We start from the raw sequence: 72,089 nt of genomic DNA, 5'->3' as shown, positions 1-72,089 counted from the left end.
ATTTGTACAGTTTTACTAGGAACTGAATGGGCAGTAACAGTAATTTTCCTAAATTCACTAAATAATTTATACTTCAATATTTTAATCAAAACTTATTAAGCATATTGCTCTTTACTTTTACACTAAAGTTTTTTTTTTTTTCTTTTAAAATAACAGATAATCAACTGAATTTTTGTATAACATTAATAATAATTATAATAATAATAATAATGTTTTTATAACAATAAAAAATTAACATGAAAAATAATTATAAAAGAACTGACCTGAATATCTTAGATTAATAGTAAGGAAACTTTTTAAATAATAAGTTAGACATATTAATGAAAAGTAATTGTCTGTTATCTAGTACTTGATATAAATTTATTTTTATTTTTGACTCTTCATTAATCTCAATCATTTTAATGTAAATATTACACTGTTAAAAAAATTTATACATATTTTAGATGAATGTAAGAGATTCGCAATTAGAATGATTAATATCTTTTAAGAGACAGCTTTTATTAATGAAAACAAACAAGTTTTTATCTTGACAGAAAAATGTTAGGAAAGTTTTAAATACGTTTTTCACGCGTTTTTTTCCTTCTTTTTGATGTGTAGAAGAACATTAGAGATTGAAGCTGATGATACTTACTCTGCGTTATAAAAACAGTGTGACCACAGGTCTTGTTGCTGCTTGTATAACAGATTAGTAAGATAAATGATGCTTAACGTCCTTCAAAAACTGTCATTTTACGGTTTCCCTCTAAAACGAAACATTTCTGTGGTGGTCATTTCTCAGTCTCTATTTGGTAATTAAAAAAAAAATAAAAAATTTTTCGTTTTTTTTATAATTAAAAAAATTATGAATTGAAAGAATGATGTAGAAGAATATTTTTTTAATCGATTGATATCTTATATCAGTCACTTTTGTTAATAACAGTTGTATACAAAGATTGATTTATTTTTGTCCCGGAAGTGAAAGTGAAATTGGGTAACTCTAATATTTTGCCGTGATATGGTTTCAGAAATAGTCTAGCATGTAAGGATTTGTAGAGACAACTATTTTAATTAATAACATTACGAATTTAAAATGCATTCTTAGTATAATACAGTCTTACCTAAAAAGTAGTAATGTTTGATTTTCTACGATATTTTGCGTCATAAACATCTCTCTTTAGGGTCCAACAATAGTCAGCTAGCATTCTCCGACACCACTTGCTCTGTTACTTGCTTTCCCACATCCAAAATATCCTGATGCAATCGTTTACCATTTTAATCGCTGACTGCTCCTAGATTTGGTGGGAAGAGATCCAAGTGCGAGTCCAAGAAATGAATCTTCAGTGACATGTTGCATCCCATGATTTTAAAAGATCATCTACTACTTCTTTGTAATTTAGAATTTCTGGAAATTCTGGCAAATTCTCTTAAAAGGCTTCCATGCAGCTTTCTCCACCTTGCAGTTTTACTTCACTGATCTTCGGAAACTTATTTTTTAAGTAAGCGAATCCAAACCCACTTCGATCCTTTGCTTTCACGAAGATTTTCATAATTTCCAGCTTTATTTGGAGTAGAGGTAGATAAAGGTTTTTTGAATCAACAACTGGCGCATCAACAATTTTTTCCTGAAGTTAATGCTGCTTGATTTGGCCACTTTTTCTGTATGTAATGATTTGTTTGGTCTCTGCTGTTCCACTCACAAATAAAACAACAGTATTTTGTGAAACGAAGTTGAAGACCTAACAACAGAACAATTACTTTCAAGTCACCACAAACATTCCACTGAAATTCTTCATACTTTATTTTATTAGTAGAAGTTTCTTTCAGATCCGTAGCGTAAGCTAATGGCACTGATGGAAACTTATTCTTAATGTGCAGAAACACGTCTTTCTGGCTAGCTTTAGACGAATCAATAAATAAAAGCCACTCCTCTGTTTTGTACTCATGACCAAATGATTCCATTACAGATAAAACATTATTAAAAAAACAAGTCTATCTTCAAATTCAAATAAATTCTTGAAGTTGTTATGCCTACTTCTAAAAATATATACTTTTTCGTGGTGAAGGAGATTACAACCACCTTTCAATCATTAGCCTAAAAGTTCTGCTTCCTTTTTTGATTAATTCAGAAATCGTACAAGGTTACTTAGTCAGTAAATTGTGTCGGTAAATGAGGTTCATTAGACGAACACGAAGCTTCATAATTTGGATCAACATTTACATCATCATTATCTTCTGCCAAATTTTAGTGTTGTTTATCATCGCTAAGTATGATATTTTCTGGTGATTTAGGCACAGACAGTTCTTCAATACGAGCCACATGCCTCATTGTAAACGGTAAACTAGGGTATGAAATAGTGTTCTTTGATTTTAAACTAATGACCACAATATTAGTCAGATAAAAGTAGCAATCGATGGCATGATCTTTTGGTTCCCGCAAAATCATTTGAACATTAAAGTTCATGTGCCGAGAACTCTTTGACCAGCTTGTACTGAATCTGACACAAGTAGCATAACAAATGTGTGGGACCCAGTATTTGTCTTTGTCATCAACTTTACAGCCAAAATAAAGCCCATAATTTTTTTTTTTTATGAAAGGTGTAAAACTACGTTTCTGAAATTTAAATTTTACCTCATCACAAATGTAGCAAATGGTGTCCTGACGGGGGTGTTACACAGTTTCTAGATATTTTGCAAAATCAGACAGTATACAAATACTAAAAAAATATTCATTACACTTCTTGAATTCAAAAGATGAAATGTAAATTTTGAATACATCGTAACAAAAATGTTTTCACTGAACTATATTAACACATACGCAAAAATGTACAGATGTCACAGAATGAACACTGAACACAGACTAGCTATGGCCTAAACCAGTAACTCAGACATTATAATCGAAAAAGATGTTGCTTGTGATCACTTTGACAAACAATGATGAAGTCTGTAAGAAAGCCATTTTCTGACTCACTTTAGAACTGCATCATCCAGCAGTTATGACCAATTGTATTGTTCCATGCCATTTCAGACCTTCTTTCATAGCAAACAAATAATTGTTAAATGCTTAATCAATTAGTTTTATTCATTTATGAATTATAAATGTGCAATACCATAACATAATTTCATAATTTCAGTAGCGTATATTACACAGAACAGGGTTAACTTAAAAAATATGGGTGATAGAAAAATTCTGTTAATATTTTTGAATTCAAGGGGGAAAATACACATAAAAACCAATTCTACTTACTCTGGGACAACTTTTGTATAGCAGTGTAATGCAAAAGTGACATTACAGGGTCCGAGTTTCGATTGTTATTATAAATTAAAATCTGTTTTAATCAATCCGTTATAACCCTGTTTTACAAAATAAGGATTCCCCATTCTATGTAAATTCTAAATAAAATCTGTTATTTAGATACCATCATATTATACCACTAGTATATAGAGATAAAATATTACAATAAAGTTTTTGTTTGTAAATATAACAAAATATCTTCTTTTTAATTAAATGTTTTTGTTACATAAAAAATTAAGTAAATGAAGTATTACAATTATTTATGTTTGTTATTTTTCTAGCCAGAAGTACTGAATAATTTTAATTTACTTTATCATTAAAACAAATTTTGAATGAAAAACCTTTCTTCCAACAATGCTCCAATTTGTCCTTGACTAAAAGTACATCCTAATTTTACATTTCTGTTTGTAGAAAAATAATTACACTGACCAATGTGATACTTTATATAAGTCAAAAAACTTCAGATAATCAAGCCAGATCTTCACCATACATTTATTTTCTCTGAATAAAAAAAAATACATAAATAAAATAATTATTATAATAAAATTATTTATAAATTAAATACTATTTACAATTGTACGTTAAATGATTAAATTATTATTTACGTTTGAATTTATTGGTCTTAAAATAATACATGTTTATTCATGTGAAACGAACTAAGTGTACATTTACTGCATTATAGCATTCATAAAATTCGCTTATAAGTAAGCAAATTATCAAAATATAAAAAGCACAAAATGCGTACAAATGGTGCATGATTAACAATTTAGATAACGTTTGAAAATATGACTATCGGTGGCTGATAGAACACTTTTTTATTATTATTAATACTAAAAAAGACATGACTACAATAAATGATTTTATTTACTTTTTAATTTTTTTCTTTATCAGTAAATTTGACAACGTATTATGAAAGATTACATATTATAAAATTAAGGATTGCTTTTATAATATCCTCAGTTAGTTAATTATTAGTTTTATATAATATTTGTAAAATATATTCAGTTAAATATTATTTCGAAATTTTTCCTAGATTCTACCTATTTTTCTTCTCACATTCTTTTTAAAATTAGACCATAAGTATTGAGTACGAGGGTCAGTATTTTCTGGAAAATAAAAGTAAAAATATGATTAACGGTTCTCTGGTCAAAATTGAAACTTCTCAAACAGCTGTTGCCTTTCTATCAATGAAAATCATACTCCCTTCTTTTAATATTTTAAAATAATAGGGATCATTTTAGGTCACTATTCGTAAAAAATATTTTTCACTTCTATTGCAAGAGTATTGCAAGTTTTTTTATTACTTTAGCTCTACGTAACTCATTTACTGATAAAGCTATAAAGCCATAATATTACGTTGTATTTCTTTAAAAAATTTAAATAACTGTACTTTTACATAAAATAAAAATTTACATATTAACCATGAAATGTTAATACACGGAGAATCGGGAAACGTAAATTTTTGAGTTAAGATGGTCATCCATTAGAAGTGGGATTTTTTGTTTTCTTTTCTCCTTTTATTTCTCTAAAAACCCCCTTGGTCTTTGATATTTAATTTTAATGTATTTTGGGTGACCGAAAGCGCTTACAATAATAATAAATTTTACAATTTCAAAAATTTTGTGTTTATATTAGACAATAAGCCATACGTATAACAGGTTATAAAACGTGTAGTTTTTTCGATTATGTAACTTTGTGCACAAACAAACAAAAAAAGCGATTGGTTATTGTTTAACAGGATAATAAATTTAAACAGGCTGAACAATATAACAGTAACAAGGTAAAGCTCTTCTAGAATCATTTTACTAACATAATTTTACGGTAAAATTTCTAACAAATAGTAGTGAGAGATTTTAAAATCAAGAAATCAGATATTTTTAAATACCCTTATTTAAAAATTAAATAAAATATAACCACCAACGATAGATGATTATGATAAAATAATACAGATTAACAGAAATATTTATTATCTAATTAGTCTGAATTTGTTGATGATTTCACTAAAGAACAAAAGAATTTAAGAAATTAGTGTTCACTGTTAAAATACAGTAAGAATTATGAAAAACATTAAAATGGGGTTTGGCTTTAATGAATACGATTCCTCAATGTGAATTTCCTTATTTTATTTTTTATTCCAAATTTAAATCAAAAAGAAAACTTTGTTTTAGTACAATAATTCAATAGAATTCTGAAAGTAATGATACTTTATTTTAGTAATACAACTACAAACATTAAAAATCTGATGTGGACACTACATGACTTCCTTGTACGCCTATTAAATTACATATACACATTTTTTTTAAATGAAAATTAAATAAAATATCATTTCATTAATAAGTTCTGATATTTGTTCTTTTTTATTCTTATTAATGAATCATTATTTATTGTAAGTTTTTTCAAATCAAAGGTTAATAATTATTAATAAATCAATATATATAAATAAAAAAAGAAGTTAAAAAAGGATGCAGTAATAAGCTTACTTATTACTGCATAAATGGGGTTATGCGGTAATAAGCTCATTTTGAGTAAATGGGCTAATTACTGCAGTTAGAAAAAGTCCAAAATCCTTTTCTTTAGATTTTAGGCTTTTTCGACACTTTTGGTTCAGTCGATTGCAATCAAAAGGGGAGGTGCTCAACTAAATTTTACAATAGTCCTAAATCCAAAAACGTACAGACGTCACGCCGAAACTAGTCAAATTGTATTTAGGGATGGTCAAAATGAAATGGTTTACTTCGTACAAGGAAATAAAAAACATGTCCGCTTATACAAAATTAGAAGTGTAGTCGTAAACTTATATATAAAAATGAAGCATTTTTTCCAAAAATTTTACACATAAGCTATGATAAATTTCATCCAACTTATAGGAGTTGTAACTATTCAAAAACGTAAGATAACCCTAATCAACCTGTAACAGTCTGAATTCTGATTCTAGTTGTGGCGGTTTACACTTTTTTTTTAAATTTAAACAAGATACCAATAAAATAAATCGGGTAACGAAATGGATCATATAACAAAAAACAGTCATACACTAATGAAACTAATAATAATGAAATTATATTCTTCAAAAACTAGTAAAGTGTATTGTCAACATTATTGTGGTTAAAACATGAACTGTTGTGTTGGTAGCTTGTTCTACATCTTCAGTGTATACGTATTTGCTAAGGCTTACAAAGAGTGCCATATATATCTACACAAAAAATTTAATCTCAGAAAATAATAAGGAAAAAAGGCATGATATTGATTTCATACTTATATTGTTTAATATAAGACTGAGCGTAGTTCTCTGTTACTTTTTCAATTTCAACTTTTCCAATTTAGAATCAGAATCTATAAATTTATATAAACAAAGATAAAAGTTGTTAAGAGTGTCATTTAAACATTAACTTCGCAACAAAACTGAAGAAAAATTGAAGCAAATAAGTGATAACACAAGTAAACAATTTTTTTACTTTGCGACAATAAAGCTATTTAATATTATTTAGTCTAAATCAACGATAATTTACTGAATATGAATTTTATTAATAAAACCTTTTGTAATTATTTTCACCGAAAGGAAAAAGAGGTTTTACTTTATAACTAAATCTCATAAACTAAAAAATGATATTTATATACTCGTACATTTTTTCCGTTAAAAATGAAAAATAATTAAATATAAAAACTAGGCGCCAATCAAAACATTAGTTCCTGAATTTGTATTTTTTTTTTTTTTTTTTTTAAATTATCTAACTTTCTTTTTAGTAAAGAGGCAATGATCAGTTCCAGTACGATATTCTATTACAGCAAACTCAGTTACCTTCTTTTACAAAAGGACATTTCAGTAAGATAATAAAGTGAAACGAATAAAGACATTAAAAGAAAACAGAAATTCACCATGGAGACTAGTTAAAATAGCTTGAAAATAGAGTTTAGAAGAATAAATATTAAAAACACAGTTTTCATATATTATGAAGGAAAAAAACGTGAAATAACAAAAATTAAATTAATTTACACATCCTAAAATCAGCTTACATACGTTAGAATCTTGTAATTTTCAGGGGAAAAAATCAGATTCCTATAAAGATCAGAGAGAAGGATTTAAAAAAATGTTTGAAAACGAATTTCAGTGAGTAACAAAACTAATAAAATTTATTATTAAGCAGTTTCTTCTTGCTAAATTGACACATAACTTTTGATTTATTCAATGTTTGTGCTGCACGCAACGTGTTATTAAAGTAAAAACTGCAATTGTTGGAAAAACATTTTTATTTCAGAAAATAATTTTATAAATCTGATTTGTTAATATATTTCTAACTGAGAATCATAGATGGTTTTTGAATATTTTATAACCTTACTAGATTTATGGTAATTGCAACTATTTTTCCTGAACCTTTAAAAATAACTACAAAGATTTTCCCCTGTAAAGAATGAAGTTCGATTTTTATTTTGATCTAACATCTGGAATTATCTTAGTGATATAGATTTCGAAAGATTTACATGAATTTTGTGATAACCGATTCAGCTTTATTTTGGTCTTATTTTCATGTAAGTTAGTATTCCACACACAAATAAAATAAATCTACAGAAGTTGTTCAAAAACATTGACATTCTATTCTCCTCTTCACATGCACAAATTAAGAGCGAAGTAAAATACGTTGTGAGGACGCTGAGATAGGTGGCTAAAGATTGAAAACAGTTTTGGTATATTTTTTTTTATTAAATAGATACTCTCAATTTTCACTTTTTTCTGGACGCACAACGAAGTGGAGTTATCAGCCCCGAACATAATATTACCATAGTAAACAATCAAAATTAACTTAAAGTTAAGCAACAGTAATGTAAAACGACAGCATAGAAGTAAAACGCCTATGTAGAATGCTAAAGGCTAAATAAAAGCATAATAAAATACGATATTACAAATCTAATTTAAAACAGCAAAACTACCATTTGGCATTTGCCAAATGGCATAAATAGTTAAAACAATTTTTAGTAGTAATCAAATACTTGAATACAGATGCACAGCCTTAAGAAATAGTAACACGTTCAATAACGTCGTCATATTGCCCCCAAAATATTTCGAATATTAGCCCCTACTTTAAATTACCGACGCAATGTCGCATAACAGACACAGTCCACATTTATTGTCCACAATAAATGTGGTGCACCGTTAGTTGGCAGTCGCAACGAACACAGACAGGTACTTCGGTCTGATTCATGAGGTGTCCATGAGTAGGTTTGGTGTGACCTATTTGCAAACGGCAAATAATAACCTCCTCTCGGAGGTTATACTACCTGAACGAAGTGCTCCACCGTGACACAATGTTCTTAAATGCACAAAGTTTATTGTTGATGGTAGCATTCCATTCACTCTGCTATTCATCACGAATCATGCTCTTCAGGAAACAGAAAAGATCGTACGAAACAACTTGATTTGTGAGAGGAGGTTGCAAACAAGCCTCTTTTGTCACACGATCAGCGCGCTCATTATCTGAAATTCCAATATGGCTGGGGATCCAGCAGACGCTCACACTTATGTTAGACGAAGTCATTTCAAAAATAACAGTCTGTATCACACAGACAACAGGATGTCTGTACTAAATATTATTAATCGCCGGCAGAGCACTCGTGGAATCTGAACATACAAGTACGTATCCGAATGTTGGGCTAAGTATATTCAAGTCCATACTACAGCTCAGTGACGAAAACGCTGGCAATGTTAGTAAGGCCAAACATACATGTTCTATTGCCAAGCACAAACGCACAACCAACAATATTATCGCTTTTGGAATAAATTTTCAATTTTACAATGCTATAAAATGTTTCTCGTAAGATAACCGGATTCGTGTACTTTTTCTGATGTCGACAAATATTAAAACAATAATATACGAAAGAAGGCTGACAAGAGGGGTAATAACATTGAGGAACTGGAGGTAATTGTATACTTAATGACAAGAAAAAGCGATCAGCTCTGATGCCTAGCGGGGCAGCAGATCTTGGCCGTTCCTGATATCGATTAAGATCTAGGTTGGAGAACACCGCATCAAAGGTCGGGTGATTTGGTTGTGCTTTAATAGGAGAGCTACATAAGAGCAAATCATTTGGAGCAGTTTACTTTTCAGATCAAAAAAAGATAGAATCCAAAAGATGATAATAATTCTGTCATTCAAATCTAACACTATCCTAAATTAGATAGATGGTTATAATTGCATTAAAAATTTGTGTCGCCTATGATGCTAATCATAATTGTTTTTTTTCTAAATATTTACTTTCAAGTTTCCTCCTTTTAAACAATACTAACTTTTTCATTTATAGCCATATTTTATTATATATAATAATTTTATTCTATGATTTTATGTTCATAAGATAATAATAAGAATAGTAATAATAATTGTTTATTTATTTATTTATTTGTTTTTTGTGCAATAGAACAGCTACATAAAGCCTTTGTATATTACACAGTAGTAGATAAAAACATATACAATAATTATAAAAACCTTACAACAAATATAAGTTAAGAATTTAGCTGTAAATTAAAAAACACAAAATTTAAAATATATACAATTCGTAATAAAATTTTATAATAATACATTTTCAGATTAATATTAATTACAATTCATAAAAATGAGAGCAATAATTGGTGTTTTAATTATGTTACACTATTTACTGTTATTTTATTAGTCTGTATTTATACAAAAGTACAGATAAACATATACACATAATTCAGAATACAATTTTAAATAATACATTTTAATAATAATTATAAATTCAAAAATAATAATTAGAGTTTTCATTATGGTAATTATTGAGTGATAATTTTAATGATAATTTTATTTATATCTAAGTAGTACTACATAACATTTTTACATTTGCATCTTATCTCCATTATCCAATTATATTTATATTATAATTTAAACAGAATTGCTGGTAATTAATTATACAATGCTATTAATATATAAATATATGTGCAGGTAAAAATAATCACAAAAGAAATTTATATCACTATCAAACAATATTGTTTAACTGTTTTTAATTATAAATTATTAATTTATTTATTAATAGAAAATAGCTTTAATTTACTTTACTTAAATATGAACAAGCAAAAGAGGGTCTACGTCAGTTTTGTATCAATCCAGTTTTATAGCTTTACATGTTTTTAATATCGTTTATCATACCAGACTACAACCTTCTCAGTTCAAAAACAAAATTTTTCCTTGGTTGGAAAAAGTCTATTTTATCGTATTTGTTTAAAGCATTTAAGCATCTCTCTGTGGGTGAAATAACTTGCGTAGAGTATACAAGAGGAAAAAAGTTTCTAATATTGTCTCCTGGAATTCGTAGCTGTATTTCGTTTTCCGTAGGATTACAACCATGTAATGCTTTATGGAAAAGCAGTAAATCAAAGTATTCTCTTCGACATACAAGAGATGGTAAATTATGAAGTGACTTAAGCTGTCGTTTGCCAACATGCTGTTGGCAAAGTTTAAATTTGGGAGAAAGCCAAGATAGAAAGTTGTTCTGAATGGATTCAATGTTTTTCGATGTATTGTCTCCGAAAATTCAAGGTTGAGGTGAAATATTCAAGTTGGCTTCGAACAAGTGACTTGAAGAGTAAAACGCAAGTACGAAAATCAACAAAAGGTCTCGCAATCAATTCAACAGATCAAGATTTCTCTTCGCTCTGCTCACAATCCTGTCTACTTTTTTAGAAAGGTACAGCTTAGAATGAAGAAGTATACTTAAATCGGTATACTTAAATCGGAGTTTACGGTAGTAATAAGAAGAGAATTTATTGTGTACATAAAGCAAACAATATTAGTCTTACAGGAGAACGGATTATGTTTTGTCTTTGAGAAATTTAGCGGCATATGATTTCTCATTGCCCATTGGTAAATAGAGTTAACATGTTGTAACAGTAGGTGATCATGTATGCTTTTAATCTGGAGAAACATTATAATAAAATAAAAATATGTTTAGCCTCCGGTAACTACCGTTTAGATAATTCTTCAGAGGATGAATGAGATGATATGTATGAGTGTAAATGAAGTGTAGTCTTGTACATTCTCAGTTCGACCATTTCTGAGATGTGTGGTTAATTGAAACCCAACCACCAAAGAACACCGGTATCCACGATCTAGTATTCAAATCCGTGTAAAAATAACTGGCATTACTAGGCCTTGAACGCTGTAACTCTCGACTTTGCAAATCAGCTGATTTGGGAAGACGCGTTAACCACTAGACTAACCCGATGGGATTAATAATAATGCTCTGAGGTAGATAATCCCCACGTTCGGAACAAAACATCTACATTCCACATCTACGGGCAACAGCTATACATACGTACTATACATATAGCTGGCTAACGGGGTTTGAAGTTTTTCCTCGAAAATGTGATCTTTCTTATTGACCTGCCTTCAACCTTGGATTTTCTCGGCAACCTGCAGATCATGTACATTTGAAAATTATTCGGAAATGGACATACTATCAATGGTACTAGTTTCAAATTGATTTTTTTTAAAATTATTTGTACAAATTTTGCACAATACTATATATATCTAATATATAAAAATATACAAATATGGTAACACCAACATCTAGTTGGTGTTACCATATTTTTAGTAGTAAAAAATTTACTGCCTTCATATGAACTTACTATATTAATCATGTATGCATTTTAATTCTGCATCAGAAGTTGAGGTCGTAAGAAGAATGAAAAAGAGATGCATGTAAGGATGGTCGAAAGGAAAGCCTAGGCGTTAAATAAATAAGTGTGATATGTTCAAGAATCAAGGATTATCGTCTTCGTGTTTCTGTATTTGTTAGTACTTTGTTTGGAAGATAGAATTAATAGTTCTATATTTATTAGAAGTGTGAAAGATTTAAGGCTTTCTTTCTTTCTTTTGAAGTGGATTGGCGCTAATATCCGAAGCAGACGATGTTCTAAAAACTTCAAACAAACAAAAAATTATAATAATAATGATTTATTTAAGACAAAGGTTATACAAAAATAATGAATGAAAAAGATAAATTAGTACTTATTTTCTGTGACCTTAATTACGCTAGAATTTTTTGTTTAATAAAACTAAATGCACATTATTCATAAAGTAATAAATGTTACCTATGAGACCAATAAAAAAAACAAAAAAGAAAAACAAAAGGAAGTGAAACAAAAAAGGAACAGGGATAATGTAGTCGGACAATATTAACGAAGAGATGTACGGTGCTATGAGAGTAATTAATATTTTGATAACAACCTCTGACATATTTTTACTAAAGGAATTAGTTTTTCTCTTCCAGCGTTTTTTACCTGTTTTATTTTGTTTCATTTTATATATTTATTTGCAGCATTTACCAGCTAAAGGAAATTTTATTTATGATTAGGCTAGACTAATCTTATCACTAATATGGTGATATTAATTACAGCGATTAAAAATATACTCAGAATTTCACCGTTAAATAAAATTAAAATAAATTATAATTGATAGAAAAAAAGGAAATTTTATTATTGATTTGATTCACCAATGGTATACATTAAAAGATGTTATTCTTTTATAATTTAATTGAAAATCATATAACAACCATTATGTCTTTTTATCAACGTGACTGACAGGAATTATTTAAATGGGCAAATAACACACCACATGAACTTGAAATATTTTCATATAATGCAGGATGAAAAATACCAAAATATACCGCTATACATTGATATTTAGAAATTAATTCGGTTGATAAAAAATAATACCTGATAATCTTCGTTTACAAGATCCTTAGTACAGACAATGAAATAGCAGTTTATATACTACGTGACCGGAAAAACAGAAACAATGTTCATATGACAATGAAAATATATAAAACGTTTCTTGGTGTGTGGTTAATAATTCAGATTTGTGGTCTAGTTACTCAATAGTAATTATGCAAAGATTGAATATTAAAATACAGCATGATATAATCGGTTTAAAAAAAAGGATATGTTGCAACTAAAGTAAGGAGATTAAGAAAAAAGAAAATCTGTTAAACTGATCCTAAAGTTTAATGTATTATCGTGAAAAAAATATTTATATTAAACATTTATATATGACAATATGACGCAATTTACTTAACAAAGATACTTTATATTTGCCAACTAGCAACTCGAAAAAATTTACTTACATTCTAATATCGGTTGACAATTACATATTTACAGTCAAATTCATATGAGAATTTCGTACACTGGGAAAACAAACGTCCAAAACTATTTTCAAAATGTTAGAAAGCACAATTTGGAATAAAATAATTAGTTTCTTTATTCTAGTTGTACAGTTACCTACCCATCACCAAACAAGACTATAAATCTCAATCCTGGTGATCCTGTTTTACAGATGTACGATAACTACGGATCACTCAGTCGGACTGTGTTTACTGCCAATATGCTCACTCTTCTGCTTCTGTTTCAGATTTCTCGCGATTAAGGGTTATAAGATAAATACTCCGAATTTTGTTTCATTGCGTAAAATCTGCAATATTTACGTTTTTTTAACATACCTCTTGTATATCGACCAACCTTCCTTTCATGTGAACAAAAAAATTTAACACTTGAATAAGCCGATTTATTATTTCAGCTCTTGATATAAATATGTAAAATGAACTATATATTTTTTAAATAAATTTTTATTTCGTAAAAAAATATATCCTTTCCCAAGAGTACTAAATATCACGATTTTGAATTGAAAAGAACATGAAAATTAAACTGATTTTACGTCTATTTATAAACTTTCAACAATTTTTTGTTTTCATCTGTCAAAAAGTGTAAAATCTAAAGTAATACAAGGATTTATCTAATTAATTATATCATACAATATATGTATAGTACACATGCAAAATATTAAAACATTTTTTGATTTAGACTGATTAAAAATATTTATGTTATGTTTATCGGATAAAGTAATGGTGATGATATTTCTCTCTCATTGGTTTGATCACAATTAATTTTATTCTGGATGGTTGTCTGTCTTTCTGTCTGATGAAATTTATAGTTTAAGGATTGTATATGATATCGTTAACACCTTTCAGGGGCGGTCCGTATTTTAACAGGCAAAATTTGTTGTATCCTAAATGATAAGTTTTATTCACATCTTATTATTGGTTAAAAAAAGGATTTATAAATTGGTTGGAATTTATTGCCAATTCATGGTCAGTTCCTTTTACGCCTGTGATTGGATCATTTTAGTATATTTTTGACTGTAAATCATTTTCTTGCTAGTGATTGGTTAGGAAAATGCGGTACGTTGAATGGTTAGTTACTGAAGTAATCTAATCTTCAAGGGCTGTGAAACGTAAGTGTTATCTGAGATACGCAAGGATGAATGTTAATTGTCATTGGTTTATTTTTTATCAGCTTGGAATTGCGAGGAATAGAATTCATATTTTGGCCGTATTTCATTCTTTTTACCAATTTTACATGACTGTTATTAAGGGGCAAAGGTTAAATAAATTTTACGAAATGGGAGCATTTTTTTAAACTCGCGAATGCTGGTACCGTAAACTATTACGAACTCTTACATTAGTATCTGTCATAATATAGTTTCATACAAAATTTAATAAATTTGTATGAATATATTTTTTACGAATACCCGTTAAATTATAATTACGCTTCTAAAGTAAAATGTTATAACATACGCGAAACTTTATCTCGTAGTAAATGTTGAAAGCCGTTAGAATTTACAATTGATTTAATTAATTTATAAAAATTACGTAACATTATTTCACAAATTTATCGGATTATGATTTTTAAAATATACCATTGGTTTTTTTTCAAGATGATTTTGAATATAACAAATAATAGCATTTCAAAGTGATCTTTTTGTTTTTAAATAGAAATTTTTGAGGTTGTGTTTCAGTGTGCATAGAGTTAAACATAATTATTAATTATAAAATAATTTTATTAGGCCTTTTAAATATATAAATAAATCAAACCTTTGTTCGTTATTCTTTAAGCGAATATAGAGTTTTTGGCGTGAATACTCTCGCGATGTGACTAATTCCTTCCTGAAAATCACCACTAATAACAATACCTGAGGCTTTTCCCTATTAAGAATTAAAAGGAATCTACGAAAGGAAAAGAACTAAAGGAATTAAAATTTTTTTTTGACTATTTCTTAGGGAATTCGTTGATAAATGAATATGATGTATTCGCTTTTATAATTTTGTATATATTCTTCACTCCTTCCAATTTATTAAAATTGGTACTAATTATCAAACTACATATACTTCCAACCATTCATTTGTATTTAATAAATAAAAATAAAAAATAAGTCCAAAAAAATCATTTTAAAGTTTAGTTTAGACTAAAGATACAAGTTGTAAGTCGATGTTGTTAATATATAATTTTTTTCTGAAATGTAACCTCTGCAAGTAGATCGAATTTTTTTTCTGTGAACAAAGAGTTCCGTTCAAAATTTAAAAATAAAAGTTTCAAATTAAACCCTAATCGGTTAAAATTAATAAAGGTTTTATAGAATTTTTATAAGTTGTAATTTATGTACATTTTTTTTTTGTTAAGTACATCCCTAGTGAAAAAAATCTAAAAAAAAAAGAAATTCTTCAACAGGAAGAAGAACCTCCTAGGAAGATATTGTAGAATTTAGATTTATAATAAATATTAAAACCGGTATTATTATAATTTTATCCTGAAATATTTATTAAAATCGCTTTATCAATTCGTGCAAGATTCACAAACGATCATAAACAGACAGTTACTCGGCATCCGCGCAAGGAGTTATCCAAAAGAAACGGAACTGACTAATGATTCAAATCGACGACTGATTAATTACTTACTATGACGCGGTTCCGCACACGCAGCTAATTAATAGCGACGGAAACTGCCTCAGTCTAATGCGTGACGTGCAAGACTGTGCTTTCGTCGTTGTGCAGTATTATGTCAAATATTAATTCCAGTAAAGAAGATGTGGTGTTATTTTACCATTTAATCAGAAAGAAACAAGTAAAGATGTTTTTGGGTTAATCCGTATTTCGAAAAAAATGCCAAGATTAATAGTAGTTACAATAGACCTTTATTTTTAAACATCTCTTTCTCTGTAAATTCTTGTAGATTTGTGTACTTCAGGTTTCTGTCCTATTTCTTGGAAATCAACCTTTACAGTTGTCTTACAGAGAAAGGTAAATGAATTTCAACCAATTTTCAGGAAGCCAGAAGTTTTAAGCATTTAAAAAATAATGTGTTTATGCAATCCGAATTCTTAGTTAATGTTAAACATATTTTATTTGCTTCTTCTACATTAAAAAGTTCTAGTTTTTTATACATTTTCAGCCAGATAATATGAAATACTTGGGTTTGTTGGTTTTATTTAATACTAAAATTCATGTAAAAATACAATTTTTTACCTTTTTTATATTGTTTAAATGATATCAGATCTCGATCAGAAGAATCACAGAAAGTCACAGAATCCTTTTTTAAAATACCCCCAAAAATTTGTTAAATCACATAAGTATTATCATATAAAATTCTTAGGTATCCAGCACCTATAATTTTTTCTTTGTTTTATCCTCTTTACAAAATTCTGAAGAAAACTTACCTCTTCCCGATTCATATTATTACCTCTTCGTTAAAAAAGAATAAACGCTTATCTAATTTTATTTGTATGGCTAATTTTGAATGATAGGTATGAAACTGTCATACCTACCTGCTTCACTGATATCATTTGAACTTTTCTTTCCAATTTACACTAAGCTTTCTCAATGATATTCTTCAGTGAGTACCCTGGAAGCCTGTAATTAAGCAGCATTGAATGTGTCCCAGCTTTTCCCACAAATCTAATTTTTAATATTTGTTAACACATTTGAGATAGATAATCTGTGCCGGATGGACGTTAGGAGGAAACTAAACCTAAGTTACTGGGAGCCTAATCGTTTGGTCCTGGTGTATGATGGGATATTAATGCCTGATATGCGGCATTTCATTGAATTCCATAGGAAGTGTGATTCAAAACTAAATGATCTCTAATGCAAGTTTTATATTACTAATCTTCCTTATGTGATCAAGCGATAAATAGAATAAAATTATAAGTAAGAACTTTTAAGATGAAATATCTCAAATTAAAAAATAAACAAATAAATATGGCTTTTATATTTTATAAAACTGGACTATTTATTTTTTTCATGAAAAGGTATCGTGAAAATTTTAACTACCTTGCTCGATATAAAAAAATATATGAAACGTTAGTGAAATAGAATAGCCGAGATAATGCTTATAAATTGTTAAAAAATTTTAAATGTAAAACTGGATGCTTAATTCGACTGTTGTACAAATATTTAAAAAAATGATGATTGTTAAACAATTGAAATACCATTTAGTTATAAATTTATTGTTTTGGTCTGTTTTCTTGTATTTTTCCCTATTATTTTTTTTCGAAAACTTAAATATTTTCAGGATATTATTTTGTGTTCGTAAAGTCCTAGTGAATAAGTTTCTTCCAGAAATTCTTGCCTTCAGAATCCATATAGTTTTCTATTTATTATTTTATAATATATACTCTTTACTCTTCTCAAGAAATTATTGATATAAATAAATGTGACATTAGACATATTATGTAGAATATCAATTAACGGAAAAATGTTAACCAAATCTCAAAACGTTTGGTTGTTTTTCGATTGTTAGGGAGACTAAATTGTTGTTGTTTTTAGGTTTTTGCTTTAATATAATGTTTATGTAAGAAAACAACTTTTTCTGATCAAAAAGGGGCGGCGCCGCCCTCCCAGGCATATATTTCAAATACCGAAGTTTGAATCGGTGCCAAAATTAAACCAATTTACGAGTTTTATTATTAATTAATAAGGGGTTTAGAAGTAAAGCATAGCAAAGAAAAAATTCATTTATATTATGTTCGAAAAGAATAGTTCATTTTTATTTTTCCTTTTTCATATATTTTTATGTAATCGTATTTAGGAAATTAGTTTAATGGTTTTCATGTATTATGTACTTTATGTTTTATACATCGAAGTAATTAAGGTAACATGGGTAGGATTGTGCTTCAACGTCACTTATGAATATTACAATACCTTCTTTAAAGCTTGAATATTATACTGCACAGCTTGTTCCATCGTCATTATATAATTTGAGAGAAAATTTTACTTTGTGCATCACTCTCAACAGTTTAACACTCAGTAAAGTTAATTAAGCTTACCCTATAAGATATTAAATAATTATTATAGGAGAAGTAAGATTTAAATTTTTGTTTTTATTTATATTAATCAACAGAAAATTAAAGGATTTAGTATTTTCATTAATTCACAAATATTGTTTAATTTTTTCGTAATATTTTTAACATATTTAAGTATTTTACATTTTTTAATTTTCCCCACAACCATTACGAATGTTAAAAATTCTTTGACCTTCTGGTATATGGGCTGATTTAAACATATAACGTTCTCCATAAAAAAAAGAACTTAAAATAATAATATTAAGAGTTTAAATTAGTAATAATTTGCCTAAACTGAGAATTAAACACAGCTAAAATGGTTTACAATTTACATAGAGCATACGTATTAGAATAAAATGGTGCTTAGTCTGCTTAACATCCCATTTAACTTACTACAGTTGATTTGTTGACAAACTGGGTCTGACAACAAAACAAATAAAACGTAATAAACTATTTTGATATAGTTACATTCAAAAAATCAATAAAAATAGAAAATGAAAAGAATAAAAATTTTAAAATACCAATATCCAAAATTAAATAATTTTTTTACAGTTATTTTTAACTCAAGTGTCTTCTTAAAAATAAATATTGATAGGATTACCTTTATTTTAAGATAATAGACTCAAAACCGGTCGTATGCTTAATTACAATTTGGCAGTTGATTACGACCAAGCTGAAAATGTCTGAGATACTACTATTAATAAATCCTACGAGCAAGAAAGTTAGTAATCGTAGTAGTATACAAATCTTATATAGTGTATTAATTATACTTATATACGTCCAAAAACTAAACTATACTGTTAAATGAATCTGTAATGATAAAATAACGTTTATAAGAAAAATATTTGTAACACAATTTCTTTCATTTAAATTTGAATTTTATAAATAAAGCAAATATGAGAGTGTTTGCCTTTAATTTTTTACACTTAAAAGTCATTAAAATTAAATTTGGCTTTTAAAAATTATAATTTTTATAAATAACAGACAAGCGAAGTTACTAATATATTTTGTGTATACTATATCATATTGCTATGCATAGGAAAAAAAGTATCTACATGTTTGTTGTTAATTGCTTTTTTTTTTAATTTAATCTATATATTTGCTAAAGATATAATAAATAAACATTGTAGTACAACGAATGCAAAATGAATGAATTTAAAATGACAAAAAAAAAGATTAAAAAAAAGATCAAAAATGTCTGCTGTATTGTTCAGTCTACAAGACTGCAAGATATAGGCTAAGTAGTACAAGCTCGTAAATTATTTTTTATTTAACAATTCTGTTTAAATGACTGGTATGATATTCGTCTTTTTTATACAAAATTTAGACAAAAAAACCAAGAATTTATAGAAAGAATACTGCTGAATATCTGACTGAACAATCAAAATATAGGGTATTTTGTTTTAAAGTATACAAATTTTTAGGTTTTTGTTTTTTAGTCTTCATGTTTAGGATGTTTTTATAGCAATATAATAAATGGAGCTGCAGAGTTAAATATTACCCATTTTATTCTTTCAAAAATTGTTTCTCTACTTGTTTTACGATTAACCTCAGAAAATATAAGTGACCGGATGTGAAGAAACTCAGACATGGAAAATACTTAGCAATAAATAAATATTTTATCTATATATTACTTTTTAATATTTATTTCAAGCAAAATAAAGGAAATGAAAAATTAAATCTTTTCTGTAATCTTCTTTACTGAGGTAATTATAATATCGGACATAAGCATTCTATTGGTACCTATACACAAGAAAAATGCTGATTCATTCATTATTTTAATTACTGTAATTGATCTGCATAAAATAATTGTAATTGATCTGTACTACAGTAAAATCATCAATCAGCTGGCCATTGTCTCCTGTACAAAACAATGCAAAAAATAAATTTTCCCTGATTGCTATTTGAACATTACACTGTTTACATCATATATTAATTAATACATTAGTTGTTGAGATTTTCTTAACTAAGTTATCACGTATTTTGTGCTGCAATGTTTATGTCATATAACTGCATTAGTAAATTATAGACTAGATATAGATTATTAAACTACATTATAGATATATATAGATTACATTATATTAGATTATAATATTTTTGTATTTTTTTTTTAAATCGAAAACCAACTTGAACAACCCAATTACAGAAATACAAAGTAAAGGAAATGACACACCTCATTTTTCTTTTCTTTATTTCAATAGCACTTTCGCGAGATCCCGCATCATCAGTTGCATATAAGTTATGTAGAATTACATATCAAAATATAATTTTTTTTAGAATTTTTAATTTTTTTCTAAAATAAAAAATTTGTTATGTTTTGATATGTAATTCTACGTAATGTATATGCAACTGATGATGCGGGATCCCACAAGTGCTGTCGGAATAAAGGAAAGAAGAAAAAGATAAGTGTAATTTCATTTACTATGTAATTCTGTACTTGGGTTGTTCAAGTTGGTTTTTGATTTTAAAAAATTCAATATATTGGTACAGAGGTATATGGTCTTATAAGTATTGACTTTAGAAAAATCATCCCTACAGTATTTTTGTATAATATAATAATATTTAATATTATTCTTATTTAATATTATATAATATTTTTTATATTACATTAAATTACATTATATTTACATATAGATTAGTAAACTACATTATTAAACTATTAGTAAACTATACATTAGTTTGTGGAGATTTTCTTGATTAAGTTATCAACCATTTTGTGCTACAACTATGTACACAGGGTACGTATCGAGTGGTGTCGATCTGAAAAAAATAAACAATATGTAGACTAACGATTTTTCAAAATCTTTAAAAAAAAATTTTTCACATTTATTCAGTAAATAATTAACAAAATTAAAATTATACCTACGATCAAAATTACTACTATATAAATTATAGTAGTAGTATTGAAACTGTTTTTCAATAATCAAAATATAAATAGAAGTTTGTTTTAACGAGTTATTTTTTTTACGTACCGACATATGTTTAAAACGTTTTTTTTTTTCATTAAATCTTTGTAGTGAATTTGACATTTAATTTTTTATTCATTTTATGTAATTTGTACAGTGGTATTTATTTATTTAAATACTTAGGTGCCATCTTATTGGATTTTATAAGCGCACGTACTTAGTGGCATTATACAAAGTACCCCAGAATCATAAACACACAATCTCTAACAAAAACAGCTGGAAAGCATTATTAAAAAAATAACAGCAACACACTTTAGACGATTCACAACTGCACGAGTCGTGAAGTTATCGAAGAGAAAGATGTTTTCTGTACAACAGATTATTAGATTATTTTGCCATTCGGTCGGAAAGTAAAATAATGATATTTTCCATTTTGAACGAACATATATCACATATCAAATGAATGTATATTGAGTTAGTATTTAATTTGTTTATACGACATTTTAGCTATCATTGTATGATTGGAAGTGGTTCCTAAATATTCTTGAAACTACTATTTATTTGTTATTATTTATTGTTTTTTTTTTTTTTTTTAATAAAACTGAAAATAATTATAAATTTTTACTTTTTTTAATTGTAAATTATTTTGTATTTTTCCAAACAAAACTAACATATTGCTACAGTTATATTTTTTTTAAATATGTCTATCTTCTTAGTTACTATTTAGTTATTAGTTAGTTACTATTTAGTTATATTACTTTAGTTACTATTTTTAGTAAAATTAGTTACTATTTTTTCATAAAATATCGTTACAGTACCACGAGTATATTTTCAATCTAATCAATTTTATTTTATTTTAATTTTAATCCTAATAAATATATATTAATTCTAAAGCATAGATCACAAATTAGTTTTATATTGAAAATAGTAAGAGCATCACGGTATATCATATAGTTTTTTTATTAAACGTATTTACAAAAAAATTTGATAAAAACAAGCTTTTCACGAAAAAATGTTATAGTTAATTGTTTTCTTTTACCACCAATATGCAAAATGCCCCAATATTTTTTGTATTGGCTTATTTTTGTATATTAAAACATGAAAATTAATTTAGTAATGTACCGTTTTAAAACAATAAAGTAAAAAAAGGCTGAAAAATCAGATATGAATTCCTATTTTTAATTTTGTGTTGTGAAAATAACTTGCATTTGAACATCTTGAAGTCCGCGTATTGGCGTAGTTTATAAACTCACCAATTAAAAGAAAAAAATAATCTTTCAAAACTTTGAAACTTTTTTACTACCACATGTAAGTTGCTTTCAAAAATAAGTAACAAAATACCCCAAATAAATGTGATTACCCGTTCTGCAACTTAATATAAATTAGTTACTATTTTTTATATTTTTTGAATGAAATATTATTTAATTTTGCCTTTGTGAATAATGCATTCTTATCATGATCATTCAGAAAAATATTACTTAAAACTAAAATAAAAAATGATTACCAAAGAAATAAGATTTTTTTATTTACATGATGTTCATTTCCTGTATCTTAAATTTTGTGATTTAGAATTGTTTCTTGTATCACTATTGAGAATGTTGTATCTCTCAGAAGTTTCAGAATGCTTTTTAAAATTAAATGAAAGATCTGACAACAAAGTTGTAGTACTTTCCTGGCATCGGTTATTTATTCTTACAGAGTAGAAAAATAAATATACGTAAAACAAGTTACCTAAGCTTTCTTTTTTGAGATGAAGGTAATTTATGATTAATTTCTATTATAAAAATATCATTACTTGTTTAAATAAACCAAAAAGAGTTTTAAAAATTCAAAGAATCGCTCTTTTTCATTTTCTCTGCTCCCCCACCAACAAAATCACCCCCCAAGAATTTTTTTTCCTACATTTGTTAAACGAAGAAACTAAAAAAAAATCCATTAAGAAAGTTCAACATAAAAAAATTTAGCTAAGATTTATTTATTTTTATTTTTTTTAAATTTAATATTTTAATAAAATTTAAAACTTTTTAAAAAACTTAATATTTTAAAATATAAAAATAATAATATTATCGGGTGGGTGAATTTTATCGTAATATTATTACTAAAAGTTTAATATGTAAACTTTTAACATTGTTAAAAGTAGGAAGACTTGTTAAAAAGTATGCAATTAATAAAAAGATAGCTATTCTTCGATATTTGGAAAAGGGTGAATTTTAGACCAATTTTTTTTTAAATAGTAAGATAAGCATGCACGCATGCACTGAGCTTATTATAAAATGGGGTTATATTTGCAAAATTCTAAGAAAATTGCTTCCCAAAAAAGCCCCTCCCCACATTGACCCCAAAATTTTACTAACAAATTGCCTCATATACACAAGTCTGTGTAGAAAATTTCATAAAAATCGGTTTATTCAGTCAAAAGTTAAGTTTCAAACTCGCCAACAGACATACGTACGTACGAACATTAACCCTCACTTTTTTTGGCGTTCCTGGGTCATGAATCGTTGATAAATGCAAAAAATCCCGTACACCAGTTTTTGAAGTCATGAAAGATAAAATTATTCTACGAGAAAGTAAATCTCATTTAAGTTGATATTCTGTATAAAAAAATATTTTTGTTGTTATTGGACGTCGCAATTTGGTACACGTTTAGTTCAATCCTTATAAGAAATCATTCTTCCTCCTCAATGAAATACGTGGAGTATTTCACGAGGAAACATGAACTTTAGATGGGCATCATTGAGAAACAGCTGATAAAATTGCTCTATATTCAAGAAATTTAAGGTCATAACGTTGGAAAAAGGATAAATAAAATCAAAATCTAGTTATTTTTAGATTCTAGATTATAATCGTTGTTTAACTTTAGCACATAAAAGGAAGGGAAGCTCTACTGGACGCCTAACAGAGAAACAGTCATCTACGGTCATTTAGTAGATTCATACCCAGTTTATTTAATTTATGTAGACAGTAGTCTTTCATATTGGCCAAACTGCAAGTTTGAGTTGGTAGCCTGTAAAGATATTACAACATGAATATTTGAAGGAAGTGGTAACATATTTGTAAAAATCAGAGATTTCTCTGACATTATTTTTAAATTTAAGCTACCGGATGTTTTTAAGCGTTAAATATTTGTGCAAGATATTAAATGCCTGCTTCTCGGAACTGGAAAAATGCTATAAATTGAAAAAATAGATAAATAACCATGTGAGTCAGCAAAACATGTCTCATATTAATAAGTATCCGGCGATCTCCGTGGCGGATTGGTAGCGTCTCTGCCTTTCATCCGGAGTTCCCGGGTTCGAATTCCGGTCAGGCATGGGATTTTTACACACGCTACAAATCATTCATCTCATCCTCTGAGCAGTACCTAATGGGGTCCCGGAGGTTAAACAAACAAAAAAATTAAAAAAATTCGTTCTTCATATGTCCAATTTATATTTATTTATCAAATGCGTTTCATTATATATATATATATATTTTTTTTTTTTTAAGAATTTGTTGACAAATACTATTTAGTAAGACACAATATCATATTGTAATTATGCTACATATAATATGTAATTTATTATAATGACAGCATGATAATTCATGTTGCCAAATGTACAGCATAGCTTCCTTGTCTATGAATGTTTTTTTTTTGTTCGTGAAAGTATTATCCTATTTGAAACTTACTGTAGATGTTTTTCTGTTTTCGGCTAAATAAGTAATCTTTATTTCCATTCACTTATTTTTTATGTTACTGGACATTATATTGGTGGACAATGCAGAACGTAGATACGTAGATAACTTCCTAACTTTGACTATCGATTAGCTAGAAATCACCAATATAATTTTCTAATATTACCTTATTGAAAATTTTAAAATTAATTATGTAAATTATTATTTTTTTTTAATTTCATGTGGAAATAGATCATTAATTTTAATTTAGTCTTAGAATATCCAAGTTTGATTTTTTATTTCTTGAATGTAGAAAGATTCATAATTTTAATCATAAATTCACGAGAATTCAAAATTTTTATTGGGAATTATATAATTTAATTAAATTATCATTTTCGTATTGAAAATTTTTCATAATCTTTAAGTACAATTTTCATGGTGCTGTGGTTAGCAGATCTAGTGCATCGAAGGTTCACTTTTATATGTTGTTATAACTTCTAAAAATAATTTTTTATGAGTAAGTCATATAATGCGGTGGTTTCATTTTTATTCACATCAGCGTATTAAAATAGATTTTCTTGAACTGTGAGAATATTTCAGACTTTTACTGGAAAACTGTGCACTAAATCGAGTAATGATTGGGTTAAGGTTATTTTGCTAATTAAAATACCGTACATCTTTAATAATTCTGATGTAATGTAGGGTAAATGAATGAGATATTTAGGTTAAAGTAATTATTAGTTTCCTATTTATAATTACTTTATAAAGTTTGATTACTCCCTATACAACTGACAATTGCTTCATATAAAATCAAAAATGTAATTTATATAAATTGTTCGTTCGTTCACCAGTAATGAATTATTGTTACTTTTTATTTGTATTATTACAATTTTGTACTTCAAATAATACATATTTTTTGCTGTTAGTTGCTTTTTATATCTTATTTTTTAATTTAATTATATATTTATAAAATGATTCCTTCCTATTATAAATGAAATCAACAATATTTGTTATCAAGTAGGTTTTATTTACCCTCGTTAGATACGAGTAAAGGAAATTTATTCAATAAATCTAAATTACATGAACATAATTATTATATATTCACAGTTACTATTTTTTTTTTTTTAATTTTTAACTTTTTTTATAAACAACTAATTAATAAATTAAGTTAAACTTCATTAAATGCAGTTTGAAAAATATGGAAAACACAGATATTAACCTAAAAAGTTAACCTGTAAAACTTCCAAAAATATTTTTTTAATTTAATTTAAAAGAAATGTATATATTAATTTTATTTTTATCATTTTGTAAAACTGGTTGCAGGTATTACAAATGTACAGTCTCAGGTCGACTATTCCTGAAATGTGTTGTTAATTGAAACTCAACCACCAAAGAACATGACATGATCTGTCCACGATCTGCTAATACTAGACTTCAATACTAGACTACGCGTCGTTACATTCATCCACTGAAGTAATACCTTACGGTGGTTCTGGATGCTAAACAAAAAAATAAAAAATAAGGTAACATAATGTGTGTGTTTGTGTTTGTGTGTGTGTGTGTGCGTGTGTGTGTGACAATTAAGTGTTCTGCGTAGTAGTAAAGTCATTCAATTTTATCAAAATCATGCGAATGGTTTATTTTTAGAAAAACATAGATTTCCCAAGAAGGAGGGTCATTTTGTATCCAAAATCTTTCAAATGGACTACATTTTTCTGCAGATTCCTTTTGTAACTCAAAAAATATTATATTGTTTTAAAACCTGAATTTTCAATATTTTTTTTATCGTTCCCCTTTGTTTATCCCCCCGCCCATAAGTGCCGGATCCGCAACTAAGCTTGTACACAGCTCTACGGGGTGCCATCGCCTCAAACTACCTCGGCAGGAACTAAGGTTTTCCCCCAGGTAGCCGGGACTCGGTCTTTAATCATTCACCTTGCCTTTAATGAGACCCCAAGGGGGTCTCCCCATCAGGACTACAATCTTACTTTACCCCCAAAGGGGGTAAAGTAAGTTCACGTATTTCTTACGTGAAATTCCAAATGAGGTTTCCCGTCCAATCATCGAAAGTTAGACACCTGAGGATCCCACCCCTTCTGAACGAGGCTGTCTCAACCCTAGGTCGTCCCCAAAAGCAAAGCGTTCTCATTTCTTGCTGCTGGTTCTACAGCCACGGTCCCTAAGTGAACACCTCGAACCTTACATAAGGAGCATTTAGCCTCAGTTTGACAGTCTTTTTGAAGATGCTTCTCAGCTCCACAATTAAAGTAATGCCCCCCTTTGTAGGAACCGCTGCAGAAACCAGCCCTGTGCCCTACCCCCCCCCCCCCCAGCACCGATAACATTGCTCTTCGGCAGACCTCTTCGACACCCAACCGATGTGAATTCGCCCAACCTTCAGCAATTGATCAGCCAGCAGAGGCGGAACCGCCTCCGTTGCCACCTTCATCTCTCCATATGACGACGTCAAGGAGAGGACATCGATCGTTACCTAGTCCTCAGCGATCTTTCGCATGTCATTCACCAATTCCTCCTCCTTGGTAAGGGCGTCGTCCTTTATCAACAAATGGACTCGCCGCACGCCCCTATCTGCCGTCATTATCGTACCTTCAACTTTATCCATTATCTACTGCCGAAGCTTAGCAGCAACGTCACCCGTATCGTGGACTCTTATATGAAGGTTCTCTCCCTGATCTCTGCGTGCGGAAAGGATGTCCACCGTCCACCTAACCCGGTGACATATTATTATTATTATTATTATTACTATTATTGTTGTTGTTGTTATTGTTATTATTATCCCACACTTTCCCTGCTTTTACCGGTGACATTCCTTAAACTCGAAGTAATTTATACCAACGAGATTAGGCTTGCTGTTGACTAAGTGCCTTCCGGGAAACATGGCAGGTGTTAATTATCACGCTCCTTTGCATTAGCGCGTGGGTCTTCCACTGGATCTTCAGTTTTTCAAAACTGTTGTGCAAAGTAGATGGTATTATTCCCTCGGCAAATATAATTATTGGGATTATATAGACTTCTTTTTGATTCCACATTTCTTTAATTTCAAAAGAAAAATCTGTATATTTCTGCACTTTCTCATTGTGTAGAGTATTGATGTTGTTACTTGATGGGATGGCTTCGTCTATTAGGTAAGTTACTTTTTCCATTTTATCAACTACTACTATATCTGGCTTATTACAGTTGATGGGTTTTGCTGTTACAATTCCCTGGTTCCAGAAAGTTTTTGCGTTGTTGTTCTCCAAAAAGGAGGCTGGCTCATAAGTATAGTAAGGCCCTTTTTGAAACTATATCTTGTATCTATTGCAGAGTTTTATGTGTATAATTTTTGCCACGTTGTTGTGTCTCCTGGTGCACTCCGTCGGAGCTAGAATCGGACAGCCAGTGATTATATGATCTATTGTTTCATTGTGTTGCATACACAGCCTACATTTGTTGTTGATATTTTATTTAAGAATAACTCTCTTATAATTTCTTGTCGCTACTACTTGAACCTGTATGCTACATATAAACCCTTCCGTCTCGGAATGTAACTTTCCTTGCACAAGCCAATTATTTGAAGCTGCTTTGTCGACTTCTTTCTTCTCCAGACAGTGCCGATATCTCCCATGAGCTCTTTTCTTCCCCAATCTAGAAGTTTATCTGCATTGCTCTCTTTCATGTGTTCTACGTTGCTAGTCCTGCTGGCTAGGTTTAATGGCGTATAGTTTTGGTCTGCCGCTACGATGGCTTGATAGAAGGAGTGTTGCTTGCCATGGAAGTAATCCCTTAAGTTTTCGTTCTGGCCGCAGCACAGATTTTTAATATCGAGTACTCCTCTTCCACCTTCCTTTCTCGAGAGCGTGAATCTTTCTTTTGACGAGTGGATGTGGTGGGACGTTTCTTGGTAGAATATTTTTCTAGTGAGTCTGTTCAACTCGTCTAACTCTGCTTCACTGTATTTTATTATACCTAACGCATACGTGAGTACTGGTACTGCATGTATTCTCACTGACTTCACTTTATTTCTCCCATTAGGCTCCGATTTTAAAATTAATTTTAATCTCTTTTCATAATTTTTCTTAAGTTTTTCCTTAAGAAATTATTATTATTATTGTTGTTGTTATAATTGTTGTGATTATTATTATTACTATTATTATTATTACGTTGGCTAACAAAATTTATTAGTATAAAGTCTTTCAAATCTATTATATAAAAAAAAACAAAATAGGTACTGCATTACACTGTTACCAAAAGTTTATAAAATAGTAGTAATCAGTAACAAACAATTTTTCTCACAAATATTTTAGAACGAACTTTAAAAAAAATAACTGAAGGAACTCTAATCTAATATCGTTTGGAAGTTGGTTAAACAAATTCACAATAATCAAACTGAACAAATTTCATTAACAATCTTTCCTGAATTTGTCTATGATAAACCCAGTATTAAATGAAATGTCTGTAACAACATCACAACAGTTGTTAAAGAATCTGTTTAAAGTGAACTGAAAAGTATAATCACATGAATTGAATATAAATATTTTAGTATCCGATTAATTTCTATTCATATAAGCAGTTACATTTTATTTAACTTAAATTATATTCATAAAAAAAAAACAATAAATTTCACTAAATGTACAGTAATGTATTAATTTCGGAGATTTTATTGGAATGCAAAATTCCTCTCTTTTGGCAATTCATAGTACGAGTATATTGAAAATCCTTGTTAGAGCTAGAGTTGAAATTTCTCAAAGCAGAAATTGTTTCATGTTTTTCATCATGAAAAGGTATACTATCTTGATTGATTGAACTAACTTTATTGATTTAACTTATTTATTTTTGTGTTCAAAGAAAATGCAATATAAAAAGTATATATAAAATACTTTATGGATTACTTTATGGAATACTTTAGACTTATGGATTATAAGTCTTGCATTTTAGTTTTGCATTTTTTTACCCACTTTTCGAAGGGAAATAGCATTAAAAAACAATAATTAAATTCAGCAGCCGGAAATAAATCTTATAAAAAAAACGATAATAAAATTATATTTGTTTTAAGTAGAATATTTTTTTTCCTATAATTGATGTTTTTGAGCGTAATTCTTTATGTAGATGATTGTTGTTTGACATTTTTTTCCTTTTCTAGTTCTCACTTCTGCATATGTTTTTTTTTGTTTTTTTTCAGTAATTTTCATGTTAAAGGAATAAAAAATAATAAAATCTTTATAAATTATAAAAGATGAATATTTAGCAGACTTGAGTTTCAAATTTATTCATACTCAGTACCGTTAGGTCAACATCAAAGATAGGTAGGAAAAGAGGTGCCATCGCTTCAACTTTGGTAATAAAGGTATCATCGATCAAGTAGGCTTAATTGCTATAAAGGGCGTAGAGCTAAGTATCCTTTCATCTTGTACCATCACATTTACTTTCTTCTCTTTCTTGTTTCTCACTGCTTTCTTGTCATCTTATTATTCGCGTTGTAGGTTGCGAATTCAGTTATTTTTAATTAAAAGCTTATGTAATTTTACATAGCGTATTAAATAAGATTTGATAATATCCGATGTAATTTTTAAAATTCTAAAACTATTATTTGTCTTTTGTGCTTCATGTAAAGGAAGTACAATAAGATATTTTACAATAGCTAGTGTAACAAATAAAAAACAATTTAAAAGAAAAAACCGCTATTTCTTAACTTTATTTACTACAACGTAATTTGAATGATAAATTCCAATTTTATAAATACATTAAACAGTAACTGTGGCAGTGGCTGTATCGGTTGATCCACGTACCTTTGCAACCGTTAAAAAAAATCTGAATTAAGAAACCAAAAATGGTTTTAAAATATTTATCTGAAGAGTATTTGTCAGGCCAAATTTAATGAATATCTCGTTTACTATAGTCGTGAATGGGAAAATTTACAATCATTGTTCAAAACTTGTTTATCTTTCTTCATTCCCTTTCAAGGTCTTATTTAAAAAATCTAGAAATTGGTTTTTTGACATGAAGATTACGCTCACCAAAAATCAGGTTGATTTCTTCATTTGTTACCGAGAAATTTAAAAAAAAATCATTCAAAAAAAATAAATTAAAAATTCATTTTAACCCCTGAAACCCGGAATTTCAAAAAATCTAGAAATTGCTTTTTAGATATTACAGCGGCAGACACTCACAATTCACAATTCATTTATTCAATTCATTAAAGTTTGTGCAACCGACAAATCTCCACTATTACATATATATATATATATATATATATATATATATATATATATATCTTCATCTTTCTTCATTCCCTTTCTAGATAATATAATATAGATTTTCTAGATAATATTCCCTTTTAAGATAATATATATATATATATACTTTTTCGAGATGAAATATATCTAAATGCCTTCCCAGTTATGCCAAGTAACATGGGATTAAAGTTCGGCTGCGATTGATTGGGTAATTTTTTTTGATTACCCCAAACAAACAAAAACGTCTTCCTCTTTATATAATAGTATAGATTAGACACAGTTATTATATTGAGATTATGTATATTAATTAATATGTATTAAGATATTAGGTTCAATGTACTCGTGTTGTTTTTGTATTTTGTAATTGATTTACTCATGTAGGTTGCAATAATTAAATGTCATCAATGCAAGATTTGTTTAGACAGGTCCTGTTAGTACATAAAATTCGTACTTTTGTAAAACTTCATGTTTAAAAAACTAACACTGTAATTCAATAGTAAATAAATAATTTTTATCTATTTTACATCGTATTTTTCCTATCACACACAAATATAATTTAACTATTATTATGAACTCATATTTGATGATAACTCAACGTACGTGGTTACAACCCGTTTTTCTACTCACTTCTCTGACCATATATATGAAACGATCTTAATTTCACCAAAACAAATTAAATCGATACTACATTTTTTTGTAACTCATTACCAATTAACATTTTTATCATTTTTTAAATTAATTCCGCCACATCGGAGTTTTTTAGGAACAGTTATTAAAACTATTTAAATTATACATTGTATACATTTGACAATGTGTAACATACATAACTTTTTAATGGCATAATATTTCATCATTATTTCTGAACTTCAAAGATCATAATCATTTTATAATTACCACACCATAATGGCCTAAAGTATGTCATCGGGATATTTTACATACAGTTAAAATTTATATTTTTAATATTGTAACATAATGGATTTTATAGCTATTTCTTATCTACTGATTACAATCTCTTACATTTCTTTCCGGGATATAATAATAGCTTTATAATTACAGAAACAGTTCATGGTTTCATTATCATACGGTTAATTTCGTTAAACAATTTAATAAGTAGATTCTTTTTCAGCTTTCTTTACTAGTTTTAAAATTTAAATTCCTTAACAAATAAATCATTCGTACTATTACTAATACAAGTTTCTTCTTTTAATTAACTTTTCACACCAATTTGATTATGAATAATTTATTAAAAATAGCTTCAAAAATAATTTTTGATCTTTAAATTCTATTTTAATGAATTGCATACGCTTGATTAATTTTATTTTTTAAACTATTTTTCCTCTTTCACCTAATGGTAGTCGCATTTTTGCCTTCCGTAAGATATAATCACTACTTACATGTAATTATTTACCTAAACTGGCTTCTGATCTTTTTCTAAACTGCCACCTATGAATTTTTAGAATGTCATAATCAAGTTACTTGCGAAGAATTGGCTTTAGAATTCGGTAGATACAAGACAAATATTTTTAATATTCTTTTTTATATTTTGGAAAAGGTTCTGTTGTAATATCCAAGTTACTTTTATAGTGAACCCAAACAAATTCAAATCTAAATTTATAGACAGGATGTTTAATTCTTTGTTTGATAATACATCAGAATTTAGTAATAAAGATGATACCCACTTTGGACTCCACGTCGTGCAAAGCCACGTCGTTTTGGATCACTAATCAAATACTGACGTCAAAAATAATGTTACTACGTTAAGAAAATAACATCATGAGAGAAAACTGGATTTATTAAAAGGAATTAGGTGATGCCGTTGTTGGTGCTGATGAATGTTGTAAACAATTGTCGATATCAGTATGTGACAATGTGTAATCAAAATATATTTTCCCAGATTATTCCATCATTTTTTTTTAAGAACCGTTCCGTTGACACCGCTAGGTGTCAGCAATTTTTTTCTTGGATCACGTGATCATCACGTTCTTATCAAGCGATATCGGATCACGAGATTTTTAAGACGTTAGCATTTAATCACGTGGAAAGAGTACAAAGTCCAAGTTCTTCCTTTTATTTATTTATTTTTTTTTTTAACTACCGAACCCACCGTTAGGCACTGATTCCGAGAATGAGATGAATGACAAGTAGCGTGTGAAAATTCCATACCTGACCGGAATTCGAACCCGGGACCTCCGGATGAAAGGCGAGACACTACCACTCGCGTCACGGAGTCCGGTCCAAGGTCTTCCTTGAATCACTCTATCTACTCACTGATGATAATGTCTCCTCAATTGTAATCTACGAATTATTTATAATTTTTTTTTGTTTCATATTACGACGCATATTTTACGAATAAAATAAAAATATATTTACAGTTAATAATATTGAATAAAACTATCAGTCTTAACTGATTTTTTACTAAATTAATTTCTTTTTTTTAAGTAAATAGATAAAGTACATTGATTTACTCTCAAAGCGTAATAGATAATGATACTTAGTCATACTTAGCATTATGACCAAAACTCTGCGTACAAAATGAGGAATTTGAAGAAATTTATAAACATTGTTACGAATTAGATAATATTTGTATTCTATCAATATTCGTAGTTAAAATCAGGACAGTTAGTTAAACCAACCTAATAGCTGTATTCAGTCTGTGCTTTAAAATAAAGTCTATTTGCTTGCTTACATGGTTACACGCTCGCGGGTTTGTGCGTGTGAACGAGAGAGAAAGAGAGCATTTGCATAGGGATCATATTACTCTATCTACTACCAGAACTTGTAATGTAAGGCACGAACATCGTAGCGTTTGCTCAATGATCCGCAAGAGGTAGTCAGTGTTGTTGCTGCATGTCAATACATGTTGGTTGTCGGTTATACAGGTTTGCTTTCCTATATGTATGCATAACGCCAAAAAATGGATTATTATTCAACATTATATTAGAAAGTCAAATTCAGTGCCACGTTTTACATCCAGTCGTCTCTTTCACTACAGTTTTCCCTATTTTCTCTCTTTATTCCCTTTTATTTTGTTCTCTACTTTGCCTCATGCCGATCGATTAAATTTTATCGAAAAATGTTTAGTTATGAACTGTCCAAATATTTAAAATATTTATTTTAAACAGATTTTCTGTGAAATAAAGTTTCGTATATCTTTTGAAAATTATCTAACTACTTTTTCGAGTGTCAAATGTAGGAGATTTTTACCCTGATAAAACATCTTAAAGAGTAGGTTTTGTCATACTAATGCCTGGGCTCCTAAGATTAATATTTTTAATTTATAAATAGATTGTTTTAAACAAAGATTACACTTTGAATTCAAAAAATTGAATTTTTCTTTAGTTTAAATTTTTAATTTGAAATTTTCTGGAAACTTACAGTAGCCTGAGCAGTAATGGGTCACATTCCTAACTGATAGACCTTCAAACCTGTTTATTATTGCTCTTTGTTATATCTGTATTTAAGGAGTATCATATTTTCTCATATTAAATAAAGCAATGAAGTTACTTTTGACAAAGTTCATGTAAAATCGTGATCTCAGATTTTCCTATTAATAATTTTGATATAAAACGTGCATGTTTACAACAGAATGTTGTAAACAAATATATTTCGTAATATTTCAAATAATTTTGTAGATAGGTTACGAAACTTTACAACTAACAGTTGTGTAAATTTAATCTAATTGATCAAGATGTCAGTTAATCGTTTGATTAACTTACTCTAGATCCATTTATGGAATATTTCTGAGAAAATTATAACTGTTCTTCAGAAACTATTATAAACACGAAATGAAAAAAATTAAACATTAACTTTCAAACTTTATCAATCCCAATGAAAAAAAATTGCAAATTATTTACAATATAGAAAATTTTATTTTGGGGAGATTTATAAAATCATCTAAAGTACTATAGAAAATCATTCAGTCGGGATGTAAAATTTCAATAGAAATGCTGCAAGGTATTAGGTAGGAATCTTCTAAATAGTCCATCCTATCAATAAATTCCTAAAGATTAAACTTATAGGATGAATATTGAGAACCCTAGAAAGTTTCGCCACCAGACACTCGCTAATGAATCGTTCCTGAATCTATGTTTATATGAACTTTCTTTTTTATTCACCAGTAGAACATTTTCTAAAAGGTTTGTTACATTTTTCGTAAATGAAATGTAGAATTTCCTATTTAACATTTTAATTTTAATTGTTTTCCTATGATAACAGTATTCAGTAAAGAGGAATAACACCAAATGGCCACCGTTTTTTACTGCATCGGATGCTATTTTGATGTATCTTAATTAAGGTTGATTACAGCATAAATTTTTATTTAATGTTATCTTTTTTTTCTATAACGCTTAAGTCAACGTTGAATTTAATAGATTAACAGTTAGTTTTTAAACTGAGCAAGTTAAAAAAAAAAAAACGTGTTTTTGACTTGCATAAACAAGGAGACATAGGAATATCAAGGAGAGATATTAAAATTGTTATAATATGAATAAAAAAAAAAAAAATTTTAAATAATTAACAAAATATACTTTTCACAAAAACAACCTAACAATATCATATCGCCGTGAGCGAAAACGTTTTTTATTTATATCTGTAAAAATAGGAACAGTTGAAAATGTCTAAAATAAATTGGTATGGAACATATTAGAATAATGAAACAAAAATAAAGATAAAAGTCTCTTCTTTAAATGCGGTGCTAGTAAATGAGTAATCTCTCATGTTTATATCTTAAGGGTTATGTTGTAAGTATCTAGCGGATACGCAAAAATTTATCATCATAAGATTTTATGTTTTCTTTTAATTTAAGACTAAGTAGACGAGTGCGTTGCGCTCTTTGTTACTTTTTTCTCTCTTTGGTAAATGTTCTGTGCCGTCCTTGGTGTTCCTAATCTTTTTTCGTCATTTATATAAGTAGCCTATTAAAAGCATAAAATGATATTATTTAGGTATACTATTACGTAAAATTATTCGTACATTTTTTTCTTTTATATTATACGATATATTTAGTCATTGTATATATTTTTTAAACATAAATATGGATATTCAATTCTATATTTATACAAATTAAATCCCCAATTATAAAAAGTTGTAATTTCGTCGTAAATATATCAACATACTTGATATAATTGAGGCTATTATTTTTTTTCGGAATATTATCGAGAGTATATTTTCGTAATTATTCTTTTATTTTCTATTATATCTTTCCGTTCGTGTTTTTCTAAATGTACGTAGCTGCAGATATGTTTAATATTACGCTAAATTTTCATTTACAAATTATTTTTTTATTTATGTTATTAGCACCAAAATTTAAATTTACAGCATAAAAGCCAAAAAATGTAAGATTTTGAGATAAGTAAACCTTGGACGCAACAAAATGTTCATTTATAATTCTGATGCATACCTGCAATTTTTCTTAACTTTATAATTATGATTTTATTCATAAGATTTTATTTTGTTTTCAGCTGCGATTTTTTTAAATGAGTATACCGAGTTTCTTACATGTGTAATACGTCTTCATTTTCTTTTGATAGATACGACGTATATAATGATCAAACAGTTCTTTAATTCTCCTTTTTAACGGATGAAGATGAAATATTTTAATTTTCTCAGTATTTACTAGAACTTTATAACTATTATTATACCTAAGATCCAACCTTTCCGTTTTCAGGACTTGCAGGGAAAGAGGGCTAACAATTTTTTAAAGTTAAGGTAGGGCTTGAGCATTTTTGTTTCATACCCATTTAAAGAAAATATAAATGATGCCAACCGAACTCAATAAATTTATCTATTCAAAATAGCAGCCCGTTCAGCGTTTGAAGTAATACTATTTACCAAGTTTTAAAAAATAAAAACGAGTAAGTTATTGATAAACTATCTTAGACTTCCAGCGTTGTTTGGGACGACAATAAACTTTTAGTAAAAAATAAAAAAATTTATGTTTGGACCAGATGACTTCCTTGTACGCCTGTTAAATTGCATATACACATTTTTAGAATTACATAAAATTTTATTTCATTAATAACTTCTGTTAGTTTTTCATATTTTTTTAAAAATTATAATTGAATTATTATTTATCGTAAATTTTTTTTTTACAATCAGAGGTTAATAATTATTAATAAATCAATACATTTACGTAAAAACAAAAAGTTAAAAAAAAGGAGATGAAGTCTGATTCGAACCAGTGTGCCTTGTAAGATCTAAATATTTCATTAATTAAAATTTTATTTGGCTATAACTCTGGAACCAATAAAAATAAGTGCCACTTATGATATATCGTTGAAAAGCTCTCATATTACTGCAGTTAAGAAAGAGTCCAAAATCAAAAAAAAAATTTAATTTTGGGCTTTTTTGGATACTTTTGGTTCAGTCGATTGCAATCAAGAGGGAGGTGCACAACTAGATGTTACAATAGTGCTAAATCCAAAATTTCAACATCCTTCGGCTAATCATTTTTTATTCATTTGAGATACATACGTCACGCCAAAACTAGTCAAAATGGATATTTCCGTTGAAATCAGAAAACCGAAATTTTTCGCGATTACAATACTTTCTTTACTTCGTACAAGGAAATAAAATTTAATTAAATATAAAAACTAATACTTCTTTAAATCAATAATTTTTTTTACAAATGTAATCAATATTATTGAACGAATGCTGCTCCTCTGTCCTCTACCCAAATTTGAAATTTGGTTAAAGCGTTGTCAGATTTGACTTTAAATGATGCATAAAAAGTGAAAACAAAATATTTCGATAACTTTCTATGAATAATCCTAAAATACGAATAGCTTTTACAAAATTCTAAATATTTTAAAATTGCGCTTATTTCAGGTATTAGAAGAAAATATATGTCTACTCTTTAAACAAAATAACGACCCATATTAAATGAAAATAATTTATCGAAATCTTAAAAATGTTAGGGATTTTCAAAATAAAAATTAAGGTCAAGTTAAAAAAATAAGCTGATTTCTTCCTTTCTAGATTTTATCTCTTAATCAGATATTCCTTTGAATTATTTATGTTTTCACTCACTGAAATACTAATAATGGTTTGCTTTTTTTTACGTCAGTTTTTTATTTTTAAGAACTTTTAAATAACCACAGTTCTTATTAGAATGAAATTTATTTCAAAAGTCATTTAAAGCAATCATGTACTATACCAAAAATTTCAAAGAAATATGAAACACACAAAACTATATTTAATTCTTCTTTTTTACGTATCTTGAGAGCGTATACTTTACGCTTTTTTACGATATCTGTTTTTTTTTTTATTGTTTCAAAGCTTATTTGCAATCGGTTACATTTGTGTAAATTTTTGAAATTTAGATCACATCACATATTACATGATAAGGAGTCCTCAGCAAAACTTCTCAAAAATTACACACTACTATAATAAAAACTTTTATTCCAAGCACATACAATTAACAATTATGAACGACACTAAACACCACTAGAACAATAGAAAGAAAAATAAGATATCATAATAAATAAAAAATGATGTACCAGTGTAAAAAAAAATTAAGAGTCGAATAGATAATATACAATACTCACATCTGAGAGCGCTATAGACACAGTGAGACATTTAGGTCAAGAATGTGGAGTCGCTTCAACCTTGTCATGTCATCCCCATTATCTACTAGGTTTACTGCAAAGTAATTTATGTGGTAATTGAACTGAAGTTTGCAATTTGAATTGAAACGATTTATTTCCTCCCGCATGGACCTTTAAATAATCCTGAATCATATTGTTCTTTGTAAACCAAGTTGTTTCTGTTAAACACCTCGCTAGCCTATTCTGAAACCGCTGTAGAATGTCGAAATTGCTTCTACTCGCGGACCCCCTTCAATCCTATAGGTCCAAATAGGTTTCATAAGTTGAGTAAATCAGCAGCTTATTACATTAGGACTAACGAGAACGCCAGCCCAAAAACCAGAACATCTCCTTAGAACTTTATCTCAAATTGTCTTCTGTTCTCTCTTATATGAACTTTCCACGTTAGTCGACGATCGAGGAGTAAACCTCACACTCACAGTTTACGGAATTACAACGCCATCAAGGCGGATCCGTGAGCATTCAGCTCTCCTCATAATGAGTTTCACAGGTTAGATTTTGCTTGATTAACGTATAATCTCCATGTTTTCAATCTTACGATATAAAATTCCAACAAAAAAAAAAAATCAACTCTAACGTTAAAAAAATTTTTTTTTTCTTTTTGAAAATGTTTTGTAAGCACAAAATTAATAATAAAGTAACTGTTTGATGATTTTGCATTGGCTTAAAAGATTTCAGTATGATTCATAACTTTTTTCCTTTTTTATTTATACAGTAAAAAAGGAAAAAATATATGAGGGTGGAATTAAGTGAAAATTTCCTTTTTTGTCTGTTACCCATTAAAAATAGACCCTACTTTTTATCGTTTATTTTTAATTATCTCCAGCATTTTTTTAACGAGGAATACCTTTATGTTGTTTTAAAATATTTATTTAGAAAAAATTATTCTTATTGATACTTGAGGTCATGTAAGTTCAATAATTCGTTTTTTAACGATCATTTATCGATAAATAAAAGAATTTATAATATACGGGAACTCAATTAATGTAATATGTATTACAAATTATATGTATATCTAAATTAATTATTTTATAATAGGATTATTTTAAGGGCTTTTTTTGTTTTGTTTTTTTCACATATTTTTGTTGCAATTTATTTTTATCTCACACAAAATAAAAGAGAAATAGAAGTTTTAAAGATGTAATAAGAAGATATATAAGACCCAGTATTATGAATAATTTGACAGTGACGAATTATCATATTTTGTTAGAATGAAGTTGTCTTCCCACATGACCGAGTGGAAATAAACAACTTTTACCACCTGGTACGTAATAGTAGCTCAAATTTTTTAATATATTCTTTTACATTAACTAGTTTATAAAACACTCTTGTCACTCTGTTATAAAAACATAAAATTTAGTCCTAGCAGTGATTATAATTATCAGTATTATTAAAGTTTTTATGAGTATTAGGGATTTTAGACGTCAGTAATTTTCCCACAAGATTTTTAAAAGAAGTTATATTGGCACTTGATCTTATATATTTTACAAAAATTTGAAGGAAATGAATAATAAATCTATAATTTTCCTTTTTTATAAATATTTTTACAAAAAATTTTGTAAAACATTTTTCTTATATTTATCGGCCGGCAATTTTAACACGGTGAAACGGTATTGGCATACCATACATATCCATTCTTTAGGCATTGTCTAAATTGAATTCTAGTGCCCAATATACTGCAGTAATATGGGCATTCAGTACCGGTTAAAAAATTAATATTGCAGTTTAATTGAGTCTCGTATTCGAATATTAACAAAGCAAATTTCTTCTACCCAGACCCATATAGACAGATATATATTTATATATAACATACAGATATGTATTTACATATATATAAAAATGTTTTTATAGCTTTTTTCATAAAGATTATAATTTTTATAATTATTTACGATGCATGATTAATTCAAGAACTCCCTGAAGGGACAATCTTTTAAATTCATTCTGCTATGACTAAATAATGGAAGCAATCAATTCCTTCGGCACTTCTTGATTTTCCGATTTTTTTTTAAGAATGCGTCCTCCATGTTTTATCTCGACTATTTTTTATTTTCTGTTTTTCCTGTAATAAATTACCGTATCAGATCAGATTAGATTACAGAATGCGTAGTATTTCAAATAACTGATGTTATACAATTTTTTAGGAGATTTATATTTTTTCTGTAATATTCTTCTTTAAAAGTTTTAGACAGTAAAAGGAAAAAATCATCACAATAAAAGTAAAATATTACATCTTACTCTAAAAATATTTCATTTCTTATTGGAAAAATTTAATTATTTATTTTACATTAAATTAAAATATTCTATTTGAAATAATAACTCCCGTAAAACCTGCTATAAAGGCTAACTTTGTTCCTGTTTAACTGCTCTAAAGCCTAGAAAATTCAAATAAGACATTAAAATGGGAAAAAAATCTCAACAACGGAACGTTTCATGTAAACTTTACTGAATCATTTCAGTATATCTAAGAGTAAGTAAAATATTTATTTTTAAATAATTTATTTTATTAATAAATAAAGAAAAAAATTTTTGTGATTCTTTATGAGGATTCTCCTGAACGGAAATTTCTAATTTTAATTTATCAATTTAATCAATGTTACTAGTACATCCGGACAATCCCGAATCTCGTTTCCATGCAAGAAACTAAATTTAGAGAGCACAAAACTACCGGTTGTTAATCCGAGTTCATAACCGAACAGAATCTCAGTTACTTCGGACGGCTAATAATCCCTGATGTGAAATTTACATCAGAACGTTCACCATGTCAAACCTCAATATACTGTGTAGTGTAGAGGTCCATATTGTTCAGGGCAACCAGGAATAGTACTTGTACATTTCTTTTTAGGGAGGATTCTTTTGCTGCTCGGGTCGTTTTGTCTTTGTCTTTCAACCTGACTTTATGGCCAGTGGCCCCTGCTCTACCTCTGTACGAAAAACCTGGGTTCCTACGTTGTGTAACAAGTGATTTCAGACTGAGTCAAGTTCCTATTTTTGATTGCTATCGGTGGAGTGGTTCTTCCTCTCTAAGTCACTAAATGCTATTACCGAAGTAGGGATAGGCGTGCCCAAGATCTTTGATGAGTAAGGACGACTTGTAGGAATACTTTTGTATATGACTGTTCAAATGGCATTATGTTAATTTAGTACTAAAATAATTGTAATATTTTACATGATAATATTTTTATTATCAGAAACGTGTGTTTCATAGATATAACAAATATTTAATCAGTTACATAAAACTTCATTGTAGACTATAATAGCAAAATAAATAAATAAATAATAGTTCGTTAACGTTACTTTGTTTTGTTTTATATAAGATCGCATTGCAACACTGTAATCAATATACAAAATTTATAAAAGTTATCAATTTCGTATATTTATGTTATAAATTTGACAAATTCGTGCATCTCCTAGAATAAATTTACTCTTCCTGAGTAACCACTAAATACTATGATATTACTCGAACGTAGACGGATAAATTCATATTTTATTTTAGAAATGTTAATGTAAATAATAGGATATACAATAAATTGGATGGAAATATTGAAAAGGAACAGTATGGGTTTAGAAGAGGTGTTGAAACAAGGGACGCTGTAGGGCTGCTAAGAATAATAGGCGAGAGATACATGGAAAGGAGGCAGAGAGTGTCTGTTGCATTTGTCGACTTAGAAAAGGCGCTTGACAGAGTTAGATGGGATAAATTACTGCTAAGTTTGTAAAAGAATGGAGTTGATGAAAAGAGAGACGCCTAATAAAAGAGCTGTACTATAACCAGAGAATAAGTGAGGGTAAAAGACGAAATGACAAGAAGAATAGGGATTGGAACCAGAGTGAGACAGGGATGTTTCATGTCACCAACACTGTTAAGTATATATCTGGAAGAAATAATAAATTCTGTCTGAATGAGAAAAGAGGAGAGGAGTTCTATAAAATAATAAAGATTGGGGTAAAAAGAATAGAATGTATACGTTTTGCTGATGACATGGTGGTACTGGTGAAAATTCCAAGTAAATTAAATGAAATGCTTGATGACCTAAATAAATCTTACGAAAGTCAAGGTATGAGGACAAACAAAAAACAACAAAATGAATGGTATTAGGTGGAAGAGAGGAAAGGATTGATATTAAGATGAGAAATGAAGTTTTAGGTGTAAAATTCAGTACTTAGAGAGCTTTATAACTGATGATCTGAATTTCAAAGTAGAAATTAAAACAAGAATATGAAGAAGTAAGCAGGCATTTAATAAGAAGGGAAGACTGCTGTGTAGAAAGTTAAACTTAACGTTAAGAAGAGAATAATTATATGTTTTATTTGGAGTGTGATTCTCTATGAAGCTGAAAAATGGATGACGAGAAAAGTAGACAGAAAACGAATTGAGGCTTCTGAGATGTAGATATGGCGCAGAATGATAAATGCCAGATGGCAAGATCATATAACAAATGAAGAAGTATTACGGAGAATTGGAGAGAACAGGAAAATGTTAAACGTGATTGAATATAGGAAAAGGAACTGGCTAGGACATTGTATGAGTATGAGAAGATGTTTATTAGTGGATGCGATAAGGCTTGGTGAATTGAAGGAAAGGAAGAGGAAGGAAGAGATTTCAAATAATGGATGGGATTTTGAAAAAGAGGAAAATATGCAGAGACAAAGAGGTTATAAATGTATAGAACAAGTTGGAGAGCAGCAGCCGTGACAAAACCTGCCCTATTGGCAGAACATTTAATGAATGTTATTAAAACATTTTAAATATAACAATAGTTTTTATGCTTTTCTTAATTTCTTTATTAATCACAAATAATTTATCTTTTTTAAAACTATTATTGTAAATAATCACTTGAACCCTTATTTCTTGATAGATTATAGAAAAATGTTATACCTCACGCACGCACGCACACGCACTCCCCCCCCCCCCACACACACACACACACACACACTTAAAAATAGTTGCCTACAAATATTTGAGATAGACATAAATATTTAAGATAGATACAATCAATATTAAGGGATTGCATTATTATTACATTAAACATTAAGAAATTACATTATTAAAAGATTTAAGATACACATAAATATTTTTATATACATTATTGTTCTGATTAAGTCAAATCAATTTTATAAGCAAACTTGAGAGCGGATTTTATTAGAAACTTACAAATCCTTCTATATTTAGAAATGCAATGATTATGTTAAGGAAATTAATGGATTAATGTTTTTTTTTTTTTTTTTACTTATAAGTTATTAAAATTGTATATTAAGAAAATTTTTCATATCAAAATCACTATTTTTTTGAATAACTGAATTCATTATCATTAAAAAAATTCGTTATCATCCATTGGTAACTTTAAGTGAGCGGAAATCTGTTGTTACAGTATAAATAAATAATAATTTCATACAGATTCGTATAGCGAATTTATAAAACACGAATATTGACATTATATTAAAAAAAAAAACGCTTGCGCAGTTCGACCTTTTGTTCGACGCTCTCACTATTTCGCAGTCAGAAGGGCACTGATTTCAAAGTACAACGCATTACATACATTCAATTAATTTGATTAACGAGTTGATCTTTCACATGTAAGTTTAAAAACACTCACCACTATGACTCACTACATAAGCACGTATGAAAAATATAACAATCCACAGTCAACAAAACCTCAATTTTTTTCGACCTTAAATTAATCATACGACTCGATCAATCTTCATCAAATTTTCACATACACAATTTCACTTACACCACTATAGAATATCTAAATTTCAATGAAATTGTTCAACTAGATTTGGAGCGTTTCGAGCCACAAAATTTTATATTTTGGTATAAATGCATATAATAATGGTAAAAACCTAATAAATATAATTTAAAGATCTCAAGAAGGAATTGAATTATATGAAATGTAATAAAATTATTGAATTTTAAGGAAAATTGTGTACTTTTTGGAAAAATTGGCTCTTTTCGGAGACAAAAAGAGCTATTTAAAGCCTGTAAAATAATCATGTAATTTTGGTAACACTAGAAGATTAGACAAATTAAAGAAAGAAAAAAAATTTGGTCACATCAGTTGTTTTTAATAATTTTATAAATGAAGCAATGAAAGAATTTTTTTCAATTCTTAAATGTGGAATGAAGATCTGAAGAAGAAAAATTGGCATGTCAGTTTTGTATTTTCTCAATCTGTTGACGTTTTATTACAGAAGCCAAAATGACTTAAGAGATGATTTTAACGATAAATATTTAAAAATAGAAAATAAATTTAGTTTAAAAGTAAATAAAAGAAGAAAAAAGGTAATTAAGAGTGGAGGTTAATGAGAATTAAGAACCTAAATTTATGATAGAACGTAAATACACTATAAATATCAGAATTCTTTTTCATTAATCGTATGACAAAAAGACGACTTAAAGACATATCAAAAGCCGACTTGTGAAAGCAAAGTGACCTTCTTGCAGAGAAGAGGTCTGGTAGTACGAGTATCTCAATTAGATCTGGAAGTTAGAAAGAAATTCTTAAATATAGTTGACTGGAGTGAAGAAGGTAGCCAAAGAAAAAAAAAATAGAATACCAGAAATAAAGGAAATGAATAAAGTCTTTTGAAGTATGGCTTTAGAAGAGAATGTTGAAAATTAGACTGGTTAATAAAATACAAAGAGAAAAGTTTATAGCGGAATCTTGTAAAATGAAAAATTAGGTCGGTGAACCGTAAATGAAGACATTAAGTTAATTTCTTAACAGAAAATTTTGTAAAGGGTAAAAACAATGAACTAAGACAAAGGTCTTATAGATTAGAATAAAAAAATAATTACATATATAGAATTTTGTAAATATATTTTGAAATGTTTAGCGTTGAACAAAAAATATAATAAAACTATTTATATTGAGTGTAACCGATTTAAAATAAAAATAAAACATCTTTTACCATTGATCGAAATTTAGAATTAGCGAAAAAAAAAGTAAAATACTTAATATTTGAATATTTCTACTTTGTTTCATATATTATTTGTAGTTTCTTGTATTATTTTAAATAACTTTCTTGATTAGATTTTTATTGATCTCACTAATTATCAAAAATTTACATGGAAATTCAATCCTTACTAAAGTTAAAAGTACATCCGTTCATTTATTTACAGTTGAACGTTTGATATAATTTTTAACAAAAGGCAGTTTCTGAAAATAAATTTACAGTATGTAAATTTTTTAATTTTTTCAATACTAATCGAGCAACTTCTTTTATCAACTTTTAAAAAATTATAAATTAAACAAGATAAAAAATTACTCAGTTCGTTTATCAGATCGGAGTGAGGTCAGTGTTTTCTGCTCGTATTTGATATTTCTACTAGGCTCGTTGGCAAGTCAAACCGTTTTGTTTCATTATCTCACAACTAAATCTGAGCTAAGTAAGTGAAATTTTTTTAGAACAACCTTACGCAAAGACAAAAATCGTATGCATAATGCATAAGTGATTTTGATACCGATCTTTTCCAATTCCATTACATTCACCACTTCTCTAGCAGAATATTGTGTAATTTTTTAATAAGTTTTTATAACGGCTTATTTAAAACGAGCGGTTCTAGAAAAATACATTTAAAAAATAATAATAGAACAAAAGACCTAGAAATCAAATACCTAGATTACTAATTTATTATTTCATAGATATAATTTTTCTTTATAACCAAAAAATTAGATTTGAAAATACAGTTTTTACAAGAGTAAAATTTGTATAATTTTGTAGCTGAATATTTTTTTCATTAAATATAATATTAAGTGAGAAATATATAATAGCAACTTTCTAATGTTACACTGTAATAGACAAAGGAGACATTTTAGAAAAGTATTTTAGTTTAGAAAAGATACAATAATTTTGATACAATTAGTATTTCAAAGATGGTAAAAAGATGGATATGTTTTGGCTAAACCGATCAAGTCATGATTACCAAAATAAAACTTAAGCATCAAGATTCACTGATTTTGTATATATTTTTTTTAAGTTAGTATACAAAAAACCGCTTACCAACAATGGAATTCGAAACGTTCAAGAGCTTTCGGAATTACATTCTATCTTCAGGAACTCTCATATTCGTCCTATTTGTAATAGTAATGAAAACTTCACATGTAAATTATAAAAATCCGTGGTATTTAATCCGTGGTATCCGTGGTATTCCGTGGTATGTGTATAACATAAAAGTGGTCGTCATATGTTATAAAATTATGTCAACGTAAACGTCCTGTCAATTTGGTGACTGTTCTTTTTTTTATTTTATGTGCTTCCTTATCTCTGACGAAAATTTTGGAAAAATTTATTTATGAAAAAGTGATCCCTAACAAAAAAAAATTAATTTAAAAAAGAATTATTTAAACATATTGAAACAGTAAAGTATAACTTTTATGAATATAATGAAAAAAATTACTTCTCATTCTGGGTCTGGAATAAAATAAATCTAGGGGCTAAAGCTACTTTAATTGTAATAGTCCTTTAAGTGATGAAGAAAAATACAAAAGATATTTTAATTGTTAGGCCAAAAAACAATCAATTTTAAGAAACGTTTTCCTTAAAATATTCATATATAGGTTAATTTAACAAATCTGCTTAAGTAAAGTTTTATCGAAATTTAACAACCCCTTTAATAAAAGTTAAAATAAGAAAAATAAAATTTTTCAAAAACCTTTTCTGTATTTTAGGTCCGAGATCTACAATTTTTTTTAAAAATTAAAAGTTTCTCTGTATATGAGTATAATATAAACCTTTAAAAGTTTTTTGAAAAATATTTAAACCTAAGGGACATAGAGCAAAAGAAAAAAAAACTATTTATTTCGATTTTAAAATATGTGGTTAATTTTTTTTTTTAAATCTTTTCGGATTATTTATGAAATCATTGCATGTAACAATTTGCGTTAATAACGTTTTCTCTAAAATGTCTGAAAAAAATCAAAATTGGTTTTAATTGCTATATCCTCCTCGCCCTTAACGAATTTTGACAAAAATAATATGATCCCATATATAGAAATATCTCAGTCAAATTTGAAAAAAATCGGTACGATCAATCCTGGGATAAAGGCCAAACGCAGTGCGAGATACAATACATACGCACACGCAGTACACACATACGCGTATGCTTTTTTAATCTAAATGAACTCGTTGGACCCTAAAAGTTAAATATCTCCAAAAATCCAATTCGTAATTTTTGACATGATCACCATTCTTTCCCCTTAAATACAGTTATTCTAGCTTTATCCGTCGGGAAATTAAAAGTGAATAATTTTTTACGTCATTCCAGGCGGATTCTCCAATTTTCACATTTTTTTCAATATTTTTTTTTCTTCATTTCAGAGTCCAATTTCTGTTTGATAACACAAATTAAGAAGTCTGTCATCCAAGGACTGTATTGAGGAGGTAGTCGCAGGACTTGCCGAGACTAAAGGAGGTTTAAGACTAAGTAACCATTATAATCAAACAGGTAGATCAATGAATTGTGGAATTATAAAACTAATTGTTATCATAGTTTCCATAGTCGTTAAAAACCCATGTTTAGTTTGAAGTTACGTCTCAGTTACTTTTACTTGACTTCCCTACTAAATAGATATCGATTATTTCATAAATGAAATAGGTACGAGTATATTAATTTGCTTTTTTACACTGACTTTCCCAAACTTTCTAATAGCAATATCACATGTAACGCACTTCACTATAAATCTTGTTTCCGTGTTGAAATTTTATAATGTTAACTACTTAATGCAAAATATCTCCTGAATTTCAGTGGGTTTAATATGTTACTATGTAGCGGTATTCTTGAGAATAAAAAGCATTACAAAAAGAAAATAGTGTTGTTTAAGATCTCAAATAACCATTTAGTTAGGGATGAAAGAAGTTTATAAAAACTTATTGGAACAAAGTTAAAATAATAATTTCGTGTTTTTTTAGTTAAAGATTTTTTGGAAACTTTTACCATAGGCTTCAACTTTCTGCGCTATAATTTACTCAGTGAGGATTGTATTATAAGTTTTTCTACGACGAAAATTATAATAAAATTTAAATTATAGAAAAGTAATCCTTAAATAACTTTTGAAGAAAACATTTTTTTTTTTTTATATTTTAAATGGAAGTTTTATTAGTACTGCTTAAAACAACTTTTTTTTCCCCAGCGTAAGTCTTTACTACGGAATAAAGCAAAACAAAATAAAATTTAAATAACTTTTCTAACAATTTATATTTTTATCATTTCTTATAGGAATTCTTCCATCCCTCTTTTGGCACAACTGTATTTAATTGTGTTTATTCTATTCTCAGTAATGGATAACTCAATAGATATACGGATTTTAATGGACAGATCAAGCTGAATTCTTCATTCCTCTCGGACAGAGACTTTTTTCGATTTTATCCCTTTTGACCCATTTTAGTAAAAAAATTTCAATAAGGCAAATAAAAATAGATCTTTTTTTTAAATTTTGACTTCGATTTCTCATAAATAAAAATCGTAACTTAATGAACCATAGGATTTACTGAACTTTATATTTATTGAATATATTTTTAACATAAATAACATGAGAAACAGAAGGAATTTCATCTACGATATCGTTGCTAAGAGCGGAAAAAAAGTTGATGTAGTAAGACAAATGATTGCAAAACTTCTATTTGTAATCTGAATTCTAACTTAATAAATTTTAATGTATAAAAACTGACATAAAATTTAATATTTAAATTTCGATAAATTTTCCCTAAAAGCGATTTTAAAATAAACATCTTGAAAAAAATAAAATAAACTACTTCTCATTTTGATTTAATAAGATGAAGCTAGGAAGATTTCTAAACTTTTTTTTAATCAATTTAATCAAAGAAATATGATATTACACATCTCGTACAAAATCATGAAATACTGATTAGTTTTCAATATACAAAACATTTTTTGTTGTTTTTATCGAAGAATTTTTTTATTAGCTTCAATCTGTATTTAAAATTGTTGTATGATACGAATGAGATCTGATATATTACTAGATTTGAAAGCTTCTCTACTGGTAGATCTTACTGCCACAGTGAAACTTAAAAGCGATAAGACATGACATCACAGATTCGTTTGTAATAACTACTCAACATTGAGACTTATCGTTAGAAAAACCCGCACTTACCATCAAATTACAAAACTTAATAGCTTTCGTAAATTTTATCTAATTTCTTCGATTTTCAGAGTATGTAATTGCTTACATACAATTCTCCTTTAATGACAGTTGTTCATTGATAGAGTGTGAAACTTTTCATTGCCTTCTCGGAAAATAAATTATTTTGAGACAAATTGATTTCATCCCTTAGAACATCAATTCATTTTGTTTTGTTTTGAAGTTTGTAAATGAACTCTATATCATCATTACCGTACATTTATTGTAGCTACTTATATTTCAGTTGGAAATATAAGTAGGAGTCTTACGATTCCTTCAAACAAAGAACAATCTTTCACGATTTAAAAACGTGCTCATTGTTACATTTTTGTTAGCTGTAAATACTTTTCTATTTACTATTAAAAAAAAAGGCTATCCATTTACCATTGCGTTTTTATGATGAAGATGAGAAAATTTTGTGAAATATGAAAAGAGTTTTAGCGTGACCTAGTTTCGAGCCTTCTGAATAATCTAATATCTACCTTATCACTCGAAGGTTAGCGGTAAATATGAATCGTGTGAATTTTTATAACCGTTTAAACTATAAAATTCGAACTATTCCCTGCGTCTATGTTTAAACGTGTGGTATACTTTGCTAAAAGAAAAAACATTTCATAAAAAATAGCAATATCCATTTCAACATAGAATTATTTTCGCTTAACGTAACTCAAAACTTTTGCGTACGAGAAAGGTCCATAATTCATTTCCGTTACTGTTTTAATAAATTACGAACGCATTTATAATATCTGGCTATAAATTTATTTTAAATTAAAATAAGAATTTTTTTTTAGATAACAATAATTAATTACAGAGGTTAAAAAAGCATAAGAATTTCTGTTTTCTCGTTTTTATATACTATTTTACTATCTTCACAAGTTTTTTTTATCATTACATATTTCATTCAAAGCATATTTTGTCATTTTTTTATCTTTATTTATTTTTTCTCCTCTCCTTTTTTTCCCTGCCCCCCAGAGCCGGACTCGCACTTAAGCATTAACACATTTCCGGGAGGTGGCATTGCCTCAAACCGCCTGGGCAGTAATCCTAGGTCCGGCTATGCCGTTTCCAAGGCCCCACCCAGGCAACCGGGTCTCGGTCTTTATTTTGCCTTGCCTGAAATAAGGAGACCCCAAGGGGATCTCCTCACCGGGACTCCGGTCTTCACGGTACCACGCCTCAAATGGGGAACCCCCGAAGGGATCCCCCACCGGATCATAATTTTCCCCCCAGCCAGCGGCTCCGGAAGTAGTTCCTGCCCGATCATTGAGAGTGAGACGCCGGAGCATCCTACCCCTCCCGGACAGAGCTGTCCCTCCAGAACCACCTAACAGCCAGGTGTAGCAGCAGCCAAATCTTACGCCACACAGCTCAAATTCGTTTTGCAGATGAACGACCCTCATGGTTTCGGCAAGGTCCTGCAGCCACGACCCCCGAGCGAATGTCCCCACTCTTTGCAAGAGAGATACCTAGCCTCTTTCTTGCAATCCTTACGCTGGTGGCCAGCTTTCCCACAATTAAAACATTGTTTCCTCCTGTAGGACCCGCTGCAGGACCCCGAACGGTGTTAGTTTGAGGGAACTATGTTAGGTTGGATGTAAAGATGTCCGTTTGAGGCCTGCGTGAAGGCAAAATTTGATTTTTATTTTACTGATGTAAATGTCTGCCCAGGCATTTACATCGGTAGCATCCCGACCGAGACCTGGCTGATGACTGTGAGATGTCAGTTAGATAGTCTAAAGACGACCTTCAGTAAAGCCCCTCAGGGCTAGGAACGGAGGGGATGGTGTGGCGACCGGTAACGTCACAAGATGGGTGTCTTCCCCTACGTGGTTGGGATGACCTGCTCGTCGGGGAACGACCTCCCGTAACTCCCTCTACCAACGGCTTCTCGAGATCAATAAGGAGCTTACTTCCAGATCTCCACCCTTCTTTCTCTACCAGACGACATATGATCTACCCCACCTGTTAGGCAGGTCCACAATAGCAAACCGAAAAATCTTTTTCCACTATCCGTGGAATGGCCGCAGCAAAGCTGGAGACATCAATCTCACCTCCAGATGTATCAACAACGATAACATACCCCACACAACCAGCATTCAAGTCCCCACCAGTAAGATCAACAGTACTAGTCTTCCCAACGAGTATTTGACCCTTCTGCAGCTTACCAGAACGAACAGGTGCCCCATCTAAGACACCTGCTCTAGGAAGTAATTCCGCTGTTGATGGCCCATTCCTGCCGCCATGCCAAAGAGCCAGACTGCCCCCTGTAGACCATTTACATCCTCCAACAACTTTGACAACTCGAAAACGTCTTTCGGCCACCCCCGGAGGACAAGCTGCGGAGGACCCCCGGAGGGCAACTCATCGGCATCACGCCGCTCTCAAGCTCTCGTTGATGAAAACTTCCAGGCAACCTCCGTATCCCTGGGCCAAAGCCACAATCCATCGTCTATGGTCTGAAGAACCACACCTTCCGTCGTCCACATCTGTGGGCCGAAGAACCACAGATATGGTTTAGCAACATCCACTTACGGTTTCCCTTTTCGTTCCAGGAAAACGTCAAATACAGTAGTTCATTTTTTAAACATAGAATACCCTTACATTCATGATGTGACATATACGGTGTTATGTTCTGACCTGAGTAAAATATTTATTTATTAAACAAAAATAAAATAAACAAAATAATAAAGCAGTAAATAAATAAATAGTTATTTTTGTAAATAATTTTTTTTTTTCAATTTTGTTATCTGATTAACTTTTTATACAAAGGACACAACTTTTTTATTTTTAATACTAGCAGTTTAATAAAGAAGATTTACTTACAGCAAAAGATTTAATGCTTATCTTTTCTTGTTTCTTTGTATTGCAGTGATTACTAGATATCATTATATCAAGTTATATTCATATTGGAACGTTATCATTAAATACTAAAAAGAGGCATTTCTAAAAGTCCAGCTTTTTCCTGTTTACATTATTTTTAATTTTTCTACATGCACTAGATTTACTTATTCACTTATTTATTTTTGTCTTTATTTACTGTGATATTAAAGTTGAAATGAAATTTTAATAAGCTAGAAAACGGATTTACATAATTAGTTTCAATAGACTTTAAATATAATTTACAGATTTTAATGATTTTTTTATTGGGAACGCTTTTCTGCTGGTCCTGTGAAATGTTCCTTTCAAATAATTTAGGTAGAAAATTTTTTTTAAATTGTTTGAAACGAATGATTTCATGCCTACTTATATGATTTAAATAAATTTTTCAGTTGGATTTGCATAGCTTAAGCTTAATACTGGCTGGTTAGTATAATGATACACGGCCGGAGTCATTTTCATAATCAAAGTACTTTCACATGAAATTTTAAAAAACTATTTAGGAAAATTACAGAGATGCATCCTAAATATAAATAATAAGTTTAAAAATTCTCATTTTTGAGCTGGAGATTCCTTCATAGTAATGCCCGAGAACCAGGTTCTTCACCTTTCGTGTTTCTCAAGTACAAAAGCCGTACCATTTGTTAAACTTATTTTTGACCAACCAATTAATAAATAAAAGTAAGATTAGAGGAAATTTAAATGAAATAAAGTAAAAAAAAAAAAAATAATAAAATTACGATCGGTTTCTAAGACCAGTTATGAAATAGAAAAAATTGCATTCTGAATTCAGTTAAAGGTTTTCAGTTAAGGTTTTGTTTTTCGTAGTTTAAATATGACTATAACTTACAAATTTCGAAATTTAATAAAGATTTGAAAACATATCCTCACTCACTTTTGTCTTTTTTTAAATTGATTCTCCTTTTTTAATTTTTATTTTATTTTAAAATTAATTTTTTTATAATCGATAGAGCAAAAAAATGCTCCAAGCGTGTACATTTTAAGTTGATTTTACATCATTTTTCAGCTCCCCCCAAAAAATTTATTGCTAAATTATTTGTGTTACAAAAATAATTTTTCTTTAAAATCACGGAGTTCGTTAGAACTTCGTCGGTAAGAAGCGACGAAGTCAACAACTACTTTATAGTTCTAAACATGATCTAACCTAACAGTGAAATGAAAATGAGGAAAAAATAAGCGTGAAAACATTATATTTCAGTTCAATTATTAGTAATAAAGAATACTTTTCAAAAATTACTAGAATTTTGTTAGACAACGTTTATTCCGTTTGAACTGAATATGTCATTTTATTCATTTTTTTAATGTATCTTTAAAATCGCGCCGCTAGATAGCAGTATTTGACAGTACTAGGTAGCGTACAAAAACTTGATAATGTACTTGAAATAATAAAATTTAAAAGAAAATATACAAGAGCTTGTTTAAATAGTAAGTGTTGTTATGTAAATAAAAGTACTGAAGATGTAACAATTTTTTTAAGTCCCATCATTTCTTTAAAAAAAAAATAATAAAAGTATTAGTTCACAAGAGATTATACTAGTTTTATTAAAAAAAGAAATAAATAAAACAGAAATAAATTCGCTTGGTAAAATCGAATTTAACGATAAAAATCGAGGATTACAATTACAAAGTAATAAGTGCAATATTACATCACGGATTTTCGATTCGTAAAGGTCGTTATACTATTTTTATTAAAAAAGGAAAAATATGGTATGAAGCGTTTTATATGACTACCAACAAAAATATTGGCCGTGAAATTCAATTTGTTTGTTCTAAGGCGATAAATGTTAATAATAAACTCATAAGATAACAATCACTAATTCATAAAAATACAAAATAATAATCTAATAAAACGTAGTGATATCCAAAAAAGTTACAATGAAATTGTAAACCGTAAGGTAAGAATCTCGCAAATATCATTTCTTCCGCTCAAAAAACAAGAACTTTTGTAATATAAATAAAACTGTTTTTAACAAACGATATTGTTATCAAAAAAAGTAAGACACTACATTTCTATTATGAAAATCTGTTATTAATTTAGAATTTTCTTTAAATAAAAATACATTTTAAATATATGTAATGAACAATAGATATACAATAATTGATAATAAATAATGTTTAAGCGTTCCATACAATAAGTAAACAAAAAGAAAAAATTGTTACAAAACTCTTACCGGCCCGATTTCATTTATATGTAATACATATCACATTTACAGAAATAATACAATTATTTTGATTATTCGTTGTTTAATAAATGAACTCGGGTCGGGAAGTTTTGTAACAAATCTTTATTTTTTTATTTTTGCTTATATTTAACCATTTGTTTTACATTATTTTTTTGAAAAAAGTTAGCGTACAATATTTCAGTTTAAATTGTTTCCTGAGTGTACCTACTAACACACTTTCGTTAAATTCTGTGGTCTCATAATTAATATTTGTAGGAAACTGGAATTTCCATAGAATACGAAGCGTAAGCATATTTCCAACAATAAAAATTCTTGTAGTAGACATAGACCAGGTTTCCTTTTGCTTGGTCCATTCTATCTCATGAAAATCTTAGATCCATGTCTGTTTCGTAATAGATATTTATTTTTTTTATTTTACTAATCTTAATGAAAAAAAAACTGTTGACCATAGACAGTACGTCCCGGGAAACGTTTGCCTAACTTAAGACATCAAAATAAACAAAAAATAGTTCACGTGGACCCTACCCTATTTTGCTTTAGTTTCTCTTTGTTCGCCAATTTATATATATTTTTTTTTTTTCAATAAAACGTTATAACCTAAGAATGGATTGAAACATTTAAATTAACTTTGATGTACATGTATCCAACAAAATCTTCTACAAAATAAATTAGTTTGAAAATGTTACCTTCAAAAGCTTCAAAATGGTCATTTAAATGTTTTACTCGTTAGGAGTTGAGTTAGTGATGTGATTGAGGACTGATGCATTTGAGTCGCTCACCTACTTTCTATGTTTTACAGTAGGAAGTATTACTTTCGTATACTTGTTTTTTATATTAGAGTGTAGAAAGTTATATTGGTATTGTACAGCTTTGGAAAGAAAAGAAATGTATTAAAAAATTTCTTAAAATCGGTAAAAAACGGAAAATTGTTTTTGAAGTTAAGGATTTGTAACGGGTTAAGAATTTCATTTACCTGTAACGTGTTATGTCTGCAACTGACTTATAGTGTCAGTTAAAAATTTTCAAGAGATAACGTTATCTTTTGGATTACTTACTTGGAATATTAAAAAAAAAATCCATTTCATGAACTATGTGGTAAGTTTAACATTGCCCAAGTAAGCACTCTGGTAAACTTGTTTGTTGTTTTAAATTTATATTTTGTTTATAGATCTATACTAATTTTCAAATTATTTGAATAGTTCTTATGAAAATATAATAATATGATAATATAATACTGTTATTAATACTATAATAGTATTATAATGGTGAATTGGCAATAATAATAGTCGTTAGTCCTCTGAAAATGTTAGTTTAGTGGAATATTTTTTAGGTAAAATGTAGCCTTTAATTGAACGAAATGACACCTTATTTCTTCAAATCGGTAGCTGAAATTGTTAAAGTTGAATCAGAAATATTATGCGGACGACAATTTTCTGCCTGTTTTCGCTTTATAAGAATAATTGTTTTTTCGATTAAATTTTGAAATAAATTTTATTAAAATATCTCAAACCGTTGATAAAATATAAATTAATATTTAAAAAGTACAAAATGGTAAACAGAGTGAAAATAATGCGTGATAGAGCATTTGTCGATATGATTTTTTTCTATTTTGATTCCTAAATTAGTCACTTAAAGTTTGGCCAACGTCTTACTAGATACTCTGTATAACAAATATTTATGAAAATAAAATGTACAGCCCTTATCTACGTATTACTCATAAATACCATTTAATTCATTGACAGTTGAAACAATAAGAACAAACCGATCTGTGATTTGTAATATTTACATGATGTTGGATGAAATTAGAAAATGATTAATATTACGTTATAAAAATTGTCAATGCTGCAAAAATTTTCATTCATCTCATCCTCTAAAGCATTACCTAACGGTGGCCCGGAGGTAAAATAAAAGGGTATATAAATCATTAAATAAGATCAACAGGTTTTCGAATAAATAAGCGAGAGGATATCCTAAAATGTAGATGTTGGATCAAAAAATGCCTATCGTTATTAGTTAATTTATTTTAAATATTTTAACGGATCATTCGAATATCTATGAAAAGATTATCAATAGATTTTACGTAAATATTTCAGTCATCAATACCGTAAATATTTCAGTAGTAAACTACCGTATAAAATAAAATCTGTAAATAAGAATAAACGTTTAAGTAAATCTTGGTGTAATTTATGATGTTTAATTTAATAGAATTTGTTTAAAATAAAATAGCTATTTATTTGAATTTAATTAATTTAAAAGCAGGAATTCAGAACTTTTCTTTGAGTATATTTTATTTAAAGGATGTAGCTTTAAAATATGTAATTTCGGTTTGAGTGGTCGCTTTAATTTGTAATTAATTGCTATCTCAGAAGGTTATTACCCTTCCTTTCAACTATTAAACGCAAGAGCGCTTCACTTCTCGTTCCGTTCCACAGTTTCATAAACGGGAAAGAAAGAAAAGCTTATTCATGAATGGATGGTTGAATTCCTATTTACATATTTCTTAATATTCATTCATCAGACTTGCCAAACCTAACAACCCCTTGTTCTTAATTCATATTATTTGGTTTTTCTATTTTGTTTTTTTTTTTGTGATATAATGAAAGAAAATGATTCTCTCCCAAAAAAATTTATTCACTTTGAATAATTGCCTTCATTTATAAATGCAGCTAATAAAACCGAAATACAATACAATAAAAAGATCGTGCTGGTTGGTTATCACAGATTATCGAACGGGATGAGTTTAGTTTATTTTCTGCATTTCTATAATTAGATAATTTTAAGAATTAACTTATTAGTTTTTTTTCCTTGAATTTTTACGGGCATCGACTACTAAGGTCATTAGCCCTCGTCACGTTCTTAGAAAGAAGTTAGTATCACCATCAGGATCGTCAGGGTGTAAAGGGCCCTTACATTTTATTTAAAAGCACGAACTACACAAAAACATTAAGACACAAACAACAAAGACAAATACAACACTTACGTTTAATTAGTTACAACAATAAGTCCAACACTTATTAGTTATTAACTATTATTACTGAAAAGTTAATAAACATCCTCAGTGCATAAAATAAAATCTTCCATGACTGGCTTCTTTTTTTAATATCAGACAATTTTTCATAAAAAGGTAAATCACTATGTATTTTCTCTTGGTACATTGTAAAAACAGCGAAAACTCTTCATGAGTGGTTGAGTCATCTTTTATTTTTTTTCAATCTGCTTAGACCTGAAATTTGGTTTAGTTTCACCATACAATGGTATTGAACCTAATTCAAAAGTTATTGCTTTTATGTAATAGGCACGGGTCCACTGTTTAAAAAATTTTTCAGGTTGAATCTCCTAAAAAAATTTGTTCTCATTTTAGAAAAAATAAAATAAATCATTGATTCTAAAACAGAATACTAAATGTTAAATGTATCTTTAGTACCACAAGTAATTACTCAAAATTATACGGAAAAATGTTTCATTATTATACTTTACCAGTTGGTAGGAAAATCTTTATACTGCATCAGATGGTGTAATTAAATTTTAACAGATTTTTCGGAACTGAATTTTTCAAAAGCGGTAAAAGTATTTGACTCAAGTATTTTCCATATTATCATTATATTGGTTAACCGGCATAGAAGCAATTTCTAAGGTATTAATTTCAAGATTCTGAAGCTTTTTATACAACTGCAAATAAAATAAGGTTTCATGATATATGACATGATATTCAGACTCATGTTTCATTCCCTCCTTATTATTTGTAAAGATAAATAAATATATTATAAATAATTAAAATATAAAACACACAAACGATTTTTTAATGCGTCCTAGTGCTTTCGGAAACGTCCATCTTCAGGAACTTAACATTTTTTTATTAACTAAAACTTTGTCATCATGAGTAGAATTGTTATGTAAAGTGTGTAAAATGTATAAAGGTGGTCGTCATGCGTTAAAATTGCGTCGACTTAACGTCCTGTCATAATGAATGTCTCCACCATAAAATAGGAGTTTATTTGTAGGAGGAGAAATATTTGTTTATGTAATATATCATTTTCAAATCTTGTTTGCTCATTTATTAATTTATAGTTTTTAGATATATACGGTATTTTTTTTACGTTATTGGTGATGAGTATATTATTTTAAAAATCAAGAATGTCTATAAAACTATCTAGGTTATTATTGTGGTTGTTATTTATAATATAATTTACTAAGCTAATTAAAATTAATTTAAATTAACATCTTTTTAGAAAATCCCTGAAGATGGAATAACAGCTCCGAAAGTGCTAGGATTTACACTTTTTTGTTGGTAAGTTATGAATTGTTGGTAAGTGGAAATTTAATTTATACAATTATTTGCAAAATTAGATTTTTCTATTTGACCTTTTTTTTATACCATTGATATTTTCTCGTATTCTAATTGAGAATGACCGATTGGTCTTGCTAATGTATTTTAATTCACAGTCTGCGCGGTTTAAGCTATACACGTCTTGTCCATCTAAATTATTACTATTTTTTATTGTTTTAGATGGATCTGTATTGTTTATATGTTTTATTATTTTATTATTAGTTATATATGTAGTTTTTAAACCATATAATTAAAATATTCTATTGAAATTTCTATAATTTATGTTATACTCGATTTTATAAACGTATTAACGTTATTGTTTTGAATATTTTGTATTTTATTCTATTATATAATTTATTAATTTTTTATTATATCAGTTCGTTACGGCGATGTGCTTAATATTATTAATTTCAGTTTTTAATTTTATATCATCATATTTTAAATATTTTAAGTCTGTATAAATCAAGATATTAAATGTGGCCATTTTTTAGTTCCAAGCATTCTTGGAACTAAAAAATGGCCACATTACGAATCCTTTCATTAAAGGATTCGTAATGTATTATTGTATTTTGCTTAGTGGGTTTCCTAAAAATATCAACATTTAGTTTTTTTTATATAATCTTTGTTAATTTCCATGTCTAAAAAATCTATACTGTTATTATTTTCTGGAGTTTAAGGTAAACTTATTATTATTATTTAAAGAAATCATTTCATTTTATATTTTACTTTCATCATCGTTGGTTATATATAATTAAAATGTCGTCAACTTATCTTTTATACAGTAAAATTTGATATTTATTAATACTGCTATGTAAATTATTATTTTCTAGGTCATTTATAAATATATTGGCCAATATTGAAGAAAGTAGAGAACCCATGGTGTGTTCGTATTCTTGTATAAAATAATTATTAAATTCAAAATAGTTTCATTTGATGCATAAATTCAATACGTTTACCGCTTCATGTATTATATTATTATCTATTTTTAAATATGTTAATGTATTTTTAATTATATATATATATATATATATATATATATATATATATATATATATATGGTTCTCCCAGTATTGATGTTGGTATACATATCCTTTATGTCCAAAGTTATTAATTTTTTGTACTTTTTGTATTTATTAATGCGTACCCATTCTTTAAAATATATTTATTATCGAATTTAATATGTTCTTTAAGACTTTTGGATAAAATTTTAAGTAGTAAATAAGTGGTGGAATTAATACAATTTATTAAAGGCCTGAAATTGTTTGATATAATCATCCTTGAAAATGTGTTTGCTATTTTTAATGTAGTGAATAATATCGTTTTTAAATTTACATGTAGGATCTGATTTCTTTGAATTTATTGTCTATTATAAATTTATTGATTTTTTTAATGTATATATCGTTATCAATAACAACCGGGGTGTCCGTTTTATCGGATTTGACTATAAAAGCATTATTTTCTTTTAATTTATTTATTTTATTGTATATGTGATAATTTTTATTTAAATGTTTATATTGGTAATTTGTTTTATTATTATTATCAATAACGTTTAAAAACTGATATCTTAACTTGTTCTGATTGTTTATGTTAACTGTTTTAAATATATTGCTCTCTACATTTATAATAGTATCTTTTATAAGTTTATTTTTATTTTTTTTAATATCGGTAAATTATATTTTTAAGCATGTTTGATGTTTTAATTTCATCATCATCAAATGCAATGTTAGTGGTATTGATCATGCTCGCTCCGAAATTGTGTTCCTGAATTACATTATTGTAAATTATATCATTACTATAAGCTGAGTTAGCACATATTATTAGATTATTAACTTTTCTATTCATAGCGATATATTTATTATTGTATTAATTCTATGATCGAATAAATTGTATAATTCGTTAAGATTCGTGTGACCCAATTCAAATATTAAATCCGAGTCAATAATATATAACTGTATATTCAGATTGTCTAATAATAAAATATATAAACAATACAGATCCATCTAAAACAATCAAAAAATAGGATATAATTTACTTGGACAATGCGTATATAGCTTAAAATGCGCAAATTGTGAATTAAAATATATTTGCAAGACCAATCGATCATTCTCAATTAGAATACGAGAACATATCAATGGTATAAAAAAATTGTCAAATAAAAAAAATCTAATGTTTCTAACGTATTATAAATAACAACCACAATTATAACCCAGATAGTTTTATTGACATTCTTGATTTTACAAATAATATACACATCACCAATAACGTAGAAAAGTACCGTATATATCTTAATAATGATAAATTAATAAATGAACAAACAAGATTTGAAAATGATATATTATATAAACAAATACTAAACAATAACTATAGAGTGAGTTGACCATACCGTTCCCCCCCCCCCTATTTTATGGTGGAGACATTCATTATGACAGGACGTTAAGTCGACGCAATTTTAACGCATGACGACCACCTTTATACATTCTACACACTTTACATAACAATTCTACTCATGATGACAAAGTTTTAGTTAATAAAAAAATGTTAAGTTCCTGAAGATGGAATTCGTTTCCGAAAACGCTAGGACGCATTAAAAGATGTTGGTAAGTGGAATTTATAATTCAATTATTTATTGTATTATCATACCAACGGGCCGTTTGATAAAATTATTATAAATAAATATATAATCTTTATAGTTCTTCTTACTCACTGTAAATGAAGTTGTCAATTATCAGCTAGCCTTGTTAACAGCTGTGATTTTATATTACTAATATAACAATGTAACTATTTTTTTTTTGTTCTTCTAATAATTCAATACTCATAGAGTCAATATGTGCAATCTCATTAAATCAAATATTCAGTAGCAATGTAATAAATTTCATGAACGTTAAAGATTATATATACATATACATTAATTTTCAATTATTATTCGAACCAGCGAATTAACAACAGAATAATGCAACCAGGACGGTTACTTATTCGACGATAAACGTTTTTTTTTGATCCTCCAACCGCGGATACGATTCTGAAATTTGACTCTTGAAATTTAACTGTTGAAGAATGTATATTTGTGAAGGAATTTTATTTAGAGACGAAATCTCGTGTGTCAGAGAAAGTTCAGGGAAAAATTTGAAAAGGAAGCACCAGTGAAAGTGTTATTCAGAAGTTAGTTAACAAAATTTTGTGAAACAAGTTCGATGTTAGAATAAAAACGTATCCAACACGGGTCAGTTTTAACGTCGCAGGTCGTAAAGAACATTAAAGCGGCAGTTACAAGACATCCTCATGAATTTTTGCGGATACTACGCCGGGAAAACAAAATTGAACTAGGTTTAGCTCACACTGCAGTGAGGAAAATGCTGAATTGTTTTCCGTATCGAATGCAGGTTTCCCCTGAACTAACTAATGCTAATTATGGTAAAAGGGTTCACTGTCAATGGTTCAAGAACTTCATTAGAGGCAATATTCGCGTTTTATATCAAGTGTTTTTCACAGATGAAACGTGGTTTCACTTAGGTGGGTATGTTAATAGTCAGTACTACCAGACCTAGGGTACTGAAAACCCGCACATTTTCTTTGAATCTCCCCTACACCCACAAAAAATAGGCGTATAGTTTGCGGTTTCTAGGCGACGAATAATAAACCACCGGGTTGGTCTAGTGGTTAACGCGTCTTCCCAAATCAGATGATTTGGAAGTCGAGAGTTCCAGCGTTCAAGTCTCAGTTATTTTTACACGGATTTGAATACTAGATCGTGGATACCGGTGTTCTTTGGTAGTTGGGTTTCAATTAACCACACATATCAGGAATGGTCGAACTGAGAATGTACAAGACTACACTTCATTTACACTCATACATATCATCCTCAATCATCCTCTGAAGAATTATCTAAACGGTAGTTACCGGAGGCTAAACAGGAAAAAGAAAGAAGAAAGAAAAGGCGATGAATAATAGAACCCTTGTTTTTTTTTTAAAACTGGATGCTGTTTATCAAGAAATTATCCAACAGTTTACATTATCACTGCAAAAGGATAAGCGTGACTCTGTTTGCAACAGGGCAGCACCACCTGCCATGCAGCTCGCTTTATTATGGAGATCATGTAGAGTGTTTTCGGTGGAATCTTTTTCTAAAAGATTGTGGCCACCAAGATCGCTTGATCTGAATAGTTCAAACTTCTTTCTGTGGGGTTACTTAAGATAAATTGCTTATAGGAACAATCCACACACATCCTGCAGTAATTAAAGATAGACATTACCAACGCCATCCAGGAAATTAACAGAGCACAGATAACAAGAGTGGCCAGGGACAAAGTCAAACGTGACAAGTGCGTAGAAGTATAAATTGACATTATTTTTAACGCCTTCTGTAAATTATTATGTAAGTGTTATTATGTAAATGTAAACGATTAATTATAGACTAAACCAAATGATTGGGCCTCTTTGAAGTTGAACACTGTATTATACATAATGATCATTCATAAAAAACCATGAAGTTAGTATTTTGGGTAACGTAATACCTCAAGATTAATCACCTTCTTTATCTTTTAAAGTTTTTTAATCGATAAAAAGCCAGAATTTGACAAGATATTTCTAACTAAACACTTAGAGAAGTAAAAACAAAAACATAGAGGATGAACCAACAAAGTCCCACAGTTTAACTGGAAGGTCGATCAAAGTGATAAATTTCTTTTGATGTTAGAAAATTTTAACTTATAATATTCTACAATACAATCACAAAAGTGTAAATTAACTGTCATAGATAAGCAAACGTGACCTAGATTGAAGAAAATAATAAACTACACGTTAAATAGCGGTGGGAAACCGTGCCTAGTTTTTCTTAATTCTTCCCCCTCAAAGCACTGCTTGATTGTCTTTATGCCTGTGTAGTTCCTTGCACCCCTTTCTCGGCCAATTCTTTCATTACTGCATCAACTTTTCTTTGAATTCATAAAAGACTTGCATAAAACAAAGTAACTTCTGGTATTATGGAATAGTAGGGAAAAGACAAAGAGAAAATGAGGAATGGATAACGCTACGTTATAACGTTAACAAAATTTTCTTCACCTAGAGAGGATAAAAGAATAAACAGACCGAGCTGGTATAATGTGTTCGGTGTTGAATCTTTAATATCTCACACTTTAGGACAGATCTGAGGGTGTCTGTGATATAGATTAAACATTATCCATCTCTCTTTTTTCCATTACTATGGTCCCTTTCAGGAAAGTTGATTTGTTCAATGCCCTTCCTGTCATCAATCAACCTTTGATTAGACCTTTTCTTTCTCCCCTCACAGCTCCATTTGCATCCTTCCTCTAATATATAATCCTTTTTCTTCCACGTTACATTTCCAAAACTACGTAATCTTCCTTTCCTTATCAACATTTTGTTATCTCTTTCATTCACAGCGTTCGTTCCATGAATCCATTCCTAATTTTCTCTTTTTTCACCATTTCACTTGAAAATTTGAACATCTTCATTTATGTAGCGACCACTTTTCAGTTTTTTAGTTTAATCTAACTTTTCTAATCCATATTCTAGTAGTGATATCCCTACAACTGTGTAGTATATTTCTAGGTTTAATTCGTGTTATATCCTTGTACATCAGTTGGTGGTACAGAATGTTCTTTTAATAATATAATGCCTGTAAAATTTAGATTTATACATATCATCTCTAAACTTAATTTTTTTTGAAGATATTACTAGAAGTAATTTTTTTATCTTCTATATATTTTAAGGCACTGTAAATAGTACCGTAGTAATAAATATGCATCAAAATTTATTAGTTACTGTACTAATTCGTTATTTTAATTACAGATAAAATTAAATAGAATATTTAGACATGAGGAAGAGTTTAAACTATTTTATAATGTCGATTTTGAACTATATAACAGAATTTTACGGACTACTTCACTCGTTTAAGAAAAGTAACCACTTTTTTATATTCTTTTCTGTATGTTTTTTTTTTTCATTATACAACATTGTTACTGTGTGGGGGCAGGAGTAGGAGAAAGTGCAGGAATGAAAGAAGATTGGTTGGTCTTGATGGTATACGGTGAGGGAGGGGAATTATAGGTCTCGTGACGGGAGTAAATAATGATGAACAAAGACTGTAGAGTCGACTAGCAGTAAGCTATACTTCTCTTTTTGCCCTTCTACCAATACATATATATTTTAGGCTAGCGTAGAACTAACGGAGAAGGAAGAGCGAGGAGGAAGTATGGACCAAACCCCCTACACTTTACATCTCTTCCTTTCACTCTTTCCTTCCTCATCCGTATCACACTTGCTTTAACAAACCTAATTTACTTCCTTTTTATCTAAACTGCAGAAAACTGTAGTTCTATTCTATGCGTTATATAGCTTATGTACAATATGACCGCAATGACTTATAAGATATACTGCTTTGCATTTAACATACGCCTTTAAATTTATTTGGATATTTAAATACGAAAAATATTATAACAATAATGTTACTTTTAGAAGTACTTGGTTCATCAAGATTTTTCGAGGAATTTTAATAAATTATAACAACAAAAACATAAATTTTTTAATTAATCACGCAGTAGATATCTACCTCTTTGTTATATTTTCAATATTAGATACTTAAGCATCAACTGGGAGCTGCTTGGTTTTGTTAACAAACCTATCACCTATTTATTTTATAATAATAAATAGGGACTAGATAAGTACTTACATATTTATTCTATTTCCAAAGACAGTTTGCTTTGTTATAGATAACCAAAAGGTAACATCAATTATTTGCTGCCAGCTAAATAATAAAATATAATACCATTAACCATTGCATGTGTCATATGTAACAAAGTTGCGGCAAAGCCCCCTCTTAATATTGCGACGATTTCGTTGTAGAAATCGAGAAAAGCGTATTATGAAACAAAAAAATAATGAGGGGGTCACGGGTTTCCAGTAGTAGATATTTGAAGGAATATACACACCAAACAGTCTTTCGGCAAATTATTCCTAACAGATTCTTCGGTATAACAACTTACTGCGACAAAAAATAAATATTAAGAAGGAATCAATTATTTATTCAGCATCATCTATTATAAATTTCACTGAACCTCACATTTAAAACAGCAAAATTTTAAGTTATATTTTTAATTTAGACCTCAACACATCGAAAGGATGTGAGAAAATAGAAAATTTAATGAGTATCATGAAGTTATAGTTTAACACTACTATTTAGACGCGTCAAATAGTTGACAAATTTAGATAGTATATTTGAATAAATCTATATAGTTGACTAAATCATAAAACCTGTCACGAAATGACTTTTTCTTAATTGTTTTTTGTGCTATTAAAAACTTCTAAACACCATAAATCAACCGTAGCGTAAGTAAATATCAGAAAAATAATACCAGAAAAATTATTCAATATACATGGACTTTTATTATTACGTAACTATCTGCTATTAATTACTGTACGTATGTGTACTTTTCAACGATATTTAAATAAAATCGGTGTTCACATTTCCATTATAAGAGACTAAAGAAGCTAACAAGTATTGATACCAGTAGGTTAATGTCGAGTCGACTACCTAAAAATTTTATTTCAGTTGAATTATTAATTTCAAAAGGAAAAATACGCTTTTCTTTTATCTATACAAGATAAACATTTGGATTCATTAAAGATTTTAGAAAAATTTTTTTAGACTGCTGCAATCGTTTAGAAGAACAATATCATACGGAATTAATTTCCAACATGGCAATTTAAACTATGCAATTACAACACGCAGAATTTCTTTATTAATGTGCGTTATTCATTTCTATATGTGGTACATTTTTCGCGCATTTTGAATTTCTTACTTTAAAAATTTCCTTTAGCGATATAGATTAAAAATTATTTAAAAACCGGCAATGTACTGAAAAACTTTCACGGCTACGCCGGTCAAGTTTTATTCAGGTAAATCTTTTTAAGCTCTATATGAATTCTTATGATTAAATAATTCCTGTTATTGAAAAACAATAATCAAAATTATGAACTCTTTTTTTGTTAATTAACGAAAAAATATTTTATAAATATCCAGTAAGCTCAAAATTATAAACACCAATAGGTGGAAGAAAGAAAAAATTCAATCTTCGAATTTATTACAAAATATTAACCAAAAATTTTTAATTTTTCAGTTACTTCATCCTCCACGATCAACATATTAAAAAAAAATCGTAATAAATTTTTAATTAATTCATTTTTAAACAATTTTTTTTTTAAATATAAAATTACTTGTTTGAAATCTTATAATTTTAAGTTTTGAAGCTAAGATGCTCAACAAAATAAAGCAATAAACAAAATTTTTACTATTATTATATTTCCATCACAATTTCGAAAAATATGTTTTCGAAATTATGTATTGTTTAAAATTTGGGAGCTCATTCTACAGAAGGCTCTTTTAATTATAAAAATATTTACTAAAATCGATTTTAAATAAATAAAATCGAAATTTACAAAAAACTTCTTTCAATCTTTTTTTTTAATTTTGGGACTACAACATCCGAGGAAGTTGTTAAGTGATTTAATTATTTAACAAAATACATTTTGAACATTAAAATTTTTTTTCTTTTTGGAGGTTCCATACTAAAGAGGAAACATTGGGGAAAATTAATTTTTAAGAAAAGAATTAAAATTAAAAAATAACTTTTTAAAAAATACAAAGGTACAGCCATAACTCTAAATAAACAATGTTGTAATTTTCTAGGAAGGGGGACGTATTTGGCTAATATTTTTTTTTTTTCAAGAAAAACTTATCAAAAGTAAGGGTTAACAAAAAATTAAGATTTTTACATTTTAAATGCAGTAAGTAATTTGTGGTAAAATAATGTTTTTTAGATGTTTTTAAAAATAAAACACTTTTTTGTTACCACAGACCATTGACATGGGATGGGCAAAAACATTTTGTAATGCTTTGAAGATCTTTTGATGTAGAAAATACAGATGCAAAAAACTCCCATTAATTTCTTTTCTGAAGCAAGATATAACTACAAAAGAAAAACTAATATTTTCGCGAGTGGATGAATATTAAATAAAAATCTTTGTTAATTTGTAATGTTAAAAAATTTCAACTTTAGCAAGAAAGATTTTTTTGTGAAAGTGTCCCAGTAAAATTTGAATTTTATTTCGACCAAAACAAACCCATGTTTTTCCAATTTTTCAAAATTTTGTATTCTTTCTTTCCCCCTGAAGGTAGTAAACTGTCCACCGAGTTTGGTTAACGGGTCAAGATTTCTAAGACTAAATACAGGCTAACATACAAACGTACATATATCCGTCTGACAAAAGTAGATTTTTTGAACTTCGGAGCATGGAATAAAACATTTTTATTTCCGGTTATTTACAATTTATTTAAATCTTTTTTTATGTTTTTTATATCATTCTATAAGGCACGTTATAGATACACAGCTTTATTAATAGGATTTATAGGATTGATAGTAGCATGTACTACTATAGCCGGGAAAGTAAAAAAACTAAATTTGATAGATTTATCTTTTATTAAAGTAGTCTAAATATGGCAAATTTTTTCTTCCAATATTTAAATTTATTCTTTTAAAATGGTTTAAATTAAGAAATTCTTTTCCTATTATTCTTGTTTTCCTGCATTTTCATTTATTGTCACTATTTATAGGACAAATATCTTTTAGTAAGTTGCTATTGTTGATAAACTTAGTATAGACTTTACATTTATAATATAATCATATCTATAAATGTGAATGTGGAGAAGCACACACTCCCAAAATTGAGTACATAATAAGATTAGTTGTTTGTTATATTGTTAAATGTTACAATTGCTCTTATAATAACAATAGTGGCTACAGAGAAACAGTGGGCTTACAAGAGGAGTGAAACTGCTATTAAGCTAACTGTTTTATCTGCTCTGAAACAAAGGACTATACTAAAACTTGCTACTGCTTAGCTCTTTGCTCTTCGTGCTCTACACTCCCCTGGGGAGTGTTTTTCTCTAGATTGGGAAGGATTATTACTGGCACGAACTAGTGTAAATGTCGCGATTCAGCTATTTTACAATCACTGTATCTTGTCCATTCACCTTTTGAAAATGTGTGTAGAAAAATGTTTATATGTATATCTTTAGATAAAAACTACATAAACGAAATGTTATTATAAATGATTATTCTACATTATTTTTTCTGAAGGGACATTGACATCATTTCACCCTATAAATTATTTTTATTCTAGTAAATACTTTAATACTATAACTTTATTTATTTGTTTTAATGCTTAGAAAATACATAAAAAAGACTTATAAAGATAGACCAATTGTCTGAGAAGAATATAGTAGAGATATAAATTTACTGCGTTATGCCAATAGACATTAGTAAGGGGTTGCACGTTGCATCCCACAACCATTATCCGATCGCTTAGTGATTATGAATGTTTATTATCCGATCACTGAAGTAGGTAATGTATTCAATACCCTTTTATGTTTATTTATAGTATTGTGGTCCTGTAATTCCAGAATGGCTACAAAATTGTCATTAAATAGGACTGTATAAAATAATCCAACTAACAATATATACGTATGTAATTTGTAGACATTTAGAAAATAGATTGTAATGAATCACAGAAAATTCTTTAAAAATGTTTACCAGTTAAGACTGATTAAAAAACTAACAAAAAATTTGACAACAAAGTTGTAATACTTTTCTGACATTGGTTATTTATTTTTATACAATGAAAAAAAATTGTACTTAAAAAAGTTACCTAATATTTGTATTTTGGGGCATATTAGGCATAAACATAGTACCATTTAAAACTCTATAATATTATCATGTGTTTGGGCTTCGATAAGGATACTTAGCGACAGCATACCTAAAAATGCGTACAGATAAAATTTATTTACTCTTAAATTAATTAAGAATTCATAATAACAGAAGTCAATTACAAAAAAAGATTGTAAAATACAATTCTGATTTTACTACAAACTTTAAAATAGTTAATAGATATTATTACAAAAGTAGAAATGTTTATATTATAATGGTTATAATATAATGGTAATAATTATAAGGTTAACAATTACAGAATTAATAATTAACTTTATGGAAGAATTATTTGCTTCTAATATTTAGAAAAGGAAATTTAGCTCATACTTCTATCAATGAATTATGGCACCTTGTACCCTGTTCACAATGAACTCAACAAACAGCTTTCCCTCTACTTATCCCAAAACGGAATACTTAAAGTGACATACTTTTCGCTAATACGTTCAACTGTTACCGCACAATCATTTCCAACGCTCTCGCACATTATCCTCACATTTTTTGCACACTGTACTTGTATTTATCGAACATTGAACTGAAGTTCGCTGGTCCTCGGCAGTATTTATACCGCCGAGTCTAGGGCTTGACTTATAGTAACAACATCCGATCTACCCTTTTGTTCGTTGGAACGTAATGTTTTCTATTGTCCAAACATTCTACACTATTTTAGAAATTCTTTATAGAAGGATTTCTTCGTTGTTATTATTTTTTCTTCTAAATCTTTTTTTTTTCAATCTATGATTTTCGTTCTTCATGTACGGATGTTCTTCATGTCTCTTTCTTATTCCAGCATTTTCTGGAAGCTTTTCTACCCGTTATAATATCAGTCTTTCCCGTTCTGAGTAGAACTAATATGTATAATGAAGTTTTAGAATAAAAGTCTACATTACATTTTCCTTTATATTACATATTCAGGTCTCATTAGATTTATGATGATTGTAAATAATGTTTGGTATAAGCGATTTCATTTATTGTTTTTTTTTTTTTTTTTTTTGCAGAGAAGTAGTAAGTTCATAATACTATCAATTCAATGTTCAAATTGATATTTGAACAGTTTAGGGCAGGATTTTGGTTGCGTTTCAGTGAGCAATTGAACATGAGTATAATAATCATAGTGGTTGACTGGAACACGTACATTTTTGAAAAATGTACTTTTGTGTTTTCTCAAAATTTGTAAGATTATCAGACGGTATTTAATTACTGTCTATTTTTTTTAAACCTAACTTTAGTAATAGACAAACATTTGTTTTCTTCCAAAAATGTTGGTTTACGGTGGATTATACATGAAACTCAAGCGTAAGTTTTCTTAGATGACACTCCGATCGGCAGGTGAAGACATTTGTCTTCACCTATGGTGTTTTAAAACGGTTCATTGTGGACTACCTTTGTCCGATGTTCCTGCACCATAAACTTCTACCGTAATTATTAGTCAAAAAAATTCTCACGCTTCAGTAAAACCGTAAAAAACAATAAGTTCCTCAAAACAAAAGCCAATATTTGTGCTTTTACGCTTTATTTTAATTACTAAATGGGCTATCGCTGTACTATTAAGAGTGATTGAATGTTATGATATTTTAACAAATATGGATTACCGATCATTTAATTTATAAATAAATATTGAATAAATGCAGTCATTTGAAGCTGACATTTTTAGGTTGTCAATTATTAATGATTATTAGAGATGTTAAAAAGCCAATATATCGCGCCAGTATGACTGAAGTAAGCGAACAATACAATATCGACTTTGTCTGTATCTGTGGACCAATAATTTGAAAATTACGCCATTGTGCATGTTGATGGTGTTTATTCGTCATGATTAACAGCGGTGTTGAGTGGAATATAGCAGGTGGTCAGATAACGATTTACTGGCATGACGGTGAAAATACTGTAATAAAGCTGATAATCAACTCATGCACTCTCATTTTAT

Source organism: Lycorma delicatula, chromosome 5 (genome assembly GCF_047948215.1).
Source record: "Lycorma delicatula isolate Av1 chromosome 5, ASM4794821v1, whole genome shotgun sequence".
Lineage (NCBI taxonomy): Eukaryota > Metazoa > Arthropoda > Insecta > Hemiptera > Fulgoridae > Lycorma > Lycorma delicatula.
The sequence above is the reverse complement of the archived record's forward strand: the minus strand, read 5'-3'. Positions refer to the sequence as shown.